General features: G+C 44.2%; 2 protein-coding genes across 2 annotated transcripts; both read left to right on the top strand.

The window, feature by feature from the left end:
- The first annotated feature begins 24953 nt into the window (after positions 1-24953).
- On the top strand, positions 24954-25635 carry LOC109745995 (uncharacterized). Its single transcript, XM_020305107.3, has 2 exons — positions 24954-25252; positions 25327-25635. The coding sequence occupies exons 1-2, from the start codon at positions 24968-24970 to the stop codon at positions 25477-25479; spliced, it is 438 nt and encodes a 145-aa protein (XP_020160696.2). The 5' UTR covers positions 24954-24967; the 3' UTR covers positions 25480-25635.
- Positions 25636-33541: 7906 nt separating this feature from the next.
- On the top strand, positions 33542-36839 carry LOC109746000 (uncharacterized). Its single transcript, XM_073497345.1, has 11 exons — positions 33542-33778; positions 33881-34067; positions 34374-34507; positions 34649-34761; positions 34868-34988; positions 35067-35381; positions 35550-35629; positions 35743-35792; positions 35928-35986; positions 36374-36418; positions 36657-36839. The coding sequence occupies exons 1-11, from the start codon at positions 33542-33544 to the stop codon at positions 36723-36725; spliced, it is 1410 nt and encodes a 469-aa protein (XP_073353446.1). The 3' UTR covers positions 36726-36839.
- Positions 36840-72089: the final 35250 nt, after the last annotated feature.

Here is a 72089-nt window from a genome sequence, read left to right on the forward strand (position 1 = left end):
ACCGTTTATGTTATCATCTTTATATCCATGTTTTAGATCCGATCTTGCAAGTTATAGTCACCTACTACGTGTTATGATCCGGCAACCCCGGAGTGACAATAGTCGGGACCACTCCCGGTGATGACCGTAGTTTGAGGAGTTCATGTATTCACTATGTGTTAATGCTTTGTTCCGGTTCTCTATTAAAAGGAGTCCTTAATATCCCTTAGTTTCCAATATGGACCCCGCTGCCACGGGAGGGTAGGACAAAAGATGTCATGCAAGTTCTTTCCATAAGCACGTATGACTATTTATGGAATACATGCCTACATTATATTGACGAACTGGAGCTAGTGTTGTATCGCCCTAGGTTATAACTGTCTCATGATGAATATCATCCAATAAGTCACCGGTCCAATGCCTACGAATTTATCCTATATTGTTTTTGCCAAGTTACTACTGCTATCATCACTGTTACACTTGCTACAAAATTACTGCTACCACTGTTACCGTTACTATTGCTGTTGTCACCACTATCAAACTATCATACTACTTTGCTACTGATTACTTGCTGCAGATAATTAATCTCCAGGTGTGGTTGAATTGACAACTCAGCTGCTAATACCTTGAAATATTCTTTGGCTCCCCTTGTGTCGAATCTATAAATTTGGGTTGAATACTCTGCCCTCGAAAACTGTTGCGATCCCCTATACTTGTGGGTTATCATGGTGCAGTCTGGTGGCGCGTGGATCTTGGCCCGCACAGGCCTTGTGGCAGCGGCGTCGCTCGGGACTGTGCCAGTGCGCTGGGGTGGCGACCCCAGCTGCGGTGGAGTCGCCCTCTTCTCCTTGGGGAGGTGCGACGGGGTGGTTTGTCGGGTGTCGTGGCGGGATCCGGTCGAGTTGTGGTGTCCCGGCAGCGGCGCTGCTTTCCCTAACTGTGTGGGCGGTGAGGTTTGTGGCGGGTGGACACAACCCCTGATCTCCCTGTGGAGGATTCGTGGTTGGTTGCCCATGCGATGACCAAGGGCTATGGTGGACGCGCCCGTTGCACGGCGGCATCCGGCTCCCCCTCTTCATGGTGATGGCCCAAGGGGACAACTTCCCCCTTCCAGTTTGTTGCGCTCTGAAGACATGATGGACATGTCTGAGGAGAAATCCGTGCGCGACTGCGGGCTACACCGATGCCTGTGGGCGCCGTCTCCTCCCTGGGGATGTTGCCATGGCCATGTCAATCTCCCTTTTATGGCACCGGGGGAAACCCCAGGCTTGGTTCGCCCGACCAGGCAACGGCGGCATCTCGGCGGCGTCCCCTTCTTGGAGGCACTGCCTAGTTGCTCGGAGTGTCTTCCCAAGGAGCAACTGGAGTGGGTTGCCTCGCTCGCCTCGGCGGTAGGGCTTGGGGTGCCAGGGTGTCACGTGTGGATTGTTGTCGTGGGCATGAACATCCAGGGCGCTATTATCCCATCATCGACACCTCATCTATGACTCCTTCTTCGAGTCAGGCCAGCTTCTGATGTCCACTAGTCTATCTCCTAGGCACCATGGGTGGAGAGTGCGTTGGTCTAATTTGGTCAGGTGGATTTTGTCGTGCTTTGAGGTGTTCGGTACGAGGACACGACATGTGTGCTCTGTGTCCATCCTCTTCGCCATTGTTTGGCTTGAGATTCGGGCAAGATGAGTTATTTGTCGGTGTTTTCATGGTGGATGTGGGTATTAACCTCTCGGCATAGCACATTGCCTAAAGGCGTTGTATCAACCGGCTTGACTCTTCTTCTATAATATATGATACGCATGCTTGCGCGTATTCGAGAAAAGAAGCTTTGTGAGACTAATACACGAAGAGAATTTAGTTCAATTGGTCGCAGCCTTACGTATTGACTGAGAGGCAGCGAGATCGATCCCGCATAATGACACAACATGATAATTTTTTTGCCCTCTCCGAGTGTAGGTGGGACGGCTTTGTTACGAGATCTTGGGTGGCCATGAGCCCACTCATGGCATTGGGCATGTAAGGCTATAATTTTGGTCGTAGAGGGGTGTAACATCGGTCGAAGTGCACAACGAGAGGGGGCAGACGAACGAAAAAGGAAGGACAGACAAAAAACGTATTAATTTCATCCTAAATTAGCTGTTTTATTATTAGCCTAGCAAAAGAGTCTGTATGTTACAAGGAGAGAAAAAAGACCACTCCCCTAACCCAATAACCACAACTCAAGACCACAACATGTCCATGCCGTTTATTTCAAAACATGGCATCCCATCTGTATTGCCACTTATCCTCCTCCCCCTCAACGACGGTGGCCTCAGTGCTTACACAATCACAGTGCGTTTGAATGTCGTCAATCCTAAGGCATCTCTCTTGGCATAAGATGAGAAATTAGTTTTTTTCTATGAGATTTTGATGAGGTGTGCATGCGTACTTATAGGTGTTTTCTTTTGTCTCCAATCCTGGATTTGTTGTGGTGTTCATTTTCAATCCGGATTGGCATCAGTATGAAAAAAAGACAGATCATGCACCCTAAATCATATTTTTTAAATGTTGACATGTAAAATAACATCATATTCAAATTCTACATATTTTTTAATCAAATTCCATATAAAACATGTTAAATTAGGAGTTGCGGTTAAAAAGATATGGATATTAAAAAACATTTGACATGTATGCGGGTTGATTAACCCAATATCAGGGTTTTTTTCTAAGAAAGGCTTAAACTGGGTTGCAGGTTGATTACCAAAAACATCAGGCGGTTTCCATGAAAGCAAAAATCTAACTTAAAACTGGACTACATGATGATTACTAGAAACATCAGAGGGTTTTCCGCAAAATAATATGACGGACCAAAAATACCTATTGCCTTTATTAGTAGGTATATATAGGTATAGATTTGTCTAGATATGGATGTATGTAACACTAAAACATGTCGGATACATCCGTATTCAGACAAATCCAAGACAAGTAATTTGGGATGGAGGGGGTATGAAATTAGAGTGGTAGAAACACTTCTAAATTTTTTTTTGCGAGAATAACTTCCGATCTATTGTCAAGGTAGTACAAAGAACACTAGAAGTAAAAAAATATCTAGGTCCGTAGACCACATAGCGACGACTATTAGCACTGGAGCGATTCAAAGGCACGCCGCCGTCTTCGCCCCTCCCTCATCGGAGCTGGGCAAACCTTGTTGTAGTAGACAGTTGGAAAGTCGTCATGCTAAGGCCTCATAGGACTAGCGCACGAGAAAAGCATCTGCCGCCGATGAAGAGAAGCGTAGATCAGAAGGATCCAACATGTAGACACACGAACACAAACGAACGAAGACAAGATCCACGTGGATCCACCGAAGACAAACACCGACCGAATCTTGCAAGATCCGCCAGAGACAAATCTCCACACGTACCCCCACGATGCTAGAAACACCATTGGGATGGGGACAAGTGGGGAAGGACTTTATTCCATCTGGACAGAGCCTCCGCCACCTCGCCTCTTTGAGCAGGACACAAATCCTAACAAAACTCAAAAGAGTATGAAAAAAGGGATCCCTCCCGCCGGCAAAGGCCGGGAGGGGGTATGAATTTAGAGTGGTAGAAACACTTCTCATTTTATTAGTATTAATATTAGTGGTATAGATATGTGATCATTAGTAATCTATACGTACTAATAAAGCAACATGCGTTTCGCTAATTTTTTCATCCATTCACCATCGAAAATATATATTTTTCTATCCGAGGTGGTACTAAATCTTATGCGTTTGTATGCTAGAAAAGGAATTTTGTACGTGGGCTGCGCGCTGTGGCCCTGCGAAGCCAGCCCACTTATTTTTCTGCTCATGCAGCTGGGAAAAATTCTATTTTCCGCACTAAGCGACAAATAGTCAGAGTTTCGCACAGGACAACCAATAATGGGCTGGCCCATTTTTCTTCTTTTTCTATATTTTACTTTTACTTTTACTCTCCTTTCCCTATCTCTTTTTTTCCTTCCAAGTTTATTTTTTCTTTTAGAATTTATTTCGTAAAAAATGTTCAGATAAAACAAAAACAAATTTTGGAAAATGTTTAGGATTCCAAAAATATTCGGGACTTGCAAAAGGTTGCCCATTTTTTATAAAAAAATATTGTTTTTCAAAATTGTTCAAGATTTCTAAAAATAAAATGGCAGTTCAAAAATTGCTCCAGATTTGTAAAATATTCATGTTTTAGTGAATTTTTTAAAATTAAAAATAATGTTCGTGTATAAAAGATGCACATTTTCTAAAAATCTTTTGAATTTCCAACACATGTTCCCATTTTAAAAAAATGTTCGCAAATTCAAATAATGGTCAAGCTTTTATAAGAAAGTCGGTGTTTTCAGAAAATGTTTGTGAATTTTAAAAAATGTTCCCTTTGATATTTTGTTCGTGTTTTTTGAAAGTGTACATAATTTTCAAAAACTATTCAGGATTTAAAAAATTGTTTATGTTTCTAGAATATTCAGAAACTTCATACCTTAGAATCCCATCGATTGAAACGATTAAAAGGAAGAGTAGATTGAATAACTCATGGGTCTTCTCCGGTGTATGATGACGTGACATAACTCTTAAATGTCCTCGATCAATGAATGAAAAAATAACGGATTGATTCCTTCACACGCGGCGAATCCGAGAAGCTAAATGTTCCTTTTTCGTGTGCACACAGGGTTTTGCTTGTACACATAATTTTCATTGACTTTAAATGCATACTATTTTATCTCCCGTTGCAATGCACAGGCATATGTGCTAGTAAAGAATAACGATAATTGTTTATTTTGTCATTTGCAATTGTTCACCACAGTTTCCCGTAGCAACGCAGGGGCGCGTAGCTGGCTAGTTAGAATATACAAACTGCCACCCCACAAAAAACAAAGCATAAACAAACTGCATTATCCAGGGAAAATCTCCTTTATTAAGGGGCTTTTACATATAAAAGCGCTGACTTATGACAGGAAATAACTATCGAAGACACTGATTAACACAGACTGGGCCATGAATCATGAAGGGAATTAACTACTATTAGTAAGCTACTAGTACTTGCCACCGGACAATCTAACGGCTTTCAGTCCCCAGCCCGCGCCAAGATCCGTGCGCCAAAACTGAGCTAAACCATCGCTATGAGCATCCACTGGGCACAGCGACTGAGTTCGATCGCCTCCTTTACTGGCGCTTGCCATGCTTCTTGTCGTCGCCGGCAGGGAGGACGTCCACAAGGAAGGGCTGCTTGCAGTTGATGCAGATGGGATACTCCTCCTTGGTCACCATGCAGTACAAGAGGCACCGCTCGCACGCTCCGATCACCATAGGCGACGGCTCCCAGCCGCCATGGCTATCATCCGACGACACACACGAGCTAGGCGACGACGAGCCGTTGCTGTAGTCGTCAACGTCTTCATCATGACCGCCGTCCACATCCATCCTCTCTGCTGCGGCCAGGGGCGGCGGAGGCGATTGGTTCAGGTTGAGCTCCAGCCCCCCGTTCCTCCCGCCATTGTTGCCGCTGCTCATGACTCGCCACCTCGATCGCACTGTGGACACGGACATGATGCAAGATCAGCAGGTGTCAACAGATCAAATAGTATCGTATACGGAGAAGAATTTGCAAACGGAACACAAACGATAAGAGATACTCTGAAAACCTGAATGGTGGGAAGATGGGCAGAGGAAGGAGAGTGATTTGGCAGTGAGGGCTCTGATGGGCTTCATATAGGGAGGTGGAGGAACGAGAGGTCCTTGCGTTTTTTTCCTCCACAGTATTGATGCGAAATCAAACAAATTGGAAGTCTCTCTTCGTCAATGCGCTCCCCCTCCTCACTCACTCTCTGCGATCATGCAGCATGCATGTGGTTCTTGGCTGGAAGTTCATCAATCAATTAACTGAGCTTTAAGAGCTATAGATGTGCTCTAATAACATCGTTTTTATTACGGAAGCAGGCCTATGGAGACAACTTTATTTCACCGAAAATTCAGTCATTCCAGTACAAAATATTTCAGTCATTTCAATGGTACCACACGAATTTCAGTGGGAAATTTGGAAACAACAAAATTACTCTCATGGAATTACAATACTCAAGTGTGTAGCCCCTCCAAAGCCCACAAACGGCCCTCCTCCTTGATCTTCGTTACAGTCAACATCATCGGGGTGTTGAGATTGCGGAAGACTCTGGCATTTCGCTCTTTCCAAATTGCAGAGCAGATCGCTTTGGGTTTTTTCTTTTTCCTTACCTACGCGTAGCTTTAGTCTTATATGACTTTGCTATTGCTGGTTTGTTTTTGTGTGCATGTGTTGATGTTGGAGGTGTACACACTAGCTATGCAGAGGTCAGCTGTGTGCTCATTGTGCTTATACCCTCTTGATGCTTTATTTTGAGACAATAAAATCCATCCTTTGTCGAAAAAAAACAAGCATTGTCAAGGATGTGATGGCCGTTTAGTTTTGGTCCTTGAAGTTCGCCGTCTTGATCCACCACTGCTTCACAGAGGCTATCGGACTCGAATCTGAATCCATGATATGATGGAGCCAAAGCGAAGTGGTTACTTTCTACCAGACCCGTCGCGTGTATCAGCATTGACAAACGAGGTGGACAACAGACTCCTGGACATGCTTACATGGTGGACACAACCCACAATTCGCCCAAGCACAGCAGAGAAATCCATATATCGTCCACACATGATCTTTTATTATGGCACTGTCTAGCGGCATGGTGACGTCGACGGTAGTATGGTCTGGCGAGGTGAATGTTGGACGGCAGAAGATGGCGGCAGATGATCCTAGAGCGTGCACATGCAGTGCACGGAGAGGATCTAGCTAGACCAGTTGGTGCTCTCAGCTTGCTAGCGGGCGGCTTGATGAGGCAACCGGAATAGATGTTGTGTATTTATGCGCAGTTGGGGCATGTCATCAAGATTGTAGGTGTAGCGAGAGTACTTGCCAGGAAGGTGGCTTTGGGTTGATCCATATATTTGTTTTGTTGGGTTCTATGAGATAATATAATAAAATGGTTCTGTGCATCGCTCGATGCAGAGGCCGCAGGTATTCCTTCTTTTCGGAAAAGAAAAATACACACAATCTTTTATGACAAGCTAGGCAAAGAACTTGCATTTAGGGGGGGGGGGGGGGGGGCAAACCCGCCAACCTTAGGGACAGTGCAATGGAAGTCAGCCCAGCAAATAGCACCATGTACGCCGAGGACACGAAATACTCCCCATTGAAGTGAATTTCCAAGTGATGCTGTCCTGAATTCCTTTGGACATGTGAATATTAGCATTCTTCTCCTAGAGGATGGCGAACTCCTGAATGTGTTCCAAGGAAACGCCAAGATAGGTGACAATTTCATGGACACATGAGTTATCCAGTAGAGCCTTGCTAACCATACAACTCTTCTTACGAGAGAACCCGGAGATCTTCGGGGCGATGTCTCTCGGTCTAATGTCCTCAAGCCAAGGAGAATCATTGTTTCTGTCTCGAACAGTTACCTTGATGGCCAGCGCAAAGATGCCATGATCATTATCATTACATGGTGATCCAAGACCAAGCCAAGTCTTTGGGGGTCCGCCCATTCATACCAAATCCATCTGGCACGAAACATAGTGGTGAACTTCTCCAAATTAAGAATACCCATAACACCACAAAATTCGGGCTTACAAACCAACTCTCAATTAACTTTGCACTTGTCTCTAGTCACCTTATCACATCCTGCCCAAAGATAAGGTCATCTCAAATTATTAATCATCTTTTTAACCTCAACTGGCACGTCAAGCAGTGTTAGATGATAAATCGCAATGGCAGTAAGCACAATCTTCACAAGAACGATCTGGCCACATGTTTGCCACACCAAGCCGCAAGTTGCCCGCAGGTTTGTCCTCCGGATGCTTGAAATGAATGCGCTTCAATTTTTTAATCAACAGCAGAAGCCCGAGATATCGCATTGAGATTAGCAGTTTTATGGTTGCGGAACACTCTTGTGATGCCTTGTTCATCATTCTTATCATATTATGGAAAATCTCACGTGCACGTAATGCAAATGTCTTCTCAAACCTTGACTTCAAGGTCTCTACTGCCCTAACTAATATTTTTTTGATAACTTAGAGATGTGGTCACATAGGGTAAAAACTTCGAAACTTGGGAAGAGCCTCCTAGCACAATGCCAACTGCGTCCTGTTTCCTCTTAAGCCACATGGGTTCACATCTTCCCACCTACCAACAACGAAGAGGGAACTTCCCCCTTTAACCTCGTGTTTTTAAACTCTGGAACTTAAGGGTCACGCTGTCTTTTAGAAAGATTAACATGCATTGATTTGAACTGGGACCAAGATTTTTCACTCATTTGAAAGTAAACAAAAACCGTTGATACTTCACGTGCAGAATATCAAGAAATCTACGTATGCGACACTTAGTAGAGTATGAGGGCACCATGCTTTTCACTCTTCGGCAATATCGAAGCTGCCATGTCCTCAACACTTCAGTCGACTATTTGGCAATGCTTTGTTCTTCGGTGCAACCTCTTGGCGGTTGGTAAGTTTGTGCTTGTCCAATGGAAATTAGAAGTCCTCCGATCAGGTGTGATTGACGATGCCGATGATACTCTCGGCTGGCGTTGATGATTCGGTTGTGTTGTTGGTTGTGTCATGGTCTTGTTAGTGGCCAGGACGTCCGCAGGTGCCCTTTGTGGGGTTTGTAATCTAGGTTTTCGTTCATTTTTTCTCTAATTAACTAGATAACTCTTTTCTCCTCAACTAAAATGGCAAATGTTTTTCCTCGTTTATATATATACTGAAAAACAAATTCTGCAATAATAAATTGTACTCCCTCCTTTCCAGTTTATAAGACTCAATTCAAAAATCTCACCAACCAAGGTAGATGATGAGTGGTGGAATACTTTTTATAGTTTACAAAAACACCCAATTAATGCTCTTGTTTTTCTCAAAAATTATGTTTATCAATGTATTAATTGCAATACATGCATGTATAAAGTACATGTATTGGTCAATTTTCTCTTAATACTTGCATGCAATGATTTAATGCACCTTGAAATCTGAACATGTGATGGGGAACAACTAAATTGAGCCTTATAAAATGAAAAAACTAAAATTTTAAGATAAGCCTTATAAACCGAAAAGGAGGGAGTATATACGTTGCATGTACAGTTATTGTCATGCATCAGCTGTGGATGACTTTCACCTTGAATGCCTCGGCACGTACAGGAGACAGCTCAAAGGATTCTACTCAAAGGAGTATCTGGGAAGGCAAATGTGCATGAACTGTTCACTGCTTTTACTTAATATAAATATGTACTCCCGTAATTTGGATGCACAGTCCACTTTTAGGTAAATACTACTACGTGCATTGCTTTCATTGACCGGCTTGGTCGTACTACCACATGTCTTGGCAATGGCAACCTTGAATGCCCTCCCGGTACATTTACTTCTCTGGCTCGTTTCACGGCTCACAAGTGCGACCTTCGTCCTTGCACTTCAGAGAAAAGTACAGGCTGTATGATCAATATCTGAAATGACATATCAGAAGGCAGCAGCTGGAAGCTTTTACTTAAAAATATACTATCATTAATAGCATCTTTATTTCATAGGGGTAACTTACAACCTTCGTCCTAGTTTATTGGTCCTCTATGTAATTTATGTCAAATTTTGACCAAATATTGAACTAAAAAAATGTTACTACATGTCAAAAATAATTATATCGTCATATTCGTGTTTAAACATAGTATCCATTGATATGATTTGTGGTAGCCAATAAACCAGAACGGAGCTAGTAATTACTAGCCACAGTTGCCTTCTCTCTCCATTTTTGTTGTCACGTAAGAATTTACTCTTGCCAGCTTGATCTGACAATGGGCTTTATAACATTGAAGGTTTAAGTCAGAGCACTTATGTCGGTTAAGTATAAGCAAGTAACTAAAGATCTTATGTTCTTTACTTGATTCTTTTATGAAACTTACATTGAAATTAAGAATGAAAAAACAACAACTAATACCCTAGAAACTCCTAGTGTCTTCTCATGGGGCCGCCGAAGATGGACGACAAACTTGAGTCGTTGGTGGCCGCAAGGTACTTCACTCGTGCCTGAGGTGTTAGAACATCTACAACCGTGAAGAGTAAAATCGATAGTTCGCGGACACTGACCGGACACGTCTTAAATTTCTCTTCTCATATCCGGATACCTTATAACCGGCGTCCTATATCCGTATTACGTATGCAACCTGAGCTACTCTATGTGATCAAACAACGCATAACAAAATTGGCACCAAAGGTCAAACAATTGCACATAAACGAACTGTACATTATCCAAAAGATCATCGAAGTTCATCGTCGGACAAGCTTTTAACTTCAACAACTAAAAAACAATAATAAACATACGAGGAGGAGCGTCTTCACCACTTCCTCGCCGGGCCTTTCCCCTTCCGGCCGCCAGCGTAGCTGTAGGCGTCTGCGGCTGGTGGAGGATCTTGGTCGTCGGAGGAAGTGGAGTTGTGGTCGTCACCGTCGTCGGAGTCGGAGTCGGAGTCGGAGAGGACGATCAACCCCTTCATCCGGCGGACGGCCCTGTCCTGCTGCCTCTTCAACTTGGCGAGCCGAGCCACCTTCGCCGCTGCCTCCTTCATCTCGAGCTCCAACTGCTCTATGGCAAGTCGGTGCACCTTCGCGTTCTTCCGCCGTAAGCAGCAAGCGTCCGTCTCCGCCGTCGTGAGCGACCAATGGTAGACCAAGCGAGGAGTCGCTCGTCCTCATCGGGCCCGTCGGCATCCCGCGGCAGCGGCGCATGGGCTGTTTCGCCGCGTCCATCTCCCTTGTCTGCTGCCTCTCACGGCGATGGCGCACGCCTCCGAATCCGGATTGTGTCAGCGGGCCTGCGGCGCGTGTTGGGGAACGTAGTATTTCAAAAAAATTACCTACGATCACGCAAGATCTATCTAGGAGATGCATAGCAACGAGACGGGAGAGTGTGTCCACGTACCCTCGTAGACCGAAAGAGAAAACGTTTAGTAACGCGGTTGATGTAGTCGAACGTCTTCACGATCCAACCGATCCAAGTACCGAACGTACGACACCTTCGTGTTCAGCACACGTTCAGCACGATGACGTCCCTCGAGCTCTTGATCCAGTTGAGGACGAGGGAGAGTTCCTTTAGCACGATGGCGTGGCGACGGTGATGATGAAGTTACCGGCGCAGGGCTTTGCCTAAGCACTACGACGATATGACCAAGGTGGTAAACTGTGGAGGGGGGCACCGCGCACGGCTAAGAGATTGTCTGTTGTGGCATTAGGGTGCCCCCTGGCCACGTATATAAAGGAGGGAGGGAGAGAGGAGGCTAGCCAGGTTGGGCGCGCCATAGGGGAGTCCAACTAGGATTCCCAATCCTAGTTGGAGTCCCCTTCCTTTTCCAAGAGAGGGAGAGAGGGAAGGAGGAAGAGAGGGAGAAGGAAAGAGGGGGGGCGCCGCCCCCTCCCTAGTCCAATTCGGACTTGCCAGGGGGTGGCCTCCCCTTGTGGCCCATCTCTCCTTTCCACTAAAGCCCATTAAGGCGCAATACTTTTCCAGGGGGTTCCGGTAACCCCCGGTACTCCGAAACTCATCTAAAACTTCCCGAACCATTCCGGTGTCCAAATGTAACCTTCCAATATATGAATCTTTACCTCTTAACCATTTCGAGACTCCTCGTCATGTCCGTGATCTTATCCGGGACTCCGAACAAACTTCAATTCATCAAATCACATATCTAATAATACAAATCGTCATCGAACTTTAAGCGTGCGGACCCTACGGGTTCGAAGAACTATGTAGACATGACCGAGACACATCTCTGGTTAATTACCAATAGCGGAACCTGGATGCTCATATTGTCCTACATATTTTACGAAGATCTTTATCAGTCAAACCGCATAACAACATACGTTATTCCCTTTGTCATCGGTATGTTGCTTGCCCGAGATTCGATCGTCGGTATCATCATACCTAGTTCAATCTCGTTACCGGCAAGTCTCTTTACTCGTTCCGTAATGCATCATCCCGCAGCTAACCCATTAGTCACATTGCTTGCAAGGCTTATAGTGATGAGCATTACCGAGAGGGCCCAGAGATACCTCTCCGATACTCGGAGTGACAAATCCTAATCTCAATCTATGCCCACTCACCAAATACCATCGGAGACACCTGTAGAGCATCTTTATAATCACCCAGTTACGTTGTGACATTTGATAGCACACAAAGTGTTCCTCCGGTATTCGGGAGTTGCATAATCTCATAGTTAGAGGAATATGTATAAGTCATGAAGAAAGCAATAGCAATAAAACTAAACGATCATTATGCTAAGCTAACGGATGGGTCTTGTCCATCACATCATTCTCTAATGATGTGATCCCGTTCATCAAATGACAACACATGTCTATAGTTAGGAAATTTAACCATCTTTGATTAACGAGCTAGTCAAGTAGAGGCATACTAGGGACACTCTGTTTGTCTATGTATTCACACAAGTATTATGTTTCCGGTTAATACAATTCTAGCATGAATAATAAACATTTATCATGATATAAGGAAATAAATAATAACTTTATTATTGCCTCTAGGGCATACTTCCTTCCTTCATGTTGTTTATCAATGTATCCATGCCCAGGTTAATTCACCCCATCAGCCTGATGAAATGTCTTGATGTTCTTTCTTTTGTCGAATGTCTGTTGCTATAATAAGGCCATGTGAAATTATATGTATTCTTTCTTGGTAATATTGTTGATCCTTGTTAATTTTGGAGCTGCTATGGATCTTTTTTTTTCTCAGATGCCATCTTTTAGGAGAAATTCAGCACATCAAATCTCGAAGATTTTTCTCCTCAAGACCTTTCCAAATGGAAATTATATGTATTCTTTCTTGGTAATATTGTTGATCCTTGTTAATTTTGGAGCTGCTATGGATCTTTTTTTTCTCAGATACCATCTTTCAGGAGAAATTCAGCACATCAAATCTCGAAGATTTTTCTCCTCAAGACCTTTCCAAATGGAAATTATATGTATTCTTTCTTGGTAATATTGTTAATCATTGTTAATTTTGGAGCTGCTATGGATCTTTTTTTTTCTCAGATGCCATCTTTCAGGAGAAATTCAGCACATCAAATCTCAAAGATTTTTCTCCTCAAGACCTTTCCAAATGTAATTTAGTTTTGTCTTTTGACATTTGTTCTTTTGTTGTTATCTTAGGCATTATCGTGAGGGGGGAAGCGGCCGCAGATTAAGGACAGCGCGGGTTAAGAGCATGGTCATAGTCTAGGAGCACGCCCGGTGGTCGGTGCGTATGTTGTCTCCATGCCAAAAATAGCCACTTGATTATTTTAACAAATCCCTCTTCTGCCTCTTAGTCATGCTCAAATCTGAGCTACCATGTGTCTACTGAGCTTAAAATTACCCACAACCCACAATAGAAGGCAAGTAGGATTTGACAGTGTATGACATGGTAATCTAGCTTTATAAAATCCAAATTGATCAGGATATGCACATAGATGTTTACATATTTGCATCCGTAGTGTCACTTATAGGATTGTAATTAATAGCAACCATGGAGAGAGTCGGTTCATTTTATTATGAGCACGTCTCTTCTTCTGCATCCTGAAGATCTGCTAAAATATGAAGTGAATTTCCTGTTTTATCTCACATTTACCAATTACACATTGAAATATTTTGTTTTTCAAGAGAGTTTGATTTGTACTTTGAAAGTTTTGGAATTGGAGACATCACCCTTCTTGTCCGCTGCCCAACTCCGTCGCGGCCCAGGCCTAGCAGGAGATAGAGGCACCGCGAGGACTCACTGCAAAGAAGCCATGGGAGGAGGACCCCGACTCGGATGACGGCTGCTGAAAGATCATGCACTTCTTCGGCCCACACACCAGCTCCGCTTACGGCTTATCCAAGGTATCTCCTTGTGCAGCTTCACTCTCGCCCGTGTGCCTCGTGCAAATAAATAAAGCTACCTAGCACCGGCTCTTATTTCTCTATGCGTACATAGTGTTTGTGCCGATTCTTATTTATATGTGCCTACATGGAATACAATTCTTATTTGTCTGAACCAGTGAGAATTTCATTCAGTTTGTTTATGTCCATGAGTAACAATTTTTTGGAAGCATATGTACATATTTAGGAATCCAACTATGCTTTGTGCACTTTCTGCTGAGCTAGGGAATGTTCACTTCAGCTAGCAAGAACCTGTTAGCGGCTGTGATAGATCAAAAGTGAAAGGAGTGGTTGAACGCTTATTATTAAGATAAAGGACAACTCCACAACAATGGTGATGGAGATCTATTTAGCAACCTCCTCATTTGGTTCTAAAGTTATTTACCCTTTTCAGTGAAGGAACTGGTTTTGCGGCATCAGTTGAACTTAGTCAAATTATATGTGTTGTGTATGTAGGTTGGAGCTTCACCAGCGCCATGGTTGTGCTCGGAGGAGGACCGCCGATGCCCGCCGCCGCTGTCGTCCACATGCTCCTCCTCACGACCACGGGTGGACATTGGCTGAGGTCTAGCCTCCCATCCACACGCAGGTACTCCCCACTCCCCTCTGTGCCCTCTCTCTGTTAAACTAAGGAAGGGAGCCTATATGTTTCATCTTGTCAATCTAATTTGTCGGTGCATATTAGTATATAGTCACATTCAGAAAAGCTTGACTGCACAGTAAGAGAGTTTGTATCTTTTTTCAGATTATGCAAGTATCTGCTTGGTCTGCATATTAGTACCGACTAGCGAGCACAGGAACGACGACTTGGATCTGATGACTTGGAATTCCAATTGACCGAGACATCAATTAATTGACTCAAAATGACGGGTAATGTGTCACCAAAAGTGTTTTGCCAGATGCGTCGCTTTCGTCCCTTTATATCCTTCCCATGCACCACACCGTACCAACAAAGGCAAAATTTGTTTGTGTGAAAGCATCTGAACCATTGGCATTGTTTGTTTCTCTGGTGAATAAATTGTGTTTGCACGCAGCATGTCTGAACCCTGAGCATTATTTGTTTCTCCACTAAGCGAATTGTGTCTGCACGCAGGAAGTGAAAGCATCAGATTGAGTGATTCAGATCAGTTCTTGCGTTGTACGCCTATAAATTCGGCGGTAATTCCTAACTATGATGTTGATATGATCTCCCATATGCATATTTGACCAGTACTGCGCGCGCCCCGCGAGCAAAGGTCGCCCGGCAAATTCTGACCCAGCCAAATGGGAAGGTCGCGAGCCCACCAGTCATGGATTCTTATACCAGGCCAATAGGGTTGTTCTCCATCGTCCTCGTGCCCTCCTGTATGTACTCTCGCTTATGTGTTCTTGGATTCTTATTTTCTTTCTTTTGCAGGATCCATAGGATTATTGTTTTCTCTGAATTTGTCCTTTGGTGCATTGTATTTGCTTATTCAGGTCGATGGGGAGGAGAGGAGCAGAGAGGCTGGAGCTCCAGACGGCACACGCGCTGCTGGGTGGAGGAGAGGCCAGCTACGGGACAAGGAGCAGTGGGCTTAGAGCTCCAGGCGGCGCTCCTGTCACGATGTGGTGAGATGCAAGGGAGGGGTAGGATGCCGGTGACAGCAGAAGGAGCGGGCCGGTGTAGAGGGCAAGCAGCACATGAAGGTATGTATTTCTTCACACTATATTCATTATTTTGCAACTTGTATTCATTGTCGCTGATAATCCTTTTGCACTTTTGTTTTATCTAATCCATTCCAAGTTTATAACTGGTGATGTTTGGTCTTTTACTATTTTGGCTGGTGATAGATTAAGAAGGATATGACGCTTTGTATAGTTTCATGGATGGGGTTTGGGTGTCCTGATGAGAGCAGTTCAGTGGCTGCACCTCTGCAACCTCGCCAACGTGGACAATCACTGGTAACATCTTTTTACCCTATCCAGTTATTACCTCCATTTTATGCAGTTTCTTTTCAAACTGAATGAAGTCTCGAGGTGGACGCGCGAGCTCTTATTTTGTTGTTCTTGCTGTTGTGTATACTAGATCATTGATGGCGCGCGTTGCCGCACCCGTCCATTTTTATAATGAAAAGGTAGGTATTGCCCACAAGGTTTAAAGTAAGAGTACTACTATAGTCGTGCTTAACATAGATTGTTTCCATACCCAGTCCAAAAAACTAACTTTTAGCTCTTAACTAAGCAACAAAAAATATATAGCCCTGTTAATTGTGAACTTCTATGTTTTGTTCATACAAATTACAAGATCATTGTCAAACACATAACTATAGCAAAGTCAGCACGAAATAATAAATACACAATATGATGGAAATAATAGGTGGCATGACTTGTAGAATCTTATTACTTGTTAGGCATAAATCGTGAAAGCCGTAAATTGTAAATTTGTAACACAAGAATTCTCCTAAGCTTCTTATTTAGGGCAAACATTCAACTTAAGAACATGTTTGTGGGGATATATATGAACACAGTCTGACCTGCGACATACATATATAGCATGCATGATTGACTTGAGAATTTGTAAGAATTTTGTTGAGCTTCTTGCCACAAGAATGTTTCTTGATAATATTGTATGTTGTAGAACTGCTCAACTTGGGATGGCTATGAGAAAAATCCTTGATACAGAAGCATACATGATCCAGGTCTTCTCACCAACAGCTTTGTCTCCATTGCCCAACTTTCTAACAAGAACATCAAAAAGAACAAAAAAACTATTAAAATAATAACACAACTCAGGAGCTCAACCCTCACATATTTCATTCATTCTAGTTATATTATTTTTTGAAAAAAACTACAAAGCACTCACTTCTTGTTTCCGAACAGGCACAGTATGACAAAAAAAAGACTGTCGTCTTTTCTGTTCTAGAAAGCCAAGCCATTCTGATGCTAATTAAGTTCCACCAAACAACTTCGGGATTTAGCCTTACCTAAACTTTGGCCTGCTAAGGAGAGATTTAACGCAACAAATATCACTAACTGGAATTAGATGGTACAAAGTTATAAGAAAAGAAAAAAGAAGTCGCTTGGAAGAAAATGTAAAGATAAAACTATTATTTATTGAAGAATAGTGTAGCAAAAACATAAGTCCATTGAGCACACCTCCATAGAACAAACAGATTGTCTCTCGAACTGCAGTTTGAAAGCCCCTCAAGTTGTCCCTGTGCTATGATGTAATCAGTACAATTATTGTCACACAAGGATTATTGCTAGTATAGTTTAGCAAAACTACCAACATAGAAGCACAACAAAGTGGGTAATGGAATCAGAGTTAAATATGTATACTTACTCTGTAGCGCAAAATAACAAATGCCTATATAGGGCATGTAGAGTTAGCAAAAAACCATTCTAGTTGAACGGAATGGGGGATCAAACAATAAGAAACTTCAAAGCGTATTAGCTCTCTCTCTCTCTCTCTCTCTCTCTCTCTCTCTCTCTATATATATATATATATATATATATATATATATATATATATATATATATATTGCTCAAATCAAAACTAAGAATGAACAAAGGAAATATCCATTGGCTAGCTCCCAGATTGAGTTAATTTAAAACTGCACACAAATTCTCTTACCAAATTAACATGTATGACAAAAAACCGAAGCATACCATAAATTAAACTGTCTATTTTATGATGCAAGCAAGTGGCGGCTACTCAGTTCTTGTAAATTTTAAGCAAATTGACCAACAACATTTTTCCCAAATTAGAAGGAATACAATTGTTAGTTCTCACCATGGCGACTACATAATTTGGATTGGAGCTTGTGAACTTACATTATTTGCATACATATAGTAGTGTTAGTCACGGATGGAGAAGGCCAGAAGTGGAGGAACATGAAATGGCATAAGTAGGATCCGTAGATTTAAAAAATTCAAACTATGGAGTTTAATGCAATGAGGTGAAATAAGCAAAACTAACCGCTAATAGAATTGTTGAATTAAACAATAAAATTAGAACCGTGATTGTCATAAGTTATGATCAGAAAATATGACCTTACAAAAATGGACCATGCAACCTTACTTTTAGAAATGTGCACACAAATCCAATGTAAATTGGGGTAGTGGTAATAGATAAACCACTTTGTCGTGCCTGGAGATTCCCCGTACCAGGAAAATAAAGGGTATGTGCAATTGTTGTTCCGTTCGCCTTTGGTAGTTCAATCAACCCAGAAACTTGCTCCAGCGGAAGGTTCACTACCTTGAGGTGGCCTCTAATTGCCGCAGTTATCAGAGGAGTCACATTTTGATTGGCCAAACATTTTCGCAAGGGATGGGTCATGGTCCAGGAGTACTTCACTATATCTACAAGCAGTGTCAGATGTCCAACTTTCTGTATTACCACGGTAAAGATGAAACAACATGAATGAGAGACTAACTCTTGCCCATTAGCTTGTTAAGGCAACGACACAGTTGAGTTATTACACAGAGCAGGTAAATTTCAACACTGGAAAACAAATAACAATAGGATCCATGGAGATTAATCGAAGAGTAGATTAAGAACACATAAAACCTTGGCTGCCCATAAAACCATGGCTATCAATTAATTTAGGAATTCATATCAGTCTTATATATATGCATGATCCCCGAGAAACAGTGATCCATGAGGCCATGACTAAGCATCCCTCCCCATCTTTTGTGGAGCAAACAGATAACTTTAGCATCTACACACTTTTGATTTTGCTGAACTATTTGTGCACAAAATTGGAAACTACAGACAAAGGGGTCAACAATCGTGGCATACACCATACAGTAGCAATCGTTGTTTGCTACACACCTTTGATTCAGCGATTTAGTGCTAGTCACGTGGTTCAGCAAGATGGCATCCACAAGAAACATAAAGCATCTAAAAACAATGCAAATCCAAGAAGGTACATGGAAGGAGATAGCTTACGTGTTACGCGGATGAAGCTGCTGCCTATTGATGGTTAGATTGTAGTCTAGACACAAGGTCCAAAGCTCCCATGTTACCATGTAAAAATATGAGAAAAAACAGAAGTCGTGATGATGCGCCGGCCACTATCGTCCGCGTCCCACCCTTTCCACGCAGGTGGTTCGACCGCGTCGGGTGGATCGATTGGCCGTTGATTCATCTGCATCCCGCGCGGTCGATGGATCCCATCTCGAATGCACGGATACTTAAGCCGACCAGCGAATCCGTATGGATACCGTATCCGATACCGATACTCCTCCGATACGCCCCCGATACGTATCCCTGGAGTATCCAAGAATAAATGATTTAAAACAATTGCGATAGTCGAAGGATACTTTGCCAGTACGTTTTGGATACTTCTCCAGCCCATGTAAGAGCCCACTCAGCCCAGTTAAGAAGCAGCCAACAACCCTAGTGCCTCAATGCCCCCCATCCTTTCCCTTACAGCGTCTTTCCTCCCTCCCATGCTCACACCAGGCGGCAGCTGTGTCACCAGCGGCTGCTCACCCAGGTCCTAGGGCCAGCGGCAGCGGCGACTAGCCAGTGACGAGCTCCTCCTCCTACTCACCAACGTCCCCTCTCACGCAGCACGGCAGCAGCCATGTATGGACACTTCTCTTCTCCATTTCTCCTGCCCAGCCAAGCTCATCTCCTCTTCTTTCTTCTCCGATCTCTGAAGATCTATTATTCTCATCTCCTCCAGATTGCTTTGAGTAGCTACAACGTATCCGTATTGGCACTTTTTGAAATGACGAATTTACGTATCCGTATTGGCCCGATACTGATACCCGTATCCGTATCGGTGCATTCGAGGATCCCATCGTTCGCGATTGAATTTCATGCCTGTTGGCCGCCGCACCCCAACCGGCTCCGCCGCTGGCGCCCGTGCCCCATCCGGCCGCGCCGCTAGGGTCCGTGCCCCATCCGACTGCGCCGCTAGGGTCCGTGCCCCCATCCGGCCGCACCCCTCGCGTCGGCGCGCAGCCGCCAATGCAATCCGAGGCCATCTCAGGCGGCGCAGTCGGAATAGAGCAGGTCGCGAACGTGGTTTAGGGCTTCGTCTGTGGCGTTTCACCCTGTGCGCTGTGTTGGTGGATAGGATGGTAGAAAAGGCCCAGTAGGCCCAATTGAACGCGAGACACCCAAAAAAGCCACTGGAGCAGCGGCCCAAAAAGCCCAGCGCAGCCTGACGCGCGAGTTAGCGCCTGCGTACGAGATTTAGGTGGGACTAAGCACGAATCTGACGGCCAAAACGATTAAAAGTGGCGATCTAACGGCTAGAAATGCTAATGGCCTGAGAGGGCTGGGAGTGTGCTCAATTTTAATATATCTAAATGTCTTCATGCATCTAAACCATTAAAAATTGCAAAACTAAAATGGGTTGGGGGAGATATGGCTATGGTGTTTATTCCTTCACATTGGTTTAGGTATTTCTGAATTGGTTCACTCTGAAAAAAGGTCCGTCATGGTTTGATTTTTGCATCTGCAGAAAGTGCAGTTTTTTTCTAGTGTCGAGCATCCACACCTTCTTCTCCCCAGTGCTCACTATTTTGTTGGCACATGTTTTGTAGAATAGGACACCTTTTTAGGGCTCCTTTGATTCAAAGGAATTTCATAGGATTTCTGGATCCTTAGGATTATTTCCTATGTTGGTCCTTTGACTCATAGGATTGAATCCCATAGGAATTTTTCCTATGGAATCTTTTGTACTACATTTCATAGAAAATCTAACATCCACTCTAACCTTTTTTTACAATTCCTTTGTTTTTCCTGTGCCATCAAACACTCATTGCTAATCCTATAGGATTCAAGTGGGCATGCCACTCCAATCCTATACTTTTCCTATTCCTACATTTTCAAAATCCTACGAATCAAAGAGGAATGTTGTATTTCATGCTACACAGTGTGATGGATCATTAGATGGCTAGCCTTTCGTGGCACTCATTGACGAATTTTCACTTTAGGAGTTCTTGTGGCCCCTTGGTTTTTTTGTATGTTCATGTTGAGAAATTATAGTAATAAGGAGGGACACAATAAATATTTGTAAGCTAGGTTGCTTGCCTAATCAAGCTCACATGTGGATCATTTACTGTTCTGCGTTATTGGAGCTTTGCTACAGTATTCATTCAGAAAAATATGAGTGGCTTGTTGCAATATGGTGCTCAGGACGAAAATGATATTTGAAATTGCATGTTCTATGACAATGGTGTAATACCATAATAATTACAAATTATAATTTGTTTCTGACTTTGCAACCGGAATGTGTTGCCTTTAGTAATATGTACGCCCACTGTTTATTTCGAGCAAGACATGATAAATATTGTTCTTCAGATTACTTCAGTGAACTGATAAATAGCGGACGAGGCTAAGTTCAAGACCTTGATTTAGAAGTAGAGTTTTTCAATCATAGACATGTTTCTTCCTAAAAAGCAATTCAAGCGTAGCTACTGTTGACTCTAAAAAGGGATTTAAAATGTTTTCATTTCTGAAAAATGTTTTCGTTTATGAATTTTGATCTGAAGTTATCAACCTTAATCGAATTCTCTGAATTTAGGCTAAACTTAAGCATGAATTGTAGGTCATGAGTACAGGATCAAGCCGCGGATATTTACGGCACGACATGGAGTATTTGGTGGAACTGGCTATGGAAGTGTGTCCCTCCATGTTGTACGCAGACCGTGATATGGTGAATTATTTCGTAGGCACGACATTATGAGCTCCTGTTTTGCAGCACATGGATACTTTTCGGCATAAATGTCATGGGTCCATGATGCCTTACGTACCTCTGAACCTATGACTCTGGAGATAATTTAATATATTTGTGGATTGTTTCGCTCCGGTTACACAAGGTAAGATCCTCTTTCACTAACACTTTCAAGTTTCAAATATTGTCAAACGGGGTTCACAATACTAGGTCTTTCTCAATTCAGATTCTTATATATCCAAAAGGGGGACTAGCAATTCTGATGGGGCTTTTGCCACTTATTGTTTTATGGTTGTCTAGACAGCTGATGGCATGCTTCTTTTTGCGAATTGTCAATTCTTTTGTACAGGGTCCCTCGGCTACTTATGCTTTGCTAGATAATGAGAGTATGTAGGTAGCATGTATGGTTTTTACATTGTTTTGCGCAGGTTGAGATGCATCACATGATGTTTTCCTTTTATATTTATGAGTATTACAGAGTCCTTTCTTTTTCCACAAGGGGCAGTAGTTGTGCCATTTGATTCGAAGGACAAAGAGTTGATCACAAAGGGGTAGCGTTCAGGACATATACACAAAAGAGTATAGAACCAAATTATATGATGTAATTGACAACTATTTCTATTAACTTCTCCTGTACACAATGTTCACGAGCTCATGTATTAAGTACATTTTATTGTGTCACTTATGTTTACTCTTTTTTTAATGCAAGTTTACAGCTACTCGGAATTGCTAATTGTAGACTCAACTATCTTGACCTACCGATGATCTAATTTGTGGCATTATTATCTTAAGAAAATATTTGCATTTCATTTCCTTTATATATAGGGGTATAAGTTCTTACCAAATGTACTCAAATATACGGTTATTGAAAAAATGCAAATATTTTCAACACGAACATGGTTTTAAACGGGGCTTTGCGCCATTTGGCGCAACTGGTCATCTAGTTTATGTAAAGGACCCTAATATCTGGCTGCCGTCAGCTCACAGCCAGCCTCGTGTGAACATTTTATTCGCTTTGGACACGCGAAACCAGCGAATGAAAAGTGCTCCCCTGGTATGTTCGCTCTAACTGGTTTCTAGCGCGATCTAATGGCCCAGGAAAAATACGCCTTCACAGGCCGCAGCAAACAAAATTCCATCTCGAGCATCCACGTTTCTACATGACAAATCACGGTTCTCAACTAAAAAGAAAAATTACATAGATAACTAAAACTGCCACCCTCTAGATAGAAAATGCCATGAACAAAAAAACACACATAAATTTATAACTTTATAAAATGACATGCTCTGAATATATATAAATTGTCATGCTACTTTATAAAACTGCAATCCTCTAGATAAAACAAAATTTATCTGTATAAAATCCAATAAAAATTGTCATGCCACTAAAAATAAAAATGACACCCTCTCAACATTAAAAATGCCATCCTCTCAATAATATAAAACTGACATGCCTTTCAAAATAAAAAATTCATCCTCTCAATAATAAACTTACATCCCTATTATTAATAAAATTGGCATGTTATTAATAATAAAAAAATTCATGTAAAAAACAAAATTTACTTTTGAACATTAAAACATATTTAAATATGCCATGTGACATAGTTCAAAAAATTATAAAAACTGCCCTGTTAATTCTTTTACAAAAAATGCTATGTTACTATTATTAAAATGCCATGCTCTAAATGATAAAACTGCCACCCTCTTATTAAAATAAAGGCATGTTATTAATTATGAAAATTCCATGCTCTTAATAATAAAACTATCAACCTCTTATTAATAAAAATGTCATGTTATTAATTATGAAAATTACATGCTCTTAATAATAAAAACTGTCATGCGGGAAAATAAAAATGCTATGTCTTGGAAAAAAATGTCAATAAAAAGGGAAATTGTCATGCTATCTACATATATAATAAAAATACACATGGCAAGTTTAGAAATAGGGATTTTTTTTCTTTCGAAAATGGAAAATATCTTGAATTTTAGATTTTTTGAAATGAAAAAACGAATTTACAACAAAATAACACAAATAAATAAAAAGGTGTTTTAGTGGAAATTGTTCACAATCACCTCTATAGCACAAATAGGGACCTCCTATGTTAATACTTTTACAAAAAAAATGCTATGTTACTATTATTAAAATGCCATGCTCTAAATGATAAAACTGCCACCCTATTATTAATAAAAAGGCATGTTATTAATTATGAAAATTCCATGCTCTTAATAATAAAACTATCAACCTCTTATTAATAAAAATGTCATGTTATTAATTATTAAAATTACATGCTCTTAATAATAAAAACTTTCATGTGGGAAAATAAAAATGCTATGTCTTGGGAAAAAATGTCAATAAAAATGGAAATTGTCATGCTATCTACATATATAATAAAAATACACATGGCAAGTTTAGGAATAGGGATTTTTTTTCTTTCGAAAATGGAAAATATCTTGAATTTTAGATTTTTTTGAAATGAAAAAACTAATTTACAACAAAATAACTCAAATAAATAAAAGGTGTTTTAGTGGAAATTGTTCACAATCACCTCTATAGCACAAATAGGGACCTCCTATGTGATGCTCTCTGCGTCAAGTTGCTGAGGTTTCGCACAGGCGTGTCTTCAACTGGGCTGGCCCATGAAGATAGCGACGCGCACTTGTAAGTCAAAAAGAAAAATTGGGCAGCGGGGGATTCGAACGGAGGACCGACTGCTATAAAGCACGCGTTCGTACCAGCAAAACTAAGAGCCGTATCTGACCTTATTGGAGCATCAATCTTAAAGAACTAAACACGCTGCACAGATCCGAATTAGGTCAGGAATTTCAAAGCAATTTTTTTTTCGAAAAACGGAATGTTCCGTGAGACGCAAACACTTTCCAAAATTGCGAAAAATATTTTGGAAAACTATAACATTTTTGAAAAACAGGAACATTTTTTGAAAATCATGAACAATTTTTTGAAACGGGAACATTTTCCCAAACTTCAAAACAAATTAGGGAAACACGAACATATTTGAAAATTTCTGAACAAAATTTGACAACATGATTTTTAAGAAACTTGTGAACATTTTCTGAAACTCCTGAAAAAAATGAAAACGTGAACAAGTTTTTAAAAGAGGCAAATACACCAATGGTACAACAAGTTGCACTTGATGACCACTTTGGTGCTTGAAGTTGAAAAATACACAAATCTGGTGCATAAACTTGTGTTTTGGTGCACGTACAGTTCAAAACCCAGATGCGGCCTTGTACGACGCCAGCTGGGCGTGACAGCGTGGCGCAGTCCTGCTTGTCAGTGGCTGGAAGCCATCATGCGGGATGAAGCGTGCATTGTTTGCAGATACCCCCCTCCTTTTATGTGGATTATCTCAACATGTCCCCGAAGCACGTTATGACCCCAGTTCCCAAACCCACGTTCCCGAATCACGGCGGCGGCGGCGAGGCTTTTCAGGCCGCCGGCGGCGAGGCGTTTCAGGCCGGCGGCGGTGCTGGTTTTTTCAGGCCGGCGGCTGTGCGGGTCTTCAGGCCGACGACGGCTGGACGAAGGCGGCGGCCGCCATGGCTGTTATGTCTGGGCGCCGGCGACGAACGGAAGATGGGCGGCGGGGCCAACCCAAGGTCGACGAATGGAAGATGGGCGGCGATCACATCATCACAGGTGTTGAATCTCTCCCCCATCTCTCTGTCTTAGTAGGGTAGTACACTGAAAGGGGATTTTTTTCCGATGTTCAGGATGTGGAGGTCCCCAAGTTTGATTTTGGGCTGCCCAGGAACCAGTTTGATGCTGAGAAAGTTGCCCAGGAACCAGTTCGATTTTGGGCTGCCCAGGCACAAAATGCAGAAGAAGATAATGTCAAGGATGAACAAGGAGAGACTGGACTGTAGGATAGGATGATTCAGTATTCTGTTTTCAAGATTTTTGGCCTGTGATTGGAAGTGATCGGAAGTGTAATGGATGGAGTAATTGATGCATGTACTGAATGTATTATTTTTCAGCATTTTGAATGGAAACGTTGCTTTTGAGGTGCAAAATTCAGTAATATGCTTCTATTTTGCTTCAGCTGAGGTTTGCACAAGTATAATAGGAAAGGGAACGGTTACATTTAACATGATATAAGATGTATACAGTGGATCATTAAAAGTAGAATAGGCCTCTCATAGCAACGATCATGAGCGTACATACTAACTAGACAGCAAAACGTGTGATACTAAGGCCGCGTTCGGATTCCCTCCGCTCCGCATGATTAAGGCCATAATTTGTGGAGTTGGTTAAAGCTCTGCGGAGGACTGCCGAACGCGGCCTAAGATGCACATGAAACAGACAATATGTATATTTTGTCAGCCAAATAGCCATGATGTATATTGATGTTTGCAGGCACAACAAGATGCATTTACTGTTTTCAAAATGCTTTAACAGCACAAGGACGAACTATGAACAACACAGCAAGATGCATATACTATTTGCAGGCACAGCAAGATGAATATACTGCTGGTAAAATGCATAAAAAGGCAAACGGTAAGGGCTTATCACAGCAAAATTACCACTGCAGCACCATCTTAACACGATCACAGTACATATCACTTCAAATTAAGTTCAGTACATATACTTGTAAACGAAAGGCTTCGGGCCAAGTTCAGTACATGCAAAAGATAACTAATGGGTTCAGACCAAGTTCAGGCCAATTTCATTCATGAATTTCATGTTTTGAATTTGTGCATCACTGGGATAGGAAATCATGAGGCCATTCATCATCAGGTGCATTTTGAGTGATCAGAACTTCTTCCTCGGCCTGCATGAAATTTGCTGCTTCAGTCCAAGTTCTACTAGATCCATCATCTCCAAAACGGAGGTTGTAGAAGCCAGGAGCTGCAGCTCTTGCTCCTCTAGCCACATTTGCTCCTGTAGCATTGTGGCCTCCTCCTCCTCTTGCAACATTCCCTCCTCCTCTAGCATTGTGGCCTCCACCTCCTCTTGCAATATTCCCTCCTCTAGCATTGTGCCCTCCTCCTCCTCTTGCATTGTGGCCTCCACCTGCGCTTGTATTGTGCCCTCCGCCTCCAGCAACATTTGATGCTCCTCCTCTTGCATTGTGCCCTCCACCTCTTGCAACATTTGATGCTCCTCCTCCTCTTGCATTGTGCCCAGATGCAGCATTTCCACCTCTTGCTCTAGATGCAGCAGTTCCACCTCTTCTGATCCTGCCCCTTGTCATTGCTGTGGTCATTCTGGGAGGAGGAATTTCTTCTCTAGCATTTGCTATGAAATTTGACTCTGGTAGAGGACCAAAGTCTCTAACACGTGGATATACAAACCTCTCCTAAAGGCACATACAACAGACATGTTAGTGCATATTACACACTAAAAGAAAGTAGCAGCAAATAAGTCAGTACCTGCTCCTGCATCATGAAAACCATAGAGTCAGGAGTTTGTGTTGGATCAAGAAATGGCCTCACAGTATGTGGCATTATGTTCTGCAAAGGTTAGGTACCAATATTAGATATGTAATCCAATGAAGTAAATTGAAAGAACAAGATAAAAAATGCATTACAGCAACAATGCCAGGGTCATCAAAATCTTCCTCTACTTGTTTTGCTGCCTGCTCATTTTGAATGTCATTAACATGCTTGTGGTGACCTTTCTTGTTATGATTAGGTGCTTTACATATAGAGCAGTGCATGGTAGACCCTGCCTTGGTAAGCTTTATCCCCCCATTCTTGTCTTTCTTCTCTTCTGGATCTTTCTTTCTTGTTTTTTTGGGCCTTCCCATCACTTTAGTGTACAGTGGTGGGTACACGTCAATTCCATGCATTTTTTCCCAGTGACCTTTGTCCCTCAGTGGCATTATGTTGTATGCATAGGCCTTCTTGTAGCTCTCAACAGTATAGCATGGATGCACCAAGCTTTCAGGCTCAATTCTTTCATGCCTAGCACATGCAACAACATGATGACATGGTATTCCAGACAACTCCCATCTTTTACAGTCACAACTGTTCATGTTGAGATCCACCAAGTATGTTTTGTTAAAGGATTTTACTTGGAAAACCCCTTTACCAGCTTCTTGGACCATACAATTAGCTGCCCACTCGACAATCTTGTCCAACTTCTTCTGGATCTTTGGACAAAGTCTCCCTGTCCACTTGTCTGACTCTCTTTGCTTGCTAACAATTCTGTTGGTTAACTTGATGTGCATGTTGTCCAATGCTGACACAACTGGTAGTTCTCTTGCCTCAAGTATGTAACTGCAATTAATTGGGAGTGGCAAACAAATAATTTAGTTGTACTGCAATGTGAATGATAGTTGCAGAAAATTTTGAATGTGAAGGAAGACAAGTGAGGAGCTAACCTGTTGAATACCTCTGACATGTTGTTAAGCAATATATCACACTTGGGGAATGGGTTAAAAAAGGCCTTTATCCATGTTCTCGGTGCCTGTTTCTCAACCCATTTGTATGCAGCCTCACTATGTGACTTTATCTGGTCCATATTCTTCTGATATGCAATGTCATTGGTGGATCTTGCTATCGACCAAAGATCATTCTTCAACTGCTCACCCTTATGCACTTTGTGGAAATTTTGGTATAGATGCCTAACACAAAATCTGTGTTCTGCATGTGGGAATACCTTCTGCACAGCATTTATTAGACCCTAGCAAGAAAACAAATTAAGTAAGAGCAATGTCTACATAAATGAAAGCAATGTCAAGAGAAATAACAAGTAGTTACCTTTTGCTTGTCACTCATGATTGTGTAGGATGATGAGTTGCATATATTAAGATCACCCTTCAAAGATGCCAAGAACCATTCCCAACTGCTAGTACACTCTACTTCACACAAACCGAAGGCTATGGGGAATATACAATCGTTTGGGTCAATGCCTACAGCTGTCAACATGGTCCCCTTGTACCTGGTCTTTATATGACAACCATCCAAAAAAATGATGGGTCTACAACCAGCAAGCCACCCTCTCTTACAAGCATCCAGTGACCAATAAAGAGTGGAGAAATGGTCTCTTGTCACTTTAGTTTTCTCATCGGTCAATTCCTTTGTGCAAAGGAAAAATGTACTGCCAGGGTTGCTTCTTCTAAGCTCTTGCCCATAATCCCACAACCACTTGTATTGGTCATCATCTTCACCCCTAATCTCACTAACCGCTGCCCTTCTTGCCCTTCCTAGCTTGCTTCTCTTTGGAATCATGTTGTACTCAACCTGCACTTTATCTTGAAATTTCTTCAGAGACATTTTCTCATTGTCTCTGAACTCGTCTTTGAATTTTCTAGTCAGAAAAGGTGCAGTCAACACCTTCAGATCCCAAGCCTTGGTGCATGTGTGTACTCCATTAAACTTCTTTATGATGATGCTATTTGTCCTGTTGTCCTTGCCTGCCTTAAATTGCCAAGAGCATCCTGGTTTGCACACTACAACTAATATAGTTGTGGTATTCCTTGTCTTCTTTAGCTTCACTCTGTTTCTAACACTGTAGGCACTTATTGCGAGTCTCAGTTCCTTCATGTCAGCAAAAACCATTCCAAGCCTGAAGGTGGGTGCATTCAAATCAGTAGCTGAGTTAAATGTTTTGAAATTGTACTTCAACTTCTCATTCTCTTCTTTGGATAGATCCAAGTGAGAGTCATCAAGTGCATCTTCTGGAAGTTCTGCTTCTATCTCAGGTATGAACTCCCTCTCTCTGTGATCATCCACATCCTTGTCCACATTCTCGTCAAACAAATCATCATCCCCCACATCTGGTTCGAAGTCACTGTCATGAAATTCCTCATTGGTTTCTTCTTCGATGCCTTCATCTTGTTGGTCTGTATCACTGCTCAGAGATCCTTCCTCAATTTCTTCATCACCAACACCAGCACCCGAGGAACTACAACCTTCACCAAATGAAACAAACCTCCTAGTTCGCTTTTCTCTATTCTGTTTTGCACTGTTAGCAAATTCTGTGAAAATTACCTCTTCTGTAAAGCTAACATTTTGTTTCCCCTTGCTGTCTTTGATTGGAGTGATAACCTTGGGCAATTCAGGAACTCCATAATCCATGACATCATCTCCAGTAAGTGTTTGTAGTGTACCACCATGGTCAATAATGAGGAGCAAATTTTTGTGCTCAATTGTTGCACCAATCATTAACAGTATGTCAGCATCACATGTAATCTGCTTCAGACCGTCTGCTACTGACTTGCCAGGTTGACACCAATATATGTCATGCTTGGAAACACCTCTGTCATAGCTCAACTGCGTCAGGAAGTCATCAATCCACAGAATAGACCAAGTGTCACTATCACAATTGTCAAACCAATCCACTTCAAAGTCAAGATATGTCATATTGCTTCCACTACCACAAAAGAAACCCTTGTGGTGTATTTGGACAGTAAAAAGTCCATCAAAAGGCCCTACAAATTTAGTCAGCACATAAGTTCAGCTAACAGATAAATGCATATGCAGTTAACACAACAAGTAGAAAAACAGAGAAATGAATATGTATTTTCAATAAACAGATAAATGCATATTCAATTAAGAAAACAAATTTGTAAACTAAACCTATCTAAAATGATTGTTATCTGAAAGCTTAAACAGAAACTATTGCAAGAAAAATTTCATGTTACAATCAGGTTAACTACACACTGTAGAAAAAGTTCAGTTAACACAGTCCAAAAAATTCAGTTAAGTCGTTGTCCAAAAAATTCAGTTACATGCGTACATTCAGTTTGAATTAATCTCCCATATTACCTGCACACATTGTTAACCTTACGGGCAAAATATTTTCCCTAACCATAGGTTATTTTTTCAATCTTTGTTACCTGAAACTATCTACAATGCATGTGTCAAACATTCAGTTAACACACTGTCCAAAAAATTCAGTTACATGCGTACATTCAGTTTGAATTAATCTAGCATATTTCTTGCACACATTGCTAACCATATGGGCAAAAGATTGTCCCTAAACATCTCACGGTCCTATTTAACCACTGGAATTATTTCTCCGGGCGATCTTCAACAAAATCCTATGACAAAACTACCTACTTTATAAACCCGATATAAACCCTAAGGAAGAATCGGATCTTCACGGCCTCAATGCTCTTGTTGACCAAAGCTAATCATACCACAGTCCTTATAACTCGACAAATACATCATCTCCGCAACATGATTGAGTTGAACCTTTGCCCTAACCAAAACATGCCATGGGCAGGAGTGAGAGAGGGGTCGGAGAGGTGTTGGAAAGGGCGGAAAGTACTCACCATAGCGTGGTGCTTCCTCGCCGGGCAGCCGGCGCCGAGGATCCTCCGTCATTGCCTCGCCGATGGTGGTCGAGTGTCGCCAGCGCCGTCTCCGCCTCAAGTTGATCGGTGAAGGAAAGAAGAAGCGGAACAGAGGAGACGAATAGACCAGCGTATGCATATAGATCAGTTTTGAGGAGGGGGGTATCTGCAAACAATGCACGCTTCCAGCCACTGACAAGCGGGACTGCGCCACGCTGTCATGCCCAGCTGGCGTCGTACAAGGCCCGCATCTGGGTTTTGAACTGTACGTGCACCAAAACACAAGTTTATGCACCAGTTTTGTGTATTTTTCAACTTCAAGCACCAAAGTGGTCATCACATGCAACTTGTTGTACCACTGGCGTATTTGCCTCTTTTTAAAACAGGAACATTTTCTGAACATTGTCAAAATTCTAAAACAAAAAATTCAAACATTTTTTATAAAACAAGAAAAAAAATTAAAACTCCAGAACAATTTTGGAGAACTGCGAACAATTTTCAATTTATTTTGAAAAATGCGAACAGTTTTTTAATACAGGGACATTTTTTGAATTTATGAACAATATTTTAAAAACACGAACATTTTTTCAAAATTTGAACGATCTTTTTTAAAAAGAGGAACATTTTCTGAAAATTTTGAACAATTATCGAAAGTTGATCTTTGAACAAATAAACTTGAAAAATAAAAATTAACGTAAAAGGGAAAAAAATTAAGAAAGAAAAAAAAAACAGAAAAGCGAAAAAAACCCAAGAAGAAACAGGAAAACCAGTCAAAAAAGAAAAAAAAATAAACGGTTCAGGGAACCTTCTAACATTTTCCCTAAACCGGCTGGCTAGATTTTGTATAATGGGTCGGGCCATTGCTAGCGATGCGGAGCTTCCCCTGTGCGTTGCGTCGACATTTTGACGCAGCGAGCAGCGCATAGGGTTTTCCAAATAGAGGAGTTCACTTTTTTTTGGGAGCAACTAGTTAATGAGAGCTCCTTCGGGAGCCTCGCAATGATCAGCGCCACTTGCGCGCTCTTAGCCATTCGCCACGTGTCGCGCTCTGGATGCTCCCTCCGGATTTTATTTTTTTATTTTTCCGCACGCGTTTTCGGCTTTTTAAACGGTTTTTTTCGACGTTTTGGTTTTCCCCCAGTCTTTCTTAGCTTTTTGATTAAAAAAAATTTGCACGAAAAAATGCGTTTTTTTCCTTTCGTGAAAATCATGGTTTTTTTCCGCGAGAGGCACGGTTGTGCTTTAGCGAGAATCACGGCCGTGCCTTTCGGAAACGAAAAAAATGCGTTTTCTGTGTTTTTTTTTCTTTCGCGAGAGTCACGGTTTTGCTTCCACGAGAGGCACGATTGTGCTTTCGCGAGAGTCACGGCCGTGCCTCTCGGAAAGGAAAAAACAAAGCGCGTTTTCTGTTTTTTTTTCTTTCGCGAGAGTCACGGTTTTGCTTCCGTGAGAGGCACGGTTGTGCTTTCGCGAGATTCACGGCTGTGCCTCTCGGAAAGGGAAAAACAAAACGCGTTTCTGTCTTTTTTTCTTTCACGAGAGTCACGGTTTTGCTTCCGTGAGAGGCACGGTTGTGCTTTCGCGGGAGTCACGGCCATGCCTCTCCGAAAGGAAAAAAACGCAATTTCTGTTTTTTTTCTTTGGCGTGAGTCACGGTTTTGCTTCCGCGAGAGGCACGGTTGTGCTTTCGCGAGAGTCACGGCCGTGCCTTTTGAAAACGAAAAAAACGCGTTTTCTGTTTTTTTTCCTTCCACGAGAGTCGCGGTTTTGCTTCCATGAGAGGCACGGGTGTGATTTCGCGAGAAGCACGGGCGTGCCTCTTTCGGAAAGGAAAAAAAACGTGCTCCCGGTTTCGGTTTTGCCCGGTTTTTTTCGTTCGGTTTTTTTCGTGAAAAAAAAAGTTCGTCAAAACCTATCAACATGGGATCTAGTTTTAAAGATCTCGACGCGAGGAATCCAATGGTGAAAACGGCTCGAGATTTGGACGCATGGTTTAAAAGATAAAACGTTTTGAATAAACGGATCTACGAAAAAAGCGAAAACTCCCAGGTTGCGACAAGTGGCGCGCTGCATGTGCGCCACTTGTCACGACCTGGGAGAGTGGAGTGTTCTTTGCAACGAGTACTCCTTAATTAGTGATTTCATTTTTTTTAAGACATAATAGGGGAGTGCACATGGCTACCCCTGGCACAAGTTTTTGATTCCCAGCCTACGTCTCTTTCGGAGAGCTGACGTGGCGTTGGATTTCCGGATTTCGTCCGCAAGAACGTTAACAGAACTCTTAAAAACAATGTCAGAAAACATTGTCTACGTCTATAGCCGCGTTGTCACGTACACGTTATATAGATATTAGCCCTAGTCTCACGGTTGCTGGCTGGGTTATAGCTGAGTTTGTTGGAAATTGGTTACTCTTTGGATGGTTGTGATACTATTTGTCAATCGATCCATAGAGATCGAGATATATATGCGTCCTCCATCTCGAAAAACTGTTCCACAAATCCCATCCCTGCCGAACTTCGATCATGGAGCGAAACATCATCGTCCTCCTATCCCTTCTTCTCTGCCTCCTCTCGTGCCATGTATCCGCAGCCGGCGCCACCGCCAAGCGGCGGCTCTCGTCGCCGCTGTCGCGTCCCCATCGTGTGATCACGGCGGAGGCGGCGCCGGCCACGACGGTGCCGGCGATGGTGCAGTATGAAACGCGGTACCACACACAGCGGCTGGACCACTTCAACGCGGCGCCGGCGAGCTACCGCACGTTCCCGCAGCGCTACCTGGTGAACGGCACGTACTGGGGCGGCAAGACGGCGCCGGTGTTCGTGTATGCCGGTAACGAAGGCAACATCGAGCTCTTCACCAACAACACCGGCTTCATGTGGGAGCTCGCGCCTCGCTTCCGCGCCATGCTCGTCTTCATCGAGGTAAATCCTACATCCGTCGACTTAGATGATCTTCTTGGGAGTATAAGATTGAGATGCTGTGTCCCGCTTGCATGATTCTTGATGTGTCTGCAATGCATGCAGCATCGATACTACGGGCGATCGGTACCGTTCGGGAGCGAGGAGGCAGCATTCAGGAACACGAGCACGGCGGGGTACCTGACGACGACGCAGGCTGTCGCCGACTTCGCCACGCTCGTCCAAAGCCTCAAGGCCAACCTCAGCGCACCGACCGCCCCCGTCGTCGTCTTTGGCGGCTCCTACGGCGGCAGTAAGTACTAATTGATCATCTCCATTCACCAAGTACCGTGCATGTGCATGTGCATGCATGACCCTAAAACCTCAAGGATATCTTAGTTTATTATTTTTTCAAACGGAAAGGATTTTAGTTTGTTACTTGACCGTTATTTTCGCAAAGACCCTTTTTTTTTCTTTAGTTGTTGTACCTCGATAATATTTGATCGCATCCATTAGGACAAAAAAAGTGGTTGCAGTGTCAATGATCGCCTCATGATTTATTTTATTTTTTTACAAAATTGCACATGCATTCGTGGCACTAAACTGTATGGATGGACAGTGCTGGCAGCGTGGATGAGGATGAAGTACCCGCACGTGGTCATTGGCGCCGTCGCGTCGTCGGCACCAATCCTCAGCTTCTACGGCATGGCCGACCCCTACGCCTTCTACGACATCATCTCCAACGATTTTAAGGTACGTGCCTTTGCATGATTATGACACCTGCAACTCATAAGTTCAGGATCGATATATTTACAGTTCTGACTCTGGTAGTGCCCATTTGGTATTTCGTTAGTAACATTATATATGTATGATCATCCTGCGTGCCTGTATTAGAGCGAGAGCAAGAATTGCCACGACGTACTCATGAACTCGTGGAAGGAGCTGGACAAGGCGCTGTCCAATGACGCCGGCCGGGCGCAGCTCAACAGTACGTTCAAAATGTGCCGGTACGTGTTGCATGCATGCTCTCCTAGAGACGATCATCATCGGTAGTTCCTTGGATCGATCGATTGATGAATCTATCTGTACATATAAATATACGCATGCATGCAGAGGTAGTACAGTGGAGGCGATACCGGACTTGCTCGACACCGCCATCGTCTACTCCGCCATGACGGACTACCCGACGGAGTCCGGCTTCCTCACCCACCTCCCGGCCTATCCCGTCAAAGAGGTTCGTAGTTATATATCTCTCTCTTCAACTTTTCATTGCGTACGTTTTGGATTGATTGGTATGGTCTTCCTCATTCAGATGTGCCGCGCGATCGACAACCCGAAGTCGGGCAAGGACACCTTCTCGAGGGTCAACGACGCCTTGATGGTCTACTACAACTACACCGGCAACACGCACTGCCTCGGCGACGCCACCGAGCATGACCCTTACGGCATGTTCGACGGCTGGGACTTTCAGGCGTGCACGGAGATGATCCTCATGAGCTACGGCGTCCGCAACGGCAGCGTTCTGCCGCCGGAGCCCTTCAACTTCACCAAGCTCCTCGACGGCTGCCGCGCCTCCACCGGCCTGCCGCCGCGGCCATACTGGATCCCCACAGAGTTCGGAGGATTCGTAAGTACTAATTGTTTTTTTGTTGCTGTTGTGAGAATAACAGCTTGTCTTGGGCTGGGTTCTCTTCAAATTGGGCTCAATAAAGGCAGATTTTGGGCTGAAAATACATGGGCCGGATTCAGTTACTACCTTTGTTTTTTCCTAAAAAAAACTACCTTTTTGTTTCAGGATATTGCAAATGTTTTGAAGAGATCAGCTAGCAACATCATCTTCTTCAACGGGCTCCGAGATCCATGGAGCAGTGGCGGGTAATTAAAATATTTAATATAAATGTGTAGAGATGAATTTCGGTAACTGAATTTATCATAGTTGCCCCATGTTAAAGCCTTGAGCATTTATATTTATTGGACATATTGTGCAGCGTACTGAAGGACATCTCAAGAAGCATCGTTGCACTGGTTGAGCCAAAAGGTTTGTCATCTTACTACAAACTAACTTAAGTCTTCATTTTCTCATGGAGTGAACTTAGTAGAATTTTTTTTTACTTTTATCCTTTATCTTCAAATTGTTTTATCTTCTGCTAAGGCTGTTGGAAATGTTGGTCAGGTTCACACCACGTAGACTTGAGATTCTCCAGCAAGGACGACCCTGATTGGCTTAAGCAGGTGCGGGAAAAGGAGACGAGAATCATAGGGCATTGGCTCAATCAATACTACAAAGATGAAGCCATAAAGTCCTAGGTGTATATGCATGCTTTGTGTAGGAAGGGAATTTATGTTGTGTTCTCCCCTTTTTGTTCATTCTATTTGTTTTAGGTTATTATTAAGAACACAAAGCAATAACAGATTTAGATCAGCTCTCCAAGCACATATACCCCAGCTTATATTGGAATAACAAGAGGAACTTACAAGTTGGTCACAATTCTGTGTATGCGTATGTCCCATGTGATGAGCTACACACCAAAGAGATTGAAGTTCCGGTAAGGTCTCTTTAAAAATATGATATGAATTTTTTATGACATGCTGGAGAACCAATTTGTGGTTGATGATTAGGAGGCAGTAGTACCCTCGACCGACCCACCAGGGATCAAACTCCAGGTTTGACGCTTTAGTGTCTTATAAAGGCGGGACATTCTTTCAGTCGGAACCGGCGTTTCCGTTGATAGCGATGTGTCTGTCATAACTTTATCAATCTTAGGACTCGCCGGCTCGGTTTTTCTGAGGTGCTCATAAGGATAGGTGTGCGTTCAACGAGATGAGTTTAATTCCACCTATTTTCAATTGAGCTTTTATTTGAACATATGCTAGCACCGCGGCTCATTGTTATGTGATGCAGGCGAGCCAGAGTAGACTTAGAAGTTTATGGCTAAACTACTTCCGTCCCTTCCTTGGTGATGTACTTTAGCATGATTGCAATCCTATGGTTTAATCAATAAAGCCCTTTGAGTCGCAAAAAAAAAAGATAAGGTGTGGGTACATGCATTCATAGAGGTGCGTATATATATACTTGTTACTGAATATTGTGTTTCTCAAAAAAAAAAAAAACTACAACATGGTGAAAAAAAATGCTACCTACAACCCACCAATGCTATGTGTTGCTCATTAGGAGCGAGTCAGAAGTGGGTCGAGGCCTAGGTAAGAGGCAATCTGGGAAGGTTTTCACCAGTTTTGGGAAGATTCCAATCGGTTTTTGTTTCTTTTCTCTGTTTATTTGTTGGTTTTCTGAACGTTTTCGTGTTCTGTTTTTCTGTTTTTGTTTTCCCTTTTTAATTTCTGCGCCTCTTTCTTTTTCGGTTTTTTATCAAATTGATAAAGTTCTTATCCATGAACATTTTTAGGATTCATGTATTTTTCTAATTTGTGATTTTAAATTTTTGAGCATTTTTTGAATTCCCTGACCATTTTATTAGATTTGTGAACAATTTTTTAAATTCGCAAACGCTTTTTAAAATCCTTGAATAATTTTTGAAATTTGTGAAATTTTCTAGAATTCCTGAAATTTTGTGAAAATTCATGAACTTTTTCTAAATTTGTTAGCAATTTTTGAAATCCATGAACTTTTTCGTGTTTGTGAGCTATTTTGGAATTCATGAACTGTTGTGAATTAATTTACATTTTTTATTTCTCAATAAATTTTAAAAATCAAGATCATTTATTGAATTTTGTTAATTTTTGAAAATACAAGAACATTTTTGAATTTGTGAATATTTTGGAGTTTAGGACAAATTTTTGAATTCATAAATAAATTCATGGACTTTCCAGATTCATGGGGTTTTTTTAATTCACGAATTTCTTTAAATTCATGAAGAAAGCAGAAGAAAAAGTTCAAATGCGTTTTAGGGGGAAAAGGCACAAAAAGTGAATGAAGGTGACTGCAACAGCTAGCAAGCGAGTGAGGTGCCCTAACGGGGCCGGCCCACCATGCTGGCGTTTGAACGAGTCTGTAAGCGATCGAGCCAACGGGGGCCATACCCTGTAGACGATCGCTGCATATATTTCGCTACCCGTTGGTAGAAAGTACTCCAACATAACATGCAAAAGATTTGTGCGTCACTGCATTGTAGAAATTTAACGGGCCAAGTTAAAAGACCGACGCCGGCAGAATGTCGCAAGAAGGCAACTAAACTGTGTCAATACAATAGGTGCGTAGTGGCAGTCTTCTTCCGTCATGCCACCAGAGCTTTCGGCAATATATTGTCACATGAAAGTACATTTATTATACCAAATGATGGACGACTACAGTTCCCAACCTTGGGTGTCGCCACAAAAGGTCTCTTCCGGAGCACCCGCCTTAAGGCATCGCATCTGAAAGGATCGATATGGTTGACTAGAGGGGGGGGGGGGGGGGGGGGGGGTTTGAATAGACAACTAACAAATTTTTTCTTTTCTTGACCAAATTAAACTTAGCATCAAAATAGGTTGTCTAGATGTGCAACTAGGTGAGCAACCTATATGATGCAACAACAACAAGCACACAAGCAAGTAAGGAATACAACACAATAAAAGCTTGCACAAGTAAAGGTAAGAGATAACCAAGAGTTGAGCCGGTGGAGACGAGGATGTGTTACCGAAGTTCCTTCCCTTTGAGAGGAAGTACGTCTCCGTTGGAGCGGTGTGGAGGCACAATGCTCCCCAAGAAGCCACTAGGGCCACCGTATTTTCCTCACGCCCTCACACAATGCAAGATGCCGTGATTCCACTATCGGTGCCCTTGAAGGCGGCGACCGGACCTTTACAAACAAGGTTGGGGCTCTCTCCACAACCGAATTGGAGACTCCCAACGAAACCACGGAGCTTCACCACAATGGAATATGGCTCCGAGGTGACCTCAACCGTCTAGGGTGCTCAAACACCCAAGAGTAACAAGATCCGCAAGGGATTAGTGGGGGGAATCAAATTTATCTTGGTGGAAGTGTAGATCGGGGCCTTCTCAACCAATCCCTAGAAAATCAACAAGTTTGATTGGCTAGGGAGAGAGATCGGGCAAGAATGAGTTTTTGAAAGGCAATGGAGCTTGGGGGAAGAGGTCGACCCTAGGAAGAAGAAGACCCCCCCTTTATATAGGGGAACAAAATCCAACCGTTTTCTGCCCTGTGCCCACAGCTAAGCGGTACTACCACGCACAAGCCTAAATACACAGAGTGTATTTACGGTAGTGCCGCCGGAGCGGTACTACCGCCGACCCTAGCGGTACTACCGCCTAGGGTTTTTAGACCTGGAGGGGCAGCAGTAGTAGAGGGTTCCAGGGCGGCAGTACCGTGCGAAGCGGTACTACCGTTCTAGTGCTGCTCTACTACCGCTTAGAGCAAAGTGGGAACAAGAGCTTGCACCGAGGAAAACCCCGCAAGCGGTAGTGGAGATGATAGTATGAGTTGTAGTACCGCCGGAGCGGCAATACTGCTCTACTTCCGCCCTACTACCGTGAATTGCAGACCGACAATAGAACGTTGCACGCTCGGGGCAACCCTAAGCGGTAGTGCCACGGAAGTACCAGCGGTACTACCGCATAAGCAGTACTACCGTGGGCACTAGGGGTACTACCGCTGGCAAGATGCTGAAACACCACAGAAAACATGGAAAAGCTCCAAAGAAGGGAAAGGAGGCTGTGGGTGCATATGGGGCTGTGTACGTGTTGATTCCACCCATACCTTTTCAAAGCGGACCCCCTCTTAATAGTACGGCTTTCCTACGACTTAAGTCCACCGAAAAGAAACGTAGAGAACCGCCGTCTTCGATAGGCTCCGAGGGGCATCGAATCGTCTAGGCCTAGACATGAGATATCTGAAAAGGCTCAATGCACATGATTAGTCTGCAAATGCATTGTCATCAATCTCCAAAACCACTTAGGAAGAAATATGCCCTTACAATCTCCCCCTTTTTGTTGGATTGATGACAATACGGGATTTGCACATAGAGATATATAATGAGCATAAGCAAACCCAAAATCTATAAAATATAGACAGGCTCCCCTAGATGTGTGCATTCTATAGATGTGCTTTGGACTGCACAACACACACACTAGGATCAACACTCCTCCTATATTTTATAGACCAGGAAATCCTTGCAACAATATAAGAGACACTTAAGCAAGGAAACTAATAAGACAAATGAGCATAAACTCACGCACATATGGACATAATAAGGATAACCAAGGTAGCATATGTCTTACACCATATGATAGAGACTCACACCAAACCAAAGCAAACGAAGGAAAAGAGTTCACAAGCAGAAACACAGATGCAACAAGAACCAAGCTTGTGACTCAACAACACCCTACAGAAAGACAAATCCCCGATCCTAAACCTCTCCCCTTTGGATCGAGACACCAAAAGGGGAAAAGAGTGGCCTAACGCAACTCCAGGTGGCACTAGTCTCCTCCCATGGACTCGTCAGACTCCTCAGAATCAGACCCATCAGCAGACTCCTCCGCAGACTCGTCGGTCTCCTCCTCGTTCTCCTGATCCTGAGCTGGAGCTGATGTAGCAGCATTGGACTCATCTTAGTCCGTCCAGTGAGAGTGCGAAGAAATCCACTTGTCCTCCGGAGTGATACGATCCTCAGAGCCATCTGAACTGGAATCTCAAGCTTCCTCATAATAGCCTTCCTCTCCCGACGAACCTTCTTGGCATCCACATGTGCCAAGTACATCTTGTGCTGAACATTGGTCTGAAGGCAAAAGAGCTTCTTCACCTTGTGCTTGAGCTTAGCCGCCCAACCTGCCTAACCAGAGGAATGCTCCGTGCCGGGAGCAAGACCACCATCATCACCCTGATCCTCTCCAGAAGCAGAAGAAACTGCCACCTCAGGATGAGTAGTAGAGGCCCAAAGCTCCTTCTGACGCAAGTTGAGGACGTCATGAGAAGTCAAGGGTCCGGTCTCAAGAGGCACACCAGGGAAAGTGGAGCTCCAAGTAGTCTGAATCAACTTGAAGATGAAGGGAGCATAAATCGGTCAATGATCTCCATAGGCAGCATTCACTAGCTCCTTCCACATGACATGAGAGACATCCAAGACCGCATTCGTTCTCTCCTCAAAGTGGCATAACAGTTGTTGGGGAACGCATCATGCAATTTCAAAAATTTCCTACGATCACACAAGATCTATCTAGGAGATGCATAGCAATGAGAGGGGGAGAGTCTATCCACATACCCTCGTAGACCGAAAGCGGAAGCGTTAGGTTAACGCGGTTGATGTAGTCGAACGTCTTCACAATCCAACCGATCCAAGTACCGAACGTATGGCACCTCCGTGTTCAGCACACGTTCAACTCGATGACGTCCCTCGAACTCTTGATCCAGTAGAGGGTCGAGGGAGAGTTCCGTCAGCACGACGGCGTGGTGACGGTGATGGTGATGTGATCCGCGCAGGGCTTCACCTAAGCAGTACGACGCTATGACCGGAGGAGTAAACTGTGGAGGGGGGCACCGCACACGGCTAAGAGAATTCTTGGTGTGCCTTTGGGGTGCCCCCTGCCCAGTATATAAAGGAGGGGAGGAGGAGGCCGGCGGCCAGGAGGGGCGCTCCATGGGGGAGTCCTACTTGGACTCCTATTCCAAGTAGGATTCGCCCCCCCCCCCCCTTTTTCCTTTCTCCGCCGGAGGGAAAAGGAAGGAGAGGGAGAGGGAGAGGGAAAGGGGGGCGCCGTCCCCTCCCTCTAGTCCAATTCGGACTGCCATGGGGGAGGGCGTGGCCACACCTTGCGGCCCTCCTCTCTGTCCACTAAGGCCCAATATTTCCCCCGGGGGGTTCCGGTAACCCCTCGGTACTCCGGTAAAATACCCGAATCACTCGGAACCATTCCAATGTCCGAATACTACCTTCCAATATATTAATATTTACCTCTCGACCATTTCGAGACTCCTCGTCATGTCCGTGATCTAATCCGGGACTCCGAACAAACTTCGGTCACCAAAACACACAACTCATAATACAAATCGTCATCGAATGTTAAGCGCGCGGACCCTACGGTCAATAACCTATAGCGGAACCTGGATGCTCATATTGGCTCCTACATATTCTATGAAGATCTTTATCGGTCAAACTGCATAACAACATACGTCATTCCCTTTGTCATCGGTACATTACTTGCCCGAGATTCGATCGTCGGTATCCTCATCCCTAGTTCAATCTCGTTACTGGCAAGTCTCTTTACACGTCCCGTAATGCATCATCCCATAACTAACTCATTAGTCACATTGCTTGCAAGGCTTATAGCGATGTGCATTACCGAGAGGGCCCAGAGATATCTCTCTGATACACGGAGTCACAAATCCTAATATTGATCTATGCCAACCCAACAAACACCTTCGGAGACACCTGTAGAGCATCTTTATAATCACCCAGTTACGTTGTGACGTTTGATAGCACACAAGGTGTTACTCGGTATTCGGGAGTTGCATAATCTCATAGTCAGAGGAATATGTATAAGTCATGAAGAAAGCACTAGCAATAAAACTAAACGATCATAGTGCTAAGCTAACGGATGGGTCTTGTCCATCACATCATTCTCTAATGATGTGATCCCGTTTATCAAATGACAACACATGTCTATGGTCAGGAAACTTAACCATCTTTGATTAATGAGCTAGTCAAGTAGAGGCATACTAGGGACACTCTGTTTTGTCTATGTATTCACACACGTACTAAGTTTCTGGCTAATACAATTCTAGCATGAATAATAAACATTTATCATGATATAAGGAAATATAAATAACAACTTTATTATTGCCTCCAGGGCATATTTCCTTCAGTCTCCCACTTGCACTAGAGTCAATAATCTAGATTACATAGTAATGATTCTAACACCTATGGAGTCTTGGTGCTGATCATGTTTTGCTCGTGGAAGAGGCTTAGTGAATGGGTCTGCAACATTCAGATCCGTATGTATCTTGAAATCTCTATGTCTCCCTCCTTGACTTGATCGCGGATGGAATTGAAGCGTCTCTTGATGTGGTTGGTTCTGTTGTGAAATCTGGATTCCTTCGCCAAGGCAATTGCTCCAGTATTGTCACAAAATATTTTCATTGGACCCGATGCACTAGGTATTACACCTAGATCGGATATGAACTCCTTCATCCAGACTCCTTCATTTGCTGCTTCCGAAGCAGCTATGTACTCCGCTTCACACGTAGATCCCGCCATGACGCTCTGCTTGGAACTGCACCAACAGACAGCTCCACCATTCAATATAAATATGTATCCGGTTTGCGACTTAGAGTCATCTGGATCAGTGTCAAAGCTTGCACCGACGTAACCATTTACGACAAGCTCTTTGTCACCGCCATAAACGAGAAACATATCCTTAGTCCTTTTCAGGTATTTCAGGATGTTCTTGACAGCTGTCCAGTGATCCACTCCTGGATTACTTTGGTACCTCCCTGCTAAACTTATAGCAAGGCACACATCAGGTCTGGTACACAACATTGCATACATGATAGAACCTATGGCTGAAGCATAGGGAACGACTTTCATTTTCTCTCTATCTTCTGTAGTGGTCGGGCATTGAGTCTGACTCAACTTCACGCCTTGTAACACAGGCAAGAACCCTTTCTTTGACTGATCCATTTTGAACTTCTTCAAAACTTTATCAAGGTATGTGCTTTGTGAAAGTCCAATTAAGCGTCTTGATCTATCTCTATAGATCTTGATGCCCAATATATAAGCAGCTTCACCGAGGTCTTTCATTGAAAAATTCTTATTCAAGTATCCTTTTATGCTATCCAGAAATTTTGTATCATTTCCAATCAACAATATGTCATCCACATATAATATTAGAAATGCTACAGAGCTCCCACTCACTTTCTTGTAAATACAGGCTTCTCCAGAAGTCTGTATAAAACCATATGCTTTGATCACACTATCAAAGCGTATATTCCAACTCGAGAGGCTTGCACCAGTCCATAAATGGATTGCTGGAGCTTGCACACTTTGTTAGCACCTTTAGGATCGACAAAACCTTCTGGTTGCATCATATACAACTCTTTTTTAAGATATCCATTAAGGAATGCAGTTTTGACATCCATTTGCCAAATTTCATAATAAAAAATGCGGCAATTGCTAACATGATTCGGACACACTTAAGCATCGCTACGGGTGAGAAGGTCTCATCGTAGTCAACTCATTGAACTTGTCGAAAACCTTTCACAACAAGTTGAGCTTTGTAGATAGTAACATTACCGTCAGCATCAGTCTTCTTCTTGAAGATCCATTTATTCTCTACGACTTGCTGATCATCGGGCAAGTCAACCAATGTCCACACCTTGTTCTCATACATGGATCCCATCTCAAATTTCATGGCCTCAAGCCATTTCGCAGAATCTGGGCTCATCATCGCTTCCTCATAGTTCGTAGGTTCGTCATGGTCTAGTAACATGACTTCCAGAATAGGATTACCGTACCACTCTGGTGCGGACCATACTCTGGTTGACCTACGAGGTTTGGTAGTAACTTGATCTGAAGTTTCATGATCACCATCATTAGCTTCCTCACTAATTGGTGTAGGAATCAATGGAACTGATTTCTGTGATGAACTACTTTCCAATTCGGGAGAAGGTACAATTACCTCATCAAGTTCTACTTTCCTCCCACTCACTTCTTCGAGAGAAACTCCTTCTCTAGAAAGGATCCATTCTTAGCAACGAATATCTTGCCTTTGGATCTGTGATAGAAGGTGTACCCAATAGTTTCCTTTGGGTATCCTACAAAGATGCATTTCTCCGATTTGGGTTTGAGCTTATCAAGTTGAAGCTTTTTCACATAAGCATCGCAGCCCCAAACTTTAAGAAACGTCAACTTAGGTTTCTTACTAAACCATAGTTCATATGGTGTCATCTCAACAGATTTAGATGGTGCCCTATTTAACGTGAATGCAGCCGTCTCTAAAGCATAACCCCAAAATGATAGCGGTAAATCGGTAAGAAACATCATACATCGCACCATATCTAATAAAGTACGGTTACGACGTTCGGACACACCATTACGCTGTGGTGCTCCAGGTGGCATGAGTTGCAAAACTATTCCACATTGTTTTAAATGAAGACCAAACTCATAACTCAAATATTCACCTCCACGATCAGATCGTAGAAACTTTTTTCTTGTTACGATGATTTTCCACTTCACTCTGAAATTCCTTGAACTTTTCAAATGTTTCAGACTTATGTTTCATTAAGTAGATATACCCATATCTGCTCAAATCATCTGTGAAGGATAGAAAATAACGATACCCGCCGCGAGCCTCAACACTCATCGGACCGCATACATCAGTATGTATTATTTCCAATAAGTCAGTTGCTCGCTCCATTGTTCCGGAGAACGGAGTCTTAGTCATCTTGCCCATGAGGCATGGTTTGCAAGCATCAAGTGATTCCAAAAGCCCATCAGCATGGAGTTTCTTCATGCGTTTTACACCAATATGACCTAAACCGCAGTGCCACAAATAAGTTGCACTCTCATTATTAACTTTGCATCTTTTGGCTTCAATATTATGAATATGTCTATCACTACAATCGAGATTCAACAAAAATAGACCAGTTATCAAGGGTGCAAGACCATAAAAGATATTACTCATATAAATAGAACAATCATTATTTTCTGATTTAAATGAATAACCATCTCGCATCGAACAAGATCTAGATATAATGTTCATGCTCAACGCTGGCACCAAATAACAATTATTTAGGTCTAAAACTAATCCCGAAGGTAGATGTAGAGGTAGCGTGCCGACGGTGATCGCATCGACTTTGGAGCCATTTCCCATGCGCATCGTCACCTCGTCCTTAGCCAATCTTCGTTTAATCCGTAGCCCCTATTTCGAGTTGCAAATATGAGCAACAGAACCAGTATCAAATACCCAGGCGCTACTACGAGCATTAGTAAGGTACGCATCAATAACATGTATATCAAATATACCTTTCACTTTGCCATCCTTCTTATCCGCCAAATACTTGGGGTAGTTCCGCTTCCAGTGACCAGTCCCTTTGCAGTAGAAGCACTTAGTTTCAGGCTTAGGTCCAGACTTGGGCTTCTTCCCTTGAGCAGCAACTTGCTTGCTATTCTTCTTGAAGTTCCCCTTCTTCCCTTTACCATTTTTCTTGAAACTGGTGGTCTTGTTAACCATCAACACTTGATGCTCCTTCTTGATTTCTACCTCCACAGCCTTTAGCATCGCGAAGAGCTCGGGAATTGTCTTTTCCATCCCTTGCATATTATAGTTCATCACGAAGCCTTTATAGCTTGGTAACAGTGATTGAAGAACTCTGTCAATGACACTATCATCAGGAAGATTAACTCCCAGCTGATTCAGGTGCTTATTGGACCCAGACATTCTGAGTATGTGTTCATTGACAGAACTATTCTCCTTCATCTTGCAGCTATAGAACTTGTTGGAGACTTCATATCTCTCAACTCGGGCATTTGCTTGAAATATTAACTTCGACTCATGGAACATCTCATATGCTCCATGACATTCAAAACGTCTTTGAAGTCCCGATTCTAAGCTGTAAAGCATGGCACACTGAACTATCGAGTAGTCATCAGCTTTGCTCTGCCAGACGTTCATAACGTCCGCAGTTGCTCCTGCAGCGGGCCTTGCACCTAGCTAGCGGTGCTTCTAGGACGTAATTCTTCTGTGCAGCAATGAGTATAATCCTCAAGTTACGGACCCAGTCCGTGTAGTTGCTATCATCATCTTTCAACTTACCTTTCTCTAGGAACTCATTAAAATTCAAGGGAACGGTAGCACGGGCCATTGATCTATGACAACATAGACATGCAAAAACTATCAGGTACTAAGTTCATGAGAAATTAAAGTTCAATTAATCATATTACTTAAGAACTCCCACTTAGATAGACATCCCTCTAGTCATCTAAATGATCATGTGATGCATATCAACTAAACCATGTCCGATCATCACGTGAGATGGAGTAGTTTTCAATGGTGAACATCTCTATGTTGATCATATCTACTATATGATTCACGTTCGACCTTTCGGTCTCAGTGTTCTGAGGCCATATCTGCATATGCTAGGCTCGTCAAGTTTAACTCGAGTATTCTGCACGTGCAAAACTGGCTTGCACCCGTTGTATGTGAACGTAGAGCTTATCACACCCGGTCATCATGTGGTGTCTCGGCATGACGAACTGTAGCAACGGTGCATACTCAGGGAGAACACTTATACCTTGAAATTTAGTGAGGGATCATCTTATAATGCTACCATCGTACTAAGAAAAATAAGATGCATAAAAGATAAACATCACAGACAATCAAAATATGTGCCATGATATGGCCATCATCATCTTGTGCCTTTGATCTCCATCTCCAAAGCACCGTCATGATCTCCATCATCACCGGCTTGACACCTTGATCTCCACCGTAGCCACTCGCCAACTATTGCTTCTACGACTATTGCTACCGCTTAGTGATAAAGTAAAGCAATTACATGGCGATTGCATTTCATACAATAAAGCGACAACCATAAGGCTCCTGCCAGTTGCCGATAACTTTTACAAAACATGATCATCTCATACTACAATCTATATATCATCACGTCTTGACCATATCACATCACAACATGCCTTGCAAAAACAAGTGAGACATCCTCTACTTTGTTGTTGCAAGTTTTATGTGGCTGCTACGGGCTTCTAGCAAGAACCGTTCTTACCTACTCATCATAACCACACAAAAAATTCGTCAAGTGTGTTGTTTTAACCTTCAACAAGGACCGGCCATAGTCAAACTCGATTCAACTAAACTTGGAGAAACAGACACCTGCCAGCCACCTGTGTGCAAAGGACGTCGGTAGAACCAGTCTCATGAACGCGGTCATGTAATGTCCGCCCAGGCCGCTTCATCCAACAATACTGCTGAATCAAAGTAAGACGTTGGTGGTAAGCGGTATGACTATTATTGCCCACAACTCTTTTTGTTCTACTCGTGCATATCATCTACGCATAGACCTGGCTCGCATGCCACTGTTGGGTAACGCAGCATACAATTTCAAAAATTTCCTACGATCACACAAGATCTATCTAGGAGATGCATAGCAATGAGAGGGGGAGAGTGTGTCCATGTACCCTCGCAGACCGAAAGCAGAAGCGTTAGGTTAACGCGGTTGATGTAGTCGAACGTCTTCACGATCCAACTGATCCAAGTACCGAACGTACGGCACCTCCGTGTTCAGCACACGTTCAGCTCGATGACGTTCCTCGAACTCTTGATCCAGTAGAGGGTCGAGGGAGAGTTCCGTCAGCACGACGGCGTGGTGACAGTGATGGTGATGTGATCCACGCAGGGCTTCACCTAAGCACTAGGACGCTATGACCGGAGGAGTAAACTGTGGAGGGGGTCACCACACACGGCTAAGAGAATTCTTGGTGTGCCTTTGGGGTGCCCCCCGCTCCCGTATATAAAGGAGGGGAGGAGAAGGCCGGCGGCCAGGAGGGGCGCACCATGGGGGAGTCCTACTTGGACTCCTACTCCAAGTAGGATTCGCCCCCCCCTTTTTCCTTTCTCCACCGGAGGGAAAAGGAAGGAGAGGGAGAGGGAGAGGGAAAGGGGGGCGCCGCCCCCTCCCCCTTGTCCAATTCAGACTGCCATGGGGGGGGCACCCCTTGCGGCCCTCCTCTCTCTCCACCAAGGACCAATAAGGCCCAATATTTCCCCCGGGGGGTTCCGGTAACCCCTCGGTACTCCGGTAAATACCCGAATCACTCGGAACCATTCCGATGTCCGAATACTACCTTCCAATATATGAATCTTTACCTCTCGACCATTTCGAGACTCCTCGTCATGTCCGTGATCTCATCCGGGACTCTAAACAAACTTTGGTCACCAAAACACACAACTCATAATACTAATCGTCATCGAACGTTAAGCGTGCGGACCCTACAGGTTCGAGAACTATGTAGACATGACCGAGACACATCTCCGGTCAATAACCAATAGCGGAACCTGGATGCTCATATTAGCTCCTACATATTCTATGAAGATCTTTATCGGTCAAACCGCATAACAACATACGTCATTCCCATTGTCATCGGTATATTACTTGCCCGAGATTCGATGGTCGGTATCCTCATACCTAGTTCAATCTCGTTACCGGAACGTCTCTTTACTCGTTCTGTAATGCATCATCCCGTAACTAACTCATTAGTCACATTGCTTGCAAGGCTTATAGTGATCTGCACTACCGAGAGGGCCCAGATATACCTCTCCGATACACGGAGTGACAAATCCTAATCTTGATCTATGCCAACCCAACAAACACCTTCGGAGACACCTGTAGAGCATCTTTATAATCACCCAGTTATGTTGTGACATTTGATAGCACACAAGGTGTTCCTCCGGTATTCGGGAGTTGCATAATCTCATAGTCAGAGGAATATGTATCAATCATGAAGAAAGCAATAGCAATAAAACTAAACGATAATAATGCTAAGCTAACGGATGGGTCTTGTCCATCACATCATTCTCTAATGATGTGATCCCGTTTATCAAATGAAACACATGTCTATGGTCAGGAAACGTAACCATCTTTGATTAAAGAGCTAGTCAAGTAGAGGCATACTAGGGACACTCTGTTTTGTCTAAGTATTCTCACATGTACTAAGTTTCCGGTTAATACAGTTCTAGCATGAATAATAAACATTTGTCATGATATAAGGAAATATAAACAACAACTTTATTATTGCCTCTAGGGCATATTTCCTCCAACAGTAGCATATCCACAAGGTGCCCATGCACCATGTCCAAGTTGCCAATACGAGGAAAGAGAATGTGCCGGAAAATGCGATGCATAATGTCAAAGAATGGCTTCAACTCCTTCTGGACTCCTTTCTCTATCTTAGTGATGATCATATGAGGCTTCAACTCATCCTTGTGAGTAGCCCCCCCTCATGGTGAGGACGAAGGCCAAGAGGCTTCCTCGGCCCCTTGTCAGGATATCCCATAAGATCCATAAAAGCACCCAAGTGGTGCGCAACTGCCTGCCATTAGTCATCCAGATCAATGTGTGCCCGATGTGTGTGCCATACCATATGGTTGCAAAGAACTGTGCAACCAACTCTGCATCGAAATCATAGTTGAAGGTCATGAGGGGCACGATGTTGAGCTGTTCACAGAGGGCACGAGCTTCTCCAAAGTATGCCTGGTACTTCTCCATGTGTGCCAGGTTGATTAACTTGGTCTTCACAAACAGGTTCTTCCTTTCCTTGAGCCGATCAAAGTACACAAGTGATTGGTCCTTGTTCCAGAACGGTGAGCCAACAAGAGAGGGATCCTGAGGAAGGAGGTAGGGGTTTTGCTCACAGTATTGTCAATACTCATTTGCTCCAATTCAGCAGCCGTCTTGACCGGTTCCTTCTTCTTGCGAGTAGTTGACTTGATATTGGATTTGCCCTTGTTCCTGGTAGACTGACGATGAGCAGGCGGCGGTGTGGGGGCAACCTCTTCTTCATCTTCGGAATACACAATTCTGGCATGATAGGTGCACCCACGCTTGGATGGGGGATTCTCATTCTTGCGACGAACCTTCGAGCTACTACCACCTGAAGAGACACAAAACCGCAAGGGCAAACATGAATACAAACTATGCATAAGCCACGGAGAAACAAAAAGTGAGAGCGGAAGGATTAGGCGAGCATTCTGGAATTGGGGGCTTCGAGCGGTAGTATCGCGAAACTGGGGCGGTAGTACTGCTGTACTGGAGCGGTAGTACTGCTCTGGGAACGAACGCACAAAATCCCTAGACCGGGTAGTACCGGAGGTCAAAAATTCAAAAATGCTCAACTAAAACTTCAGTCCTCCTATCTAGCAGTCATTCAACGTTCTACTCAAGCCCCGATTTAGCCAAAAATCAAGAAACCAACATGCAGTGCCCTAGAAACCTAGATTCAAAGGATAGAACCATAGGAGCAAGGAATGGGGCACTACCGGGTTCCATGGCGAGAGGAGGTGGTGGGGAAGGATTCCACCAGACGGAATCGTTGAAGACGACACGGAATCAGCCAGCCGGAGCGGCGCCTGGGGCTGTTCTTCGTCGCCTGAGAGAGAGTGTGTAGGATCGAAAGTATGTCTAGAGGGGGTGATTAGACAACTTGACCAAATAAAAATCTAGCCTTTTCCCAATTTTAAGTCTTGGCAGATTTTAGCAAGATAACACAAGTCAAGCAATCAACCTACACATGCAATTCTAAGAGTATAGCAGCGGAGTGTAAATTATTGCATATGAAGGTAGAGGGGGGAGTTAGGAGGGAGCAAATGCATTGTAGACACGAAGATTTTTCCCGTGGTTCCGATAGGCGGTGCTATCGTACATCCACGTTGATGGAGACTTGTAACGCCCCGAGTCCGACGCTCCAGATGCGTTCCATGTTTTGCGTGTCAGCTCTGTTATTTATTTGTTTGTTGCTTTCATCATAGCATCATCCGCATTGCATCGTTGCCGTCTTTGTTTTTAAAACTTGCATCCGCTCATAGTTGCCGCGTCCCCCTTGCTATCGTTGACTGTTTCGAGACCAACCACCTTGCAACGTTGATCCTCGTTTTCTCTCTTGTCTTCTCCGGGGCCTTTTGTCAGACACTTTGTCTTTGTCGACCCCTCTCAGACCACCCCTCGCGCGCGTCCGAAAATTGTCCCGAACCCGACCCGGGTTGTTGTTACCATTGGATTCGGATCATCCCCAAACATCTATAAAACATCACCGTTTTCTTCATTGGACTTCCTAAACTATATTTTCTCAGCCGTCCAATTTTAATCAGATGTACCCCTTTCTTTGGACCCCTAATCTAAATATGGACAAACCCTAACTTCTAGGGAGATGTCCCATCCATCCTCCTGCCCGCCGCCACTCTCTACCAAATCCCCCTCGGGATCCATCGAGCCAACCAGCCACCACCGATCCTCTTCCTTGGATCCATCTCCTCTCGATCCACCTCGGGATCCCCTTCTCCTTGTTCCTCCACCCACCAACAGGACCCCGAGCACCCAATCCACCCCTCGCCGAGTCTCCGAGCAGCAGCTGCCTCCCCGTGCGCGTCTCCTGCATCTTCGTCCTTCAGCCGCTGCCCGCCGAAACAGCAGCAACCAGCACCAACCCCCGCGGCCACCTCTGCTTCTCGTACGCAATAGCAGCCGGGAGCTCCCGTATCGTCAACCGCCTGCCTGACCATTCCTCTCTCTCGTTTTTCTCTCACAGGAACCATGGCGCCGTCGCAAGTCCCCTGCCTCCTCCAGCGCCGCCGCACCTTGGAGCAGTCACTGTGGCGCCGCCCCCCTCCGACCCCGTGCAAATCCGAAGCCCTAGCACCGGGGCCCGCTATCTCCGTCGCTCTCTGGCCTCCCTGCCTGCAAGTGCCGCCACCCCCTCGTCGTCAGCTGCAGGAGCAGCGCGGCCTCTCCTTCTGTTCGAGCAAGGGAGACGAGGCGACTGCCTCAGCCACTGCCCTGATCCGGTCTCTCCGCCTTGGGTCCGGCCGGACCCCCCTTGACTTCGCCGTCTCCCGCAAGTTCCAGGGCGCCGCTGCTCTGCCTCGTCCTCGCCGGAGTCCCAGCCGCGCCTGCTGCCTCCCTTGCTTCGCGTCGAACCGCTCCAGCCCGCTCGCGTTGACCAAGTCTAGCGCCCACCTCGGCCTTCCCTCCAGCCGGCCTGCATGCGCCCCTCTTAGGCCTCCTCCATCGACCGGGCCTCAGCCCATGGTGAGCAGCGCCCAGTGCCCGCTCCTGTGCACCAGTGGGCCAGCCAGTTTAGGCCCGCAATGTTTTTTTTATCCGCTGCTGCAAATTTCGTAATTATCCAGAGACTGCCAGTTTTACAAAAAACCCCTTGCACTTCATGCATATAATAACTTCACAACCGTGCATCGGATTAAAATAATTTATACATGTAAAATGCTCAGAAATTTGCGTAGTTTAATAATATGTCACTCTCATCCATGTTTAAAATTTTTAAAATGCTGTTTGTTTAAATTTGCTTAAATGCCATGTTAAAATGATTTAATTCATAACTAATTAACCGTAACTCGGATTTAAATAAACTATATATGTAACTTGCTTGGAAAAATTCATAGATTAACTTGGTGCACTTCATTTTGCTGTTTAACAACATTAAAATATGTTTTAGGGCAGAACAGTACCAAATCTAAGTTATGGACATGAGGATTTTTCGGAAATTGTTGTTTGTTGTTCCGGCCTCATTTAAATTGCCTAAAATAGGTAGTTTCCATATGCTTCACCTCTTGCCATGGTTAATAACATTTAATATTGTTGGGTACATAAACGAGAGAGAACTAAATAATTAAATGTGGTGCTTCATCAATATGCAACTCGTTGCATACTGAGCTCCACTTAATTTGTAGTGTTGTTTGTTGCACTTTGCCATGCCATGCCTCATTAAATCGGACATGCATCATATTTGTTTTTGCATCATGCCATGTGTATGTGGTGGTTGTTCACTATGTTGTTTGTTTCTTTCCGGGTTGCTTCTCTCATTAGCTTCGGTTTCGTTCCGGAGTTGTGAGGATTCGTTCGACTACATTCGTTTGTCTTCTTCATGGACTCGCTCTTCTTCCTAGCGGGATCTCAGGCAAGATGACCATACCCTCGAAATCACTTCTATCTTTGCTTTGCTAGTTGTTCGTTCTATTGCCATGCTGCGCTACCTACCACTTGCTATATCATGCCTCCCATATTTGGCATGTCAAGCCTCTAACCATCCTTTTCCTAGCAAACCGTTGTTTGGCTAAGTTACCGCTTTTGCTCAGCCCCTCTTATAGCGTTGCTAGTTGCATGTGAAGATGAAGTTTGTTCTATGTTGGAACATGGATATTTTGGAATATCACAATATCTCTTATTTAATTAATGCATCTATATATATGGTAAAGGGTGGAAGGCTCGGCCTTATGCCTGGTGTTTTGTTCCACTCTTGCCGCCCTAGTTTCCGTCATACCGGTGTTATGTTCCTTGATTTTGCGTTCCTAACGCGGTTGGGTGATTTATGGGACCCCCTTGACAGTTCGCTTTGAATAAAACTCCTCCAGCAAGGCCCAACCTTGGTTTTACCATTTGCCTACCTAAGCCTTTTTCCCTTGGGTTCTGCAGACTCAAGGGTCATCTTATTTTAACCCCGGGCCAGTGTTCCTCTAAGTGCTGGTCCAAACTAGAGCCACTTGCAGCGCCACTTTGGGGAAACTCGAGGATTGGTTTTAGTTGTACGTGGTGTTCATCCGGTGTGCCCTGAGAACGAGATATGTGCAGCTCCTATCGGGATTTGTCGGCACATTCGGGCGGCTTTGCTGGTCTTGTTTTACCATTGTCGAAATGTCTTGTAACCGGGATTCCGAGACTCATCGGGTCTTCCCGGGAGAAGGAATATCCTTCGTTGACTGTGAGAGCTTATAATGGGCTAAGTTGGGACACCCCTGCAGGGTATTATCTTTCGAAAGCCGTGCCCGCGGTTATGAGGCAGATGGGAATTTGTTAATGTCCGGTTGTAGAGAACTTGTCACTTGACCCAATTAAAATACATCAACTGCGTGTGTAGCCGTGATGGTCTCTTCTCGGCGGAGTCCGGGAAGTGAACACGGTTTGAGTTATGCATGACGTAAGTAGGAGTTCAGGATCACTTCTTGGTCATTGCTAGATGATGACCGTTCCGTTGCTTCTCTTCTCGCTCTCATCTGCGTTTGTTAGCCACCATATATGCTTAGAGCCTGCTGCAGCTCCACCTCATTACACCATCCTTTCCTATAAGCTTAAATAGTCTTGATCTAGCGGGTGTGAGATTGCTGAGTCCTCGTGACTCACAGATTCTACCAAAACAGTTGCAGGTGCCGACGATGCCAGTGCAGATGATGGGATCGATCTCAAGTGGGAGTTCGATGAGGAACGTGGTCGTTACTATGTGTCTTTTCCTGATGATCAGTAGTGGAGCCCAGTTGGGTTGATCGGGGATCTAGCATTTGGGGTTATCTTATTTTCATTTGGATCTTGACCGTAGTCGGTCTATGTGTGTATTTTGGATGATGTATGGATTATATTCATGTATTGTGTGAAGTGGCGATTGTAAGCCAACTCTTTATCCCATTCTTGTTCATTACATGGGATTGTGTGAAGATGACCCTTCTTGCGACAAAACCACAATGCGGTTATGCCTCTAAGTCGTGCCTCGACACGTGGGAGATATAGCCGCATCGTGGGCGTTACAAGACTTCAACCCACGAAGGGTAACGGTTGCGCGAGTCCACGGAGGGCTCCACCCACGAAGGGTCCACGAAGAAGCAACCTTGTCTATCCCACCATGGCCATCACCCACGGACTTGCCTCACTAGGGTAGATCTTCACGAAGTAGGCGATCTCCTTGCCCGTACAAACTCCTTGGTTCAACCCCACAATCTTGACGAAGGCTCCCAAGTGACACCTAACCAATCTAGGAGACACCACTCTCCAAAAGGTAATAGATGGTGTGTTGATGATGAACTCCTTGCTCTTGTGCTTCAAATGATAGTCTCCCCAACACTCAACTCTCTCTCATAGATTTGGATTTGGTGGAAAGATGATTTGAGTGGAAAGCAACTTGGGGAAGGCTAGAGATCAAGATTCTTATGGTTGGATTGGAATATCTTGGTCTCAACACATGAGTAGGTGGTTCTCTCTCAGAAAATGAATGGTAGAAGTGTAGGCACGTCCTGATAGCTCTCTCCATGAATGAAGAGTGGGTGGAGGGGTATATATAGCCTCCACACAAAATCTAACTGTTACGCACAATTTACCAAACTCGGTGGGACTGAATCATGAAACTCGGCCCGACCGATTCAGTTCAAAATGTGAACATTAGGGTTTTCGGTGGGACCGACATGTCAACTCGGTGGGACTGATTTCATTAGGGTTAGGGCATAACGTAATCTCGCTGAGACCGATCACACAAATTCGGTAGGACCGATTTCTGTAATAGGCAAACAAAGAGTTTGTCAGGCAAACTCGGTGGGACTGATCGCTCATTTCGGTGAGACCGAAACATTACGAAAAGGAGACAGAGAGTTTGCATTGCGAACTCGGTGGGACTGATCGCTCATCTCGGTTAGACCGAATCGTTACGAAGGGAAACAGAGAGTTTGCAATCCCATCTCGGTGAGACCAAGATCCCTATCGGTGAGACCGAATTGATTAGGGTTTCTGGCAGTGGCTATGTCAAATGAACTCGGTGGCGCCGGATAGATCAAATCGGTGGGGCCGAGTTTGACTTTTGGTATGGGGCATATGTGGATATGAGAAAGTGGTTGAGGGGATTTGGAGCATATCACTAAGCATTTTGAGCAAGCAAGCCATTAAGCAACACCTCATCCCCTTTTAATAGTATTGGCTTTTCCTATGGACTCAATGTGATCTTGGATCACTAAAATGAAAAGGCAGAGTCTTGAGCTTGAGCCAATATGTGTCCTTAGCATTTTGAGGGGTCCACATTCCTAGTCCATGCCATGCCAATCATTGAACTTTCTGAAATGATCACCTTGAAAGAGCATTAGTTCAATGAGCTATATTTGTTAGGAATTACCAAAACCACCCAGGGATAGTTGCACTTTCAATCTCCCCCTTTTTGGTAATTGATGACAACATATAGATCAAAGCTTCGACAAATGATAATAAGATTGAAATACATCATCGCTTTGAGAATTATGTGATACGCAAGAGCTCCCACTAAATTTGTGCATTATTTAAAATTTGCTTTTGAATGCAAATGCACAATTGATTAGGATCATGGGTTGCTCTTCCATGTCACATACATCTTGGTGGAGCGCTCAAAATGATAGAGAGTAAAATATGCACTCATCACCAAGGCAAAGTGAATGATCATATATAAGGGATAAGAGATAACATCATTCAAGCACAAGCATTAATGCAGGATATGATCAAACACATTATCATACAAGTATCTCACACACATAAACATAGAGTATCAAGCAAGCACACAAATAAGTATCAACCAAATAGCAAAGAAGGCAAAAAGAAGCAAGCTATCCCTCTCGAAGCCTATAATCTATACATTTTCTCCCTCTTCGGCAACAAGTTACCAAAAAGCTCGAAAATGCATAGCGCTATGCGTCTCTCTAGGCTTGATCTTCGGGAGGTGGCGTTGAGAGGACTCCAAGGAAGAATGCATCTGTTGAAGTTGTTGGAGTTGGTGGAGTGGCAACTGGAGGTGCTACTGATGCGGTGGCTGCAGGTGCTGATGTAGTTGCTCTTGTGTCAGTCACTGGTACTGCAGCAGATCTTTGTCCTCTTGGCACTCTTTGAAAGGCATCTGTGGTAGCCTGCCCTTTCCTCTCCTCAGCTTCTTCCTGGAGCTGCTCAACTGCTGTCTGCATCTTTGATGACCCACAAGTATAGGGGATCAATTATAGCTCTTTTTGATAAGTAAGAGTGTTGAACCCAACGAGGAGCAGAAGGAAATGACAGTGGTTTTCAGTAAGGTATTGTCTGCAAGTGCTGAAATTGCAAGTAGCGAGTAGTTTGATAGCAAGATAATTTGTAATGAGCAAGTAACGATAATAGTAACAAGTATGCAGCAAGGTAGCCCAATCCTTTTGAGGCAAAGGACAGGCCAAAACGGTCTCTTATGATAAGCAAAGCATTCTTGAGGGTACACGAGAATTTCATCTAGTCACTTTCATCATGTTGGTTCGATTTGTGTTCGCTGCTTTGATAATTTGATATGTGGGTGGACCGGTGCTTAGGTGCTGTTCTTACTTGAACAAACCTCCTACTTATGATTAACCCTCCCGCAAGCATCCGCAACTACGAAAAAAGTATTAAGAATAATTCTAACCATAGCATTAAACTTTTGGATCCAATCGGTCCCTTACGAAATAGCGCATAAACTGGGGTTTAAGCTTCTGTCACTCTCGCAACCCACCATCTAATTGCTACTCCACAATGCATTCCCTTAGGCCCAAATATGGTGAAGTGTCATGTAGTCGACGTTCACATGACACCACTAAGGGAATAACAACATACATACTATCAAAATATCGAACACATTCAAGTTCACATGATTAGTTGCAACACGATTTCTCCCGTGACCTCAAGAACAAAAGTAACTACTCACAAATGATAAGCATGTTCATGATCATAGGAGTATTAAATAGCATAATGGATCTGAACATATAATCTTCCACCAAATAAACCATATAGTAATCAACTACAAGATGTAATCAACACTACTAGTCACCCACAAGCACCAATCTATAGTTCCGGTAACAAGATTGAATACAAGAGATGAACTATGGTTTGAGATGAGATGGTGCTGTTGAAGATATTGATGGAAATTGCCCTCCCCAAGATGGGAGAGTTGTTGGTGATGATGATGACGATGATTTCCTCCTCTGGGAGGGAAGTTCCCCCGGCGGAATCGCTCCGCGGGAGGGCAAAAGTGCTCCTGCCCAAGTTCCGCCTTGAAGCGGTGGCGCTCCGTCCTGGAAGCCTTCTCTTTATTTTTTCTAGGTCTAAATGACTTATATATACCAAAATATGGGCACCGGAGGTGGGCCGAGGAGGCCACAACCCACCAAGGCATGCCTGGGGGGGGGGGGGGCTGGCGCGCCCAGGTGGGTTGTGCCCACCTGGTGGACCCCCTCTGGTGTTTAAGGCTCCAATATTCCTTAAATAATCCATAAAAAATCTCCGTGAAGTTTCAGCTTATTTGGAGTTGTGCAGAATAGGTGGCCTGACGTAGCTTTTTCAGGTCCAGATTTCCAGCTGCCGGAATTCTCCCTCTTGGTGTGTTCCTTGCAAATTATGAGAGGAAAGGCACTAGAATTACTCCAAAAAGCATTATTATGGATAAAAACATTATAAATAACTGTAAGAAAACATGATGCAAAATGGACGTATCAACTCCCCCAAGCTTAGACCTTGCTTGTCCTCAAGCAAAAACCGAAATCGAAAAACATGTCCACATGCTTTGAGAGAGAGGTGTCGATAAAAACAAAACACAGACATAGAAGCATCATGTTGGTTATTATAATAGCAACAAAATTTAATAGATAGGCCCTTCGCAGAGGGAAGCAAAGGTTGCCACGCGCTTATTTGTTTGTATGCTCAATCCCTTAGTGCAAGAGAACGTCACGTTGTATTGCCCCTTAAGATGAAAACCTTTATTATGCAGTCTGTCACTTTTATTCTTTGTCATCCAAGTTCGTACAATGCTCAATTTTCTCTTACACTAAATGATCTCACACTTTTAGAAGCAATTTTTATTGCCTTTTTGCACCGATGACAACTTACTTGAGGGATCTTGCTCAATCCCTAGGTAGGTATGGTGGACACTTGAAAAAGATTTGGGTTTAAGGGTTTTTGGATGCACAAGTAGTATCTCTACTTAGTGCGGAATTTTTGGCTAGCAAAGATAGGGGCAAGCACCACATGTTGAAGGATCTATGACAATATGACTTCTATGTGAATATAAACAAACATAAACCATTAAGTTGTCTTCCTTGTCCAATGTCAACAATTTTGGCATATAATATTTTGATGAGGCCTCACAATCACAAAAGATTTCTAGGATAGTAAATTTATATGTGAATCTTCTCTTCCCTTATTAATTCTTTCATGAGTTGCATCATTGACTAATGCTATGTTTGTCAATCTCTAATAAAATTTCATACTTATACTTTTCCTTATGTGGTGCTATCACCTACCATAGGATTAGTATATAATATTATTGCTTCATTTCTTTCCTTTTATTTACTTCCTTTCTCTTTTTATTTCTTTCTTATTTCTTTCCTTTATTTGCAACATGAAAGTAAAGAAAGCAAAAACTCAAACTAAACTTTATTATATAAATTGCACATGATTACAATGATAGATCACTAAGCAACTCTCAAAGAAGAAAGGATCGAACTAAACTTTATTTCATCTAGGCAAAAAGATCGAACTAAAATAAGTAAAAGCAAAAAGATAGTGGGATGATACGATACCGGTGCACCTCCCCCAAGCTTGGCGGAAGCCAAGGGGAGTGCCCATACCCGATACTCAGTTCTCCTTTGGTGGTGAAGAAGATGATGGCGGTGAACAAGTGATCCTATCCTTAAGGATCAAGAGGTTCTCCAACCGACGGATGACACTCCGGAGATGGATGATATGTTCTTGATGCAGAATATTTTCGCGAGTAAGATACTTATTCTTTATGTGAACTATTTCAATGACACGAAAGGCTTCAATCTCAGCAGGAGTAAGGTGAGTGAGGTAGGGTTTAAGGATATCTTACTCCTCCTCCTCAGCAATCAATGCTTGTGCTACCACCGAGGGTGGATCTACGGTAGCTTCCTTGCCCTTGTCTCCCTTGACGGCGTCCATGGGCTCCTCCTTCATCTCGATCTTCATCAGCCAAGAATCTTCTTCCATGTTGTTGGAGGAGCAAGAAGGCATGATGCCTAGCTTGATAAATCTGACCAGAGACAACAAGAAAATAGAACAGAGGATTTCTCTGCGATACGGTGGTTAACAGGTTCGGGAAGTATATATAGATTTTTTTATCTTGGAAGACAGGCATACGGAAGAAAAACGGAGTACGAAACGTGTCCCAGGTGGGCACAACCCACCTGGGCGCGCCAGGCAAGCCTGGCGTGCCTTGGTGTCTTGTGCCCACCAGGGACGCTGTCGATGTCAAAACCAGTGAATCTCAGGTAGGGGGTCCCGAACTGTGCGTCTAAGGCGGATGGTAATAGGAGGCGGGGGACACGATGTTTACCCGGGTTCAGGCCCTCTCGATGGAGGTAATACCCTACCTCCTGCTTGATTGATCTTGATGATATGAGTATTACAAGAGTTGATCTACCACGAGATCGTAGAGGCTAAACCCTAGAAGCTAGCCTATGGTATGATTGTTGTTGTCCTACGGACTAAACCCTCCGGTTTATATAGACACCGGAGGGGGCTAGGGTTACACAGAGTCGGTTACAAGGGGGGAGATCTACATATCCGTATTGCCAAGCTTGCCTTCCACGCCAAGGAGAGTCCCATCCGGACACGGGACAAAGTCTTCAATCTTGTATCTTCATAGTCCAACAGTCCGGCCAAAGTATATAGTCCGGCTGTCCGAGGACCCCCTAATCCAGGACTCCCTTAGTAGCCCCTGAACCAGGCTTCAATGACGATGAGTCCGGCACGCAGATTGTCTTCGGCATTGCAAGGCGGGTTCCTCCTCCGAATACTCTATAGAAGATTTTGAACACAAGGATAGTGTCCGGCTCTGCAAAACAAATTCCACATACCACCATAGAGAGAATAATATTTCCACAAATCTAATCTGCTGACAGCTTTTCATAACGTGACGTACTACCGTGGTCTGGTCATGACGAACCGTTTTTCCGAGCCTGCCACCGCACGTGTTGCGAGGCGGTTTTATTGGCACATCCTGTCGAAGCAGAGATCGTGTCCCTCTTTTCACGGGATTCTCATCAATACGGGCGTGGGTAACCCCATCATGCCTGCTGGTATGACTCCTTGATTTTAGGCAAGTTCCAAACGGCCACGCGGAGGACGCTTGATATTCACCCTCTTTATAAAGGGGCCAAGGCCTGTCCTTTTCTTCTCGCACTCAATCGAATCCTTCCCCCACCTCGAGTTCCAACACCCAAGGCTCAGGCTAGGCACTTCGGACCTTCAGTCATGTCCGGATCCAACCTTCAAGGTCGGTGGATGCCCTCCTCTGTCATAGAGGAGGACATCAAGAAGCTAAGAGAAGCCAGGTATCTGACCGCCGAAATCTCGCACAGGCTGCCTGCTCGAGGGCAGGTCATCCCCACTCCCGAACCCAACGAGAGTGTCGTATTTATTTCCCACTTCCTCCGAGGGCTAGGCTTTAGTCTTGATCCCTTTGTCAGAGGGCTTATGTTCTACTACGGGCTCGATTTCCATGATCTGGCTCCGGATTCCATCCTTCACATCTCGTCGTTCATCGTCGTGTGTGAAGCCTTCCTTCGTATCACCCCACACTTCGGTTTATGGCTCAAGACCTTCAATGTGAAGCCGAAGATGATTGAGGGGCGGCACGCAGAGTGCGGAGGCGCCATAATAAGCAAAGGCGCCGATGCTCCATGGCCAAAGGGTTCCTTCCCGGAGACATCCAAGTTATGGCAGCGGGAGTGGTTTTATATCACCGCTCCCCGAAGCGCTAAGTGGGTAGCTGCCCCCGCCTTCCGTCCGGGCCCCCGCCACAATTGGCGTCATGGGTCAACAAAGGGCTGGACTGGGGGCCAGCTAATGATGTGCCGACATTGCAGAGCCGCATCCGAGATCTCTTCAAGGGAGATGTCAGCCTTGTCAAGGTAATGCAAGTCATGCTAGTTCGTCGGGTCCTGCCATGCCAACGTCGACCTCTCCGTATGTGGGAGTTCAACCCGGAAGGACCGCAAACTATTCAGCAATTCTTCGGCGCGACGCTCGAAGAGATGTATGGATTGTTCTTCGGATCATGAATAAAGTGTCCGGACACCATCGAGGATGCGGGTCTGAACTGCAATCGTCCAGACACCCAAGTAAGTAATTCCGCGGCCGAACACGTTGTCTTTTAATTTACCACAACATCATTTTGAAAAGTCGCCTTTCGACCAGGACTGGATAAAAAAGGCGAAGATGATCAGGTGTTCGCCCCCCCTTCCCGAAGGCTCACCGGATCCTGTACTAGCCAGGATGCTTGAGCTTGCGCCATCAGGGGAAGATAAAGGGAGGAACAAAGAAGCTGAAAGTAACCCTCACTCATTGTTCATCCAAACCGGGGGAATTAGTGCCTCCGCGAAGGAGGATAACCGGGGAGAAGAATCTAAAATTCCCTCTCCCCAAGGCAGGAAGAGGGCCGCCTCTGAAGACTTGGAAACAATGGTTTTCAAATGAGGGAAGAAACCTTTGTCAGAGGGCCCTACCCTGGAGGGTATCCTTACCGCACAGTACCCGCAAGGGGACCAACCCTCCACCGAGCTGTAAGTAAACAAAAGTACATTATACTAAATATACCCTGCTTCATTTCTGAGAACAATAACCGAGACGTATGTCTTATAGTTCGGATCGTAGCCCTTCTCGACAGAGTTCGTCTTCGGGGGATCTTCTTTCGGAGATGATGGAGAGCGAAACGCCTCCCCGTGCCTCCCCGCCTCGTGAAGTGGACGACCCTGAGGTGTCGTCATGGAGGATTTCTCCTGATCCGCCAAGGCCAGAGGGTAACCCTTCGGCCACCCGAAGTCCGGAGTATTCGGCTCCTAAGGAGAGCAACAGAAAGAGTCCGGGACTGTCCGGTGCGTGACCAGATGCACTGATGAATCTTCTGGAGCAAGCGGCTATCTCAGAAGCACACCGTACGTTAATGGGTACGGTAGTTGAGAGGATTTCATCCGCCGAAAGCGGGTTGCATGAAGCTTTTGTGAGCCTGCTAAGAGGCTTTGAGGTACGCAAAGTAATATGTGTATTTTTGATGGTACCGCACACGCCAGGTGTGCCCTATGTAGATAGTAGCCCCTGAGACTCTGGCTGCTGTCGAAAAAGACGACAAATAGAGGATCATAGTCCCAGGTAATAACCATGCTGCTTTCACGTGCAGGCGGCTGAGGGTCCGGTGGCTAGCCGGACTAGTGAGTTTGCCGAACTAAAGCGGCAACTTGATGCGGCAGATGCCGACATTGTGCTTGTAAACAAGCGGCTTGACGAGGCACAGGGTACGTATTCTCCTATGATCAACACATATTAAGAGGAGCATGATGCTAGTATCTGTAATATGTTGTGACTGCAGATGGAGCTGCCGCCATGGAGACCCTTCGGGTGGAATTTGCCCGAGCCAAGGAACAGGCCAGGAGGAGTGATGCGGCCGCCCTAAAGGCGGTCGAAGAGCTAAGAGCCGAACAGGCTGCGCATTGCCAGAGCAAAGAGAAGATAGCCAAGATGGCTGTTGAGCTAAAAGATGCCGCCGACCGTTATGAGCTTCTCGAGAAGGAAAGCCAAACGAAGACGGCGGACCTGGAGAAAGCCATGGTAGCAGCCAAGGAAGCCCGCTCTAAAATCAGAGCGGCGAAGGAGGAGCTACGTCAAGCCAGAAATATCACGGCTGGGAAGCCCTTTTTGTTGCGGATGAAGTTCGGAGATCCTAAGTATGCCCTTCTGGATCAATTATGGAGTTCTGCGGATGCGTACCTGGATTTGGCAGCAAGTGCTGCTGATGCGACCAAGTTTTTCGAAGATAAAAAAGATCACTAAGTGGAAAAGTTGTTCTGGTCGCAGTTCAATGCTCCAGCGCGTCCACTGCTGTTAAATGAGCAAATGGCCGAGTGGGCCGAGCTCCATAGGTTGTCCGGGCTTGCCATGAGGTCTGTTCTGGATCATCTTTGGCCGGAAGGACCAAGGCCGACTAGTTATTTTGGCTTAGTGCAACGATTCCTTGGTGCTGTGCCGCATATCCACGCTGTGAAGAGGTCGGCGTGCATAGAGGGTGCGCGGATGGCTCTTGCCCGTGTCAAGACATACTGGGCAGAGATGGAGGCCGCCGCTATTGCATCCCAGAGTTCGGCCGTAGGCCGGATATCGGCCGAGCACTATTTTGAAGAAGTCTTAGAAGGCGCTCGTTTAATAGAGGCTCAGTGCTCGAAGAGTATCATGTTCTAGTGACATGTATCCCAATTGTAAGAACAATGTTATTTGAATTATAAAGGCTGTGTTTATACTTTTGCCTGAAAGTATTATTATGCCTCCTGTGCGGTCGTTTATGTATGTGTATATATACATACTGAAAGTTTGCAGTCGTCGGCTTCCGCCCCCAGGCATATAATGCGGGGGTGTTCGCAAAAGCGCGTCTTCACACTTGATCCCACGTCTTGGTCCATTAAGGAGGTGGTAGCGCGGTGAACGAGGCAATCGGACTATATTGCTTTAACACTTTCACTTAACCACAGGAGTTTGACAGTGGGGCTACTATATAGCCCCTGGTATTTCCGCGGCTATCCGAATACGGTGCGCGTACGTACATGACCGGGAAAACCGGCCCTTCGTTAATGCGGAGGAATCCCGAAGATTCCTCTAAGTCATCGAGTGGTTGACCAGTTTCGCGCTTTATCATGACAGTCAGTTTTCAGCTTTCTCTACTGAGGTGCTCATCCGGATGAACCAGGGCACAATCGTAGTAGTTCTCCCGGTGCCACCTTATCCGATAGAGCGGAACGTAAGGTAGCAAAACGCGGGAGCCGGGCAAACCCAACATTTGACCAAAGACATGATTCGGAGCTGATGCATATAAGGCCAAACTCGCGACGCCGAACACTCCCTAAGGTATTCGGTCTTTACAACATATACCGGGTTGAGTAACGCCCTTGATAATGAACCCTGAGTGTCCAGGTACGTGCATTATTTTGACGTGGCGAAATGCCAATAACGTCAGCATCCCTCTCGGTTATACTGAGTATCCGGAGGATGTGAAGCAACAAGAGACAGTAAAAAAGGTTTACACAGGGTCTTAATCTAAAAAGAAACCTTTGAGCGGGGCCCTGCTGCACGTTTGCGCCTGTGTCTCCGTTGTGCCGTATCCTGGAAGGGTGTAACACGATTATCATTTGCAAAAGAGAAGAACTTAAGTGAAAGTTGTCGTGCGAAATTGGTTATCCTTAATAAACCATTAAAATTCAAGATAAGTAAGGTCGAGCCGAACTGTAGTCCTTTTTACATGCAGGAAGCCCATGGTACCGCCTATGGGGGTATATCCATCAAACCAAACTCAGGTTTATCTAAGCTGTTACAGCTAGTGATGCGCCGGACTCGTCTAGCCGTGTCCGCGGTCTTGAGGACCGATTATTTATTCTGGTTGGAGAGGCCGTTTAGTTTTCGGCTGCTAAAGCCGCCACACGTTCTTCCGCGCGCAAGGAACGCTCAACATTTCCACAAATTGTGATGATGCCACGTGGACCGGGCATCTTAAGCTTAAGAGAAGCGTAATGCGGTACTGCATTAAAATGAGCGAAAGCTGTTCTTCCGAGTAGTGCTTGATAGCCGCTTCGGAATGGAGCGATGTCGAAGGTTAACTTTTCACTTCGGAAGTTGTCGGGAGAACCAAATACAACCTCTAATACTAGAGAGCCCGTACAGCGGGCCTCTGGGCCTGGTATTACTCCTTCAAAGGTAGTATTGCTTTCGCTGATTCTTGTCGGGTCTATCCCCATTTTGTGGACTGTGTCCTGATATATCAGATTAAGACTGCTGACTTTGGGTACACAGAGTAGTGGCGAGAAAAGGGCTTGCGCCTCAGCCGTTTCGCTAATTACCCAACTGAAATGAAGAAAGCAATCCACATAGCCAGAGTCCAGTTGGATAGTTCAGGCTATGAATACTTGTCAGGTGATCCCTGCGATCAAAAGTGATCGGGCAGGCCGACCAAGCGTTGGACTTAGGGGTGACGGGCTCTACGGCACGTATGCCTCGGAGTGCATGTTTGCTTCTTCTTTTTGTTACGTGAATAATGTTCACTGTTTTGACCTCTGGTGGGAATTTTTTCTGTCCCCCAGTGCTTTGCTGGCGAGGCTCATCCTCGTCTTCACTTGGTGTATCCCTCTCCTTGTGTTCGGCGTTTAACTTGCCGGCCTGCTTGAAGACCCAACATTCTCTATGGGTGTGATTTGTAGGTTTATCGGAGGTGCCATGAATCTGACATAATTTGTCTAGAATCTTGTTTAGGCTCGACGGTCCAGCTCTGTTGCCTTTGAAAGGCTTTTTCCGCTGACCGGGTCGAGAGCCCCTAAATCCGGCGTTTACCGCCGTGTTGTCTGGGCTGTCTTCGTTATTTCGACGCTTGCTTTTACTACGTCGTGGTTTTCCATTACCATCCCTGACTTCAGATGTGCTTGGGTCGCTGGTGCTACTACGTGCCAGCTAGCTATCTTCGCCCGCGCAAAAGCGGGTCATGAGGCTTGTTAGGGCTGCCATTGTTCTTGGCTTTTCTTGGCCGAGGTGTCTGGCGAGCCATTCGTCTCGGACGCTGTGTTTGAAAGCTGCTAAGGCTTCGGCGACCGGGCAGTCGACGATTTGATTCTCCTTAGTGAGAAATCTGTTCCAAAGCTTTCGGGCTGACTCTCCGGGCTGTTGAATTATATGACTTAAATCATCTACATCTGGAGGTCGGACATAGGTCCCTTGAAAGTTAGCCCTAAAAGCATCCTCAAGCTCCTCCCAACTTCCAATTGAATTTTTGGGGAGGCTCTTCAGCCAGTGCCGAGCTGGTCCTTTCAACTTGAGGGGCAAGTATTTGATGGCGTGGAGATCGTCTCCGTGAGCCATATGGATATGGAGGATGAAGTCCTCAATCCAGACCCCAGGGTCTGTCGTTCCGTTGTACGCCTCTATGTTCACGGGTTTGAATCCCTCTGGAAATTCGTGATCCAGCACCTCATCGGTGAAACATAGGGGGTGCGCGGCACCCCTGTATTTGGATGTGTCATGGCGTTCTGACGGTTGTATTGTTCGGTTTTGATTATGCGCTGGAGCGCGCTTCCTAGATCCGTAGATGGATCTGGTCACGCCGGCCTTTTGATGCAAGTCCTTGCTTGGATCATGTGCTGACTTATCTATGGCCTCGTTAGCCGCCCTATCGCGGCCACGAGGTGGTCGATCCGACCGGTCGGCCGTTTTATTTTTCGGTTGTGTGGGCTCTAAGGCTTCATCATCGAATTCGGGCAACAGCTTGCGCTTTGGTTAGCTCTTTGTGTGGCGACTGCCACCATACTTTTCTTCAGTGTCAAGCACTTTGTTCCATCTACTGTTGAGCGTATTCTGCGCGGCCTTAAGCCTTTGCTTCTGCTTCTTCAGACTCCTCGCGGTGGCAATAAGCCTTCTACGGAGGTTCTCTTGTCCCAAGTGCCTTTCCGGGATGATGTGTTCATCGTCGTCCGGACTGTTTTCCTCTCCGGAGAGAGGTTGATGAGCTTTATCCTCGGCGTCGCCGTGATCGGACAGCGGCTCCGTACTGTGTTCGTCGTCTGCTGGTTCATCCTGTTCTGTCGCTGGGTCAATGTGGTCGTCGTTTCCTCTGGAGTCGACCGGGGTGTTATTTTTTCTTTCGCTGTTCTTGCCGAGGCGGGATTTGGAGCGGCGCCTATGCCGTCGCTTTGGTTGCTTCTCAAGGGAGCTATCCTTCGCTGCATCCTTCCGTACCTCGTCATTGTTTTCTTTGGGTGTATCCACCATATATATCGTGTGATGAAGTGGCTGTCCAGCGCCCTGTGGGGGGTGGTTCCTGTTCCTCTCCTGCATCGTCGTCCGTACCCTCGATGTCTTCGGAGTCGAAATCGAGCATGTCGGTTAAATCGTCGACAGTGGCTATTAAGTGGGTGGTGGGTGGGGAGCGAATTTCTTTGTCGTCCGCATCCCATTCTAGCCGGACATAGTTCGGCCAAGGGTCTCCTAACAGGGAGAGAGACCTCAACGAGTTTAGCACGTCGCCAAAGGGCGAGTGCTGAAAGATATCCGCGGAGGTAAACTCCATGATCGATGCCCAATCGGATTTGATAGGCACGGACGCAGGCGGCTCGGAGCCCATGGCCGGGGACGAATCCAATGGTTCGGCGACATGGGTCTCGGAGGAGGTAAAGTCAGTATTCGGCTCTATCGCCGTTGAGTGTGCGGACTCCGTGGCGGGGTCCATCCACCCGTCCTCAGATGGCGCAATTTGTTCCGAATTGAGGGCCGGAGCAGTCACAGGTGTGATCTCCCGAACACTGTCCGACGGCAGAGCTAAGTCATGCTCGTCGTGATTGTGCGGCGCACCTGACATGGGCTCGAATCTGTCGAAGATCAAGTCTCCGCGGATGTCGGCAGTATAGTTCAAGTTTCCAAACCTGACCTGATGGCCAGGGGCGTAGCTCTCGATCTGCTCCAGATGGCCAAGCGAGTTGGCCCGCAGTATGAAGCCGCCGAATACAAAGATCTGTCCGAGGAGGAAAACCTCACCCTGGATCGCATCGTTGCCGATGATCGAAGGAGCCATCTAGCCTTACGGTGACGGCACAGTGGAACTCTCAATGAAAGCACCAATGTCGGTGTCAAAACCGGCGGATCTCGGGTAGGGGGTCCCGAACTGTGCGTCTAAGGCGGATGGTAACAGGAGGCGGGGGACACGATGTTTACCCAAGTTCGGGCCCTCTCAATGGAGGTAATACCCTACTTCCTGCTTGATTGATCTTGATGATATGAGTATTACAAGAGTTGATCTACCACGAGATCGTAGAGGCTAAACCCTAGAAGCTAGCCTATGGTATGATTGTTGTTGTCCTACGGACTAAACCCTCCGGTTTATATAGACACCGGAGGGGGCTAAGGTTACACAGAGTCGGTTACAAGGGAGGAGATCTACATATCCGTATTGCCAAGCTTGCCTTCCACGCCAAGGAGAGTCCCATCCGGACACTGGACGAAGTCTTCAATCTTGTATCTTCATAGTCCAACAGTCCGGCCAAAGTATATAGTCCGGCTGTCCGAGGACCCCCTAATCCAGGACTCCCTCAGGCGCTTCCTGGGAGTTTCTTTATTTCCAAAATTCTAAAATATTCCAAAACTAATAAAAAAATTGCAGATTTTTCGGAGTCCGTTTACTTACCGTATCACGTACCTCCTTATTTTCAAGATTCTGGAGTGTTCCAGAAGGACTCTTTTATGTGCTCTTCCGGTGTCAAAGTTTGGATAATATTACTTTAAACATTAATAGGCGTACATGAGATATAATGCTTTATTCGTTGGCCATTGACAACCTTCGGGTTAGTACCTTCGGAATTATTTATTTTGATGGCACCAGACTGGTAAACCTCCTCGATGACATATGGGCCTTCCCATTTCGGGAGGAGCTTCCCTGCAAAAAATCTAAAACGAGAATTGTACAAAAGAACATATTCTCCGACTTTAAACTCACGCTTTTGGATTCTTTTGTCATGCCATCTTTTAACTTTTTCTTTAAATAACTTTGCATTCTCATAAGCTTGGGTTCTCCATTCATCTAGTCAGCTAATATCAAATAGCCTCTTTTCACCAGCATGTTTGAAGTCATAATTGAGTTCTTTAACTGCCCAAAAAGCTTTATGTTCCAACTCAAGAGGCAAATGACAAGCTTTTCCGTAAACCATTTTATAAGGAGACATACCCATAGGATTTTTATATGTTGTTCTATAAGCCCAAAGTGCATCATCTAATTTCTTAGACCAATTCTTCCTGGACCTATTGACAGTCTTTTGCAAAATTAATTTTATTTCTCTATTGCTAAGTTCAACTTGACCACTAGACTGAGGATGATTGGGTGATGCAATTCTATGGTTAACATCATACTTGGCAAGCATATTACGGAAAGCACCATGAATAAAGTGTGAACCACCATCAGTCATTAAATATCTAGGGACTCCAAACCTTGGGAAAATAACTTCCTTAAGCATTTTAATAGAGGTGTTGTGATCAGCACTACTAGTTGGAATAGCTTCTACCCATTTAGTAACATAATCAACAGCAACCAAAATATGTGTATACCCATTATAGGAAGGAAAAGGTCCCATGTAATAAAATCCCCAAACTCAAACGGTTCAACAACAAGTGAATAATTCATAGGCATTTCTTGACGCTTACCGATATTACCTATTCTTTGACATTCATCACAAGATGAGACAAACTTACGGGCATCCTTGAAGATAGTAGGCCAATAAAATCCAGATTGCAATACCTTCTGAGCAGTTCTATCTCCAGCATGATGCCCTCCATAAGCCTCGGAGTGACATTTCCGTAGGATTTGTCCCTGTTCATGCTCAGGTACACAACGTCTAATAATACCATCTACTCCTTCTTTATAAAGATGTGGGTCATCCCAAAAGTAATGTCTTAAATCATAGAAGATTTTTTTCTTTTGTTGGTATGTAAAGCTAGGTGGTAAATATTTAGCAGCAATGTAATTAGCATAGTCAGCATACCAAGGAGTACTATTAGCAACATTTATTGCACCTAACTGCTCATCAGGAAAACTATCATCAATAGGTAGTGGGTCATCAAGCACATTTTCAAGCCTAGACAAGTTATCAGCTATGGGGTTCTCAGCTCCTTTTCTATCAATGATATGTAAATCAATTTCTTGTAACAAGAGAACCCAACGAATAAGTCTAGGTTTAGCATCTTCCTTTTCCATAAGATATTTAATAGCAGCATGGTCTGTGTGAACAGTTACTTTGGAATCAACAATATAAGGTCTAAATTTATCACAAGCAAACACAACTTGCTAAGAATTCTTTTTCAGTAGTAGCATAATTTCTTTGAGCACTGTCTAGAGTTTTACTAGCATAATGAATAACATTCAGTTTCTTATCAACTCTTTGTCCTAGAACAGCACCAACAGCATAATCACTAGCATCACACATAATTTCAAAAGGCAAGTTCCAATCAGGTGGTTGAACAATAGGTGCAGATATTAAGGCTTTCTTCAGTGTTTCAAAGGCTTCAAGACAATCATCATAAAAAAACAAAAGGGATATCCTTTTGCAAGAGATTAGTAAGAGGCCTAGAAATCTTAGAAAAGTCTTTGATAAATCTCCTATAGAAACCAGCATGACCAAGGAAACAACGAATACCTTTGATGTCCTTAGGACATGGCATTTTCTCAATTGCATCAACCTTAGCTTGGTCCACTTCAATACCTCTTTCAGAAATTTTATGACCCAAAACAATGCCTTCATTAACCATAAAGTGGCACTTCTCCCAATTCAAGACAAGATTTGTTTGTTCACATCTCTGCAAAACTAGATCAAGAACTCTTAAACAATCATCAAAAGACTTCCCATAAACAGAGAAGTCATCCATGAAAACCTCAACAATATTTTCACAAAAATCAGAGAATATAGCCATCATGCATCTTTGAAAGGTAGCAGGTGCATTACATAAACAAAAAGGCATACGTCTATAAGCATAGGTTCCAAAAGGACTAGTAAAAGTGGTCTTTTCTTGATCAGGTTGAGGTACAGTTATTTGTGAAAAGCCAGAATATCCATCAAGGAAGCAAAAGTGTGTGTGCTTAGATAATCTTTCAAGCATTTAATCAATAAAAGGCAGAGGGTAATGATCCTTTCTAGTTGCTTTGTTTAATTTTCTAAAATCAATTACCATTCTATAGCCTATAACAATTCTTTGTGGAATAAGTTCATTCTTATCATTAGGAACAACAGTAATACCTCCTTTCTTAGGGCCACAATGAACAGGACTTACCCATCTACTATCAGCTATGGGATAGATTATAC

Source organism: Aegilops tauschii, chromosome 4 (assembly GCF_002575655.3).
Source record: "Aegilops tauschii subsp. strangulata cultivar AL8/78 chromosome 4, Aet v6.0, whole genome shotgun sequence".
NCBI classification, from domain to species: Eukaryota; Viridiplantae; Streptophyta; class Magnoliopsida; order Poales; family Poaceae; genus Aegilops; species Aegilops tauschii.

Coding starts and splice junctions, on each gene's coding strand:
- LOC109745995 (XM_020305107.3), top strand. CDS start 24,968: ATGTCCCCGAAGCACGTTATGACCCCAGTTCCCAAACCCACGTTCCCG. Junction 25,253..25,326: donor CGGCGATCACATCATCACAG/GTGTTGAATCTC, acceptor TCCGATGTTCAG/GATGTGGAGGTCCCCAAGTT.
- LOC109746000 (XM_073497345.1), top strand. CDS start 33,542: ATGGTGCAGTATGAAACGCGGTACCACACACAGCGGCTGGACCACTTC. Junction 34,068..34,373: donor TGGCGGCTCCTACGGCGGCA/GTAAGTACTAAT, acceptor ATGGATGGACAG/TGCTGGCAGCGTGGATGAGG. Junction 35,793..35,927: donor TGCACTGGTTGAGCCAAAAG/GTTTGTCATCTT, acceptor AATGTTGGTCAG/GTTCACACCACGTAGACTTG.